The sequence below is a fragment of the Micromys minutus genome (genome assembly GCF_963924665.1).
Source record: "Micromys minutus genome assembly, chromosome: 3".
Taxonomy (NCBI): Eukaryota; Metazoa; Chordata; class Mammalia; order Rodentia; family Muridae; genus Micromys; species Micromys minutus.
Window position 1 is genome coordinate 24,353,553 of NC_137972.1, and position 60,948 is coordinate 24,414,500.

Consider the following 60,948-nt stretch of genomic DNA (forward strand, 5'->3'; position numbering starts at 1 on the left):
TTGATGCAGAGCTGATGTTGCCTATCTTTTGATTATTTGGGAAAATAGAAGAAAAAAAAATGTCCTAAATACCCTACCGTCTTTGAGAATATGAGTTCTATGATGAAGTGTGAGGAAATGGGGCTGGCATGGGAGCTCAGTGTATAGAAGTATGTGTTAGGAAGCCGGATGGGCCTGGGTTGGGTCCCTTGGAATGCACAGAATGGTGGTCAGAGAGAACCAACTCCAGCCAGTCACGAAGTTGTCCTCAGAGCCCCACGTGTGCTGTGGCATATTGGTACCTAGACACACATACAAACAAACACTGCTTTTTTCTTCTTCTTTTTTTTTTTTTAATTAAAAAATATATAGCACAGTGGTGAGGAGGTTTCCTCATTCACAAGCAATATTTACCTATACAGAGGCTTTAAGGGGGCAGAAGGATGAGGAAAGACAGGCAGGGAACCTCTTGTGTTTCTAACCACTTTGTCTTTTACCTTGCAGACGCAACTCCATGCTTCTAGTCAACTTGCTGTCCCTCCTTGGGGGCTGCCTTATGGGATTTGCCAAGATATCGGAGTCTTTTGAAATGCTGATCCTGGGCCGATTGATTATTGGCATCTTCTGTGGACTGTGCACAGGCTTTGTGCCTATGTACATTGGAGAGGTGTCTCCCACTGCCCTTCGGGGTGCATTTGGCACACTAAACCAGCTGGGCATCGTTATTGGGATTCTGGTGGCTCAGGTACCCCAGTTTTACCTACTTAATGGATATGCTAGCTCTGTGCTCCATAAATGAACGGGTACATACATGAAGCACTGTCTAGGTCTGGCATGTGTTCAGTTATGTATTTATATGTATATGTCTCAGATATTACTGTAGTTTGTATTGTACCTTATGATGCAGGCAGGGCCCAGAAAGAAATAGAAACCATTTATTTTCTCTTTCCTATTTATAGTAAAAGGATAAGTGATTTAAAAAAAAATAGTGCATTTATGTCGTAGAAATATAATTGGGGTTAAATGTTCTCTTTGTCTGGATTCAAGATATTTGGTTTGGACTTTATCCTGGGCTCCGAAGAGTTGTGGCCCGGGCTACTGGGCTTAACCATCATTCCGGCTATCCTACAAAGCGCAGCCCTTCCATTTTGCCCTGAGAGTCCAAGGTTCTTGCTCATTAACAAAAAGAAGGAAGAGGAAGCTACGGAGAGTGAGTGCCGCTTTTGTGTCACCTGCCTGGGGAGCTTGGCTTTGCGGGTGGTTAAGGGTGGGGGTACTGGGTGTGCTTCTTGTTACCTCCCTTTCCAGGATCTCTGTGTACTTGACGAGTTTTTGGACTGTGGACTTTTGCTCACCTGGGCTGTGTCTGGGAGACTGGGGATCAAGGACTACAGTCTAATGCTGTGGACAACCTTACTTCGGTTTCGGTGTACTTTTATGCACAGATGTGACAGAGGGTTGTTTAAGTTTAGATAGAATGTAAATAAACGCCAGGAAGCACGTACTGAATAGTAACAGAGCAGCCCTTTTCCAGAGCTTTCTCAGGACAGACAATTTAAACACAGTTTCCTGGCCCGTGTTATAGATCATATCTGAGAAAGCATGAAAGCAGGCAGAGGCCATGTTCCGATCCAGGGCACACTGACCACATTGGGTTCTGCAGCTGTGTTCTGACATCCAACAAGAATAAGTGTGTTTTATAAATTGCATGTAAATGTTTGTCAGGAGGCACAAAATCAGTTCCAAGAACAATCCAGGGAAACAAAATGCACTTGAGGTAAAAGGCCCTCTGCCTCTCACAGTTCCCCACGCTATTGTTGACTGATGTCTGAGTCAGAATCTGAGAATGAAGGAGGAAGATAAGCGAAGATGGCTGCCCCTAGGTTAGGTGCCTGCTGTCTGGCAAGAAACAGTTTGGTGGCAGGGATTGGAAGGCACACACGGTGTCTTTATTCTCTTTGCCTCTTTTCCCCAGTCCTCCAGCAATTGTGGGGCACCCAGGATGTGGGCCAGGAGATCCTAGAGATGAAGGAGGAGAGTGTCAGGATGTCACAGGAGAAGCAGGTTACTGTGCTGGAGCTCTTCAGGTCACCTAACTACTTCCAGCCCCTGCTCATCTCCATTGTGCTCCAGCTGTCACAGCAATTCTCCGGGATCAATGCCGTGAGTACCCGACATGGGCCCCACCCAGAGGCGCCCGGGGTGTTGTCCTGAAGTCACTCGCTCTGGTTGGCATGTTGTCTGTAGAATGGAGTTTACTCCAGAAGCTAGAACAGGACGGTCATTAATTAGTGCCCAGGAATGGTCAGCGGCAGGAGTAGCAATACAGCAATAGAAAAAGAAGCCAGGAGTAGCAGTTTTTATCTGTATTTTCAGATATATCCGGATCTGTAATTTCAGAGCTCAAGATAGCAGGATCACCCAAATTTGAGGCCAGCTGGGGCAAAAAAAAAAAAAAAAAAAAAAAATCTGGTGCTGTGGGGCCCCATGGCTGCAATCCCAGCATTCAGGAGGTAGGGGCAGGAAGATGAGGAGGAGTTCAAGAGTACTCAAATATATCAAATATATTGAGGACCAGCCTGCACTACGTGAGACCTTCTCCAAGGAATTGGGGGGAGGAAGCAAATCTGATTGTGAAAAGCTTCCTACAGGACTCCTTACCTGCACTTTCCCACGGAGTTTTGACAGAGCTCACTCGGATGTCCTTATTTGAAAATGATAGTATAGTCATATTACTAAAGGAAAAAGAACAGTACTGAACAGAGACTGGGAACTGCAGAGGGGGATGGACTTGTATGTTACTGCACTAAACAGCTCCTGGCTGCTTCACCCCAGTCCTGCAAAACAGGACCCAAAACACGGCAGACCACAGAGAATGAGGCGCAGGGTACAAGCTGCCCCCGTCCCACCCCACTGAATTCATTACGGACTAACTCCCACTTTATTCAAGGAGCAGTGTGGCCTGGGTATACTCTACTCCAAACCTGAAGGGGGCAATATTTTCCTGGGTCTTAATGAAAGTGGCCAGGACCTATTTCTTCAAAAGTAAAGCCAGCTGGGCATAGTGAACTACACTTTTAATCCTCTGCCTCCTGGGTATTGGGTATGTCACCGCACCCTGCATGATAATTTTAAAAAGCACTTAAAGGCACAGGTGCAAGTGGTGATTTATCTGGAACCTTAACTAGGGAGGATGAGACAGGAGGATTAGGAGCTAAAGGCCTTCTTGGGCTAGGTACTGAGACAGGAAATAGAAAGACTAAGACTTAAGTGTCTAATTAGCAAAGTAGACATAAGGAAGCAACGGAGCTGAGTGGCCTTGGCCACATACACTAGAGAGGCAGAGGCTACAAAGTAACACTTGTATCCCTGCTCCTACCCCGCCCCACGGAAAGAAAATCAGCTAAAGAGACGGACTGAGCCTTAGAAGAAAACAACGGAACAGTGGGAGGTAGCGGGTGCAGAGGTCTCCAGTGTTCCTGGGGTGCGCTCAGTGACACCTCTTCTGTTCCCTTCTAGGTGTTCTATTACTCAACAGGAATCTTCAAGGATGCAGGTGTCCAGGAGCCCATCTATGCCACGATTGGAGCCGGCGTGGTTAATACTATCTTCACTGTGGTCTCTGTAAGTGAGAGAAACAAGACTTCTTCCTTCAAGTGTTCAAACGTAGACTGCCTATCTTTCAACCTCTCACATGTAGTTAAAACTATTTTATTGCTTTCCCCTGGGAAAATAACTTTGGCTGGTGGGCATAAGTGATCTTTGCTCACACAGCAACTATGGAGCGAGTGAGAACGGGCAAGTGTGGAAAGACTAGGTGTGCCCGGAGGTATGGTCACGAAATCAGAAATGTTTTGCCTTCTAGCTGTTCCTGGTGGAGAAGGCCGGAAGGAGAACCCTGCACATGACAGGCCTGGGAGGCATGGCCGTTTGTTCCGTCATCATGACTATTTCCCTGTTACTGAAGGTAAGTGCTCTCTGAGTGGAGGGAGGGCCGGGATGGTAAGGCTGGCTTACTCTGTGGCAGCGGGGAGGGTACTGACCTTCAAAATCATCAAAAAGGTCAAATTTGAAGTTTCCAAAAGTTTAATCATTATTATTAAAGGTGTACCTTTAGAGAGAGGTAAAAGGGTATCATTGCAATGCATGTAATCTCACTTGGAAGACACATTGTCGAGTTCAGTTCTAAGGAAAGACTTACATCGCCTAGGATGGCCTTGAATTCCTAATCTTCCAGCGGCTTTGTACCTTGTGGGTCTGGGGTGCCTGAGCAATGTCCTCAGGCTTAATGACAAGCAGCTTTATCCGCAGAGCCATCTTGCAAGCCGTATCTAATTTAATTCCTAACTCATCTCGGAAGGCCAGACACTGGCAGTAAGTAGAACACACCTTATCTCAATGTTAGCAAAGGCAGGAGGTCCTCTACATGTTTGAAGCCAGTAAGGGCTACTTGGTGAGTTTGAGGCCAGCCTGGTGTGCAGAGCAAGTTCGAGGACAGGCAAAGCCACACAGAGAAAGCCCTGTCTCAAAACAAACAAAAAAACAAACCAGAAATCCCTGGAAGGCAGATCCTATAGCTTGGATTCAGAAGCACCGGGCTTCTGACTCCCAAACTGAGTGACTGTTTTAGACAATAGCTCTGGAGTTGACCGCTATGTCAAGCTGCATTTAAACGGACTTTGCTTGCTTGCTTTCTTTTGCAGGATGAGTACGAAGCTATGAGCTTCGTCTGTATTGTGGCTATCTTGGTCTATGTGGCCTTCTTTGAGATTGGACCTGGCCCCATTCCCTGGTTTATTGTGGCTGAACTCTTTAGCCAGGGTCCCCGACCAGCTGCCATGGCAGTGGCTGGCTGTTCTAACTGGACCTCCAACTTTCTGGTTGGAATGTTCTTCCCCTCGGCTTCAGTAAGTAAATTTAAAATTAAACATGGTCTCTCACAAACCAGCAGACTTAGATCCACCTTAGTAGTGGGCACCTCCAAGGGAAATGACTGTGTTGATCACCTTAAATCAGACTTGCTACTTCATTCTCCAGAAAACGGGAGAGAGGAAGGATGAGCCAGGCTCGGGGCTCATTCACGGCTGGAATCCGCAACTTAGGAGGCTGTGGCAAGAGGGTTGGTTATGACGTTGAGGCCAGCCTGGGCTACAGTTGAGACCCTGTATCAAAACAACAAAAAATTAAGAGGGAAAACTGGAAACTCTTAAGGAACAGGACAGTACCAAGTACCCAAACTTCCCAGACTAATACTGGAATCATTTCAGTCAGCACCAATAACAGAGTGCTCCTAAATGCTAGGCAGTCAGGATTTCCTGTTAGGAAAAGATCTGGAGCTGATTTGTTATATAAACCATTTCCTATTCCCATGACTCTTTCTACACGTTTATTTTAAACATTGTGGATCATATGTCTTAATATCAAATATCAAAAATCCCCGGAAGTAGTGACTCGCTTTTTTTTTTTTTTTTTTTTAATAATTATCATCTTATGTGAGAGGGTGTTTTGCTTGTGTATGTTTGTGTACCCCTCGCATGCCTGGGTTACAGACCATTATGAATGAGCTGCCTTATGGATGCAAGGAAAAACAGCCTGAGTCCTGGAAGGTCAGACCGTTATCTTCAGTAACCACTGAGACTTCTCTAGCCTCAGCGTTTGCCTTTAATCCCAGCACTCGGGAAGCAGAGGCCAATGGGTCTCTTGGAGACTATACAGGGCGGTATAGTCTCACAGTGAGTTCCAGGACAGCCAGAGCTAAAGAGTGAGGCCCTGTCTCTAAAACCAGAAACAGAGCCGAACAGAAATCCACAGGAAGTGTTTGGAAGCAGCTAGTTTGGGTGACTAGAAAAAAAGAATGACATTAATTGCAGAGATGCTTCGTAAGTAAACCAACCAATGGTGCTTTTCAGTGTGGAAGGCTTGTGTAGCTTAAGGCCAGTCAGAGATGTTAGGTTCCCCTCACATTATGAACACTTAAATTGGTACATTTGTATGAAACACCAACCACCAGTGAACAGCCTTCTTTCTCCTGTCTCCTAGGCCTACTTGGGAGCCTATGTTTTTGTCATCTTTGCTGCCTTCCTCATTTTCTTCCTAATCTTCACCTTCTTCAAAGTCCCGGAGACCAAAGGCAGGACTTTCGAGGACATTGCCCGGGCCTTCGAGGGTCACCCGCAGTCTGGGAAAGGCTCTGCTGGTGTGGAGTTGAACAGCATGCAGCCTGTCAAGGACACCCCTGGCAACGTCTGAGCCGAGCCTCCTCCTTCACCTCCCTCCACTGTGGAAAGCCATCTCCCCTGAAGTGAGGAGACCTCATCAGGATGAACCAGGACTGCTTCTGAGCGCTGCTATTCTCACCCGACACACTCCATGAAAACTGCACCCAATGCTGGGATTGGTCAGATTGCCAATGGCTTTTAAGTGTTTGATTTGGGGGATACTTCTCTTGTAATCAGGAGAGACCAAGTAAGCCTACCTTCATGTCAGGAGGGGAGGGGCCACAGCTCCTCTTAGGTTCTAAAATCCACTCACTAGGACAACTAGGGAATGGAGTGGGGTGCAGCACCACCCCACCACCCCCCTTAGCTTGCCAGGAAACAGATCTTCATACCCAGTATTGGGGGGCCCTGGGGCTTGAACAAAGGAGCCCTCCTCGCTTGATACAGCTCTGCACAGCAAAGTAACTTGAGTTTTATTTATTTTATCTTCAGGTTGAATTGCATAAATATTTATTTTTTTATGTGAAATTTTACCAAATAATGAAAGAGTAATGAAATTGAGGTTGGAGGGAGGTGTTTAAAGGAGGTTCTGGGGTAAGGAAGTTTGGTGCTGGAGAGAGAGAGACGGTAAAAGCAGGGAGGGTGGGTGTTACTGGTGGCCTGTGAGCCACCTCCACTCAGAAGAGTGAGTGTGCCTGTACTAAAAGGCTCATGGCTTTCTGTGGGCCTTTTCTTTTAGGATTTTAGTTTTTATGTAGTGTTCTAAAATCTAGGCTTATTGCTCAAGTGGGCTTCGTAGTTTTGGTACGGATGGACTTTTATGTTGCATGGAGCCCAGGAAAGGCAGGGGTCGCTGTAAGCCTCTCCTTGCCCTGGACCAAACACCCTCTCCATTCTGTGAACTCACCTTTTCTTTTCTGCCGGTCACTCCCGTCACCGAACTGGTGAGCGAGCCATGTGGGTGAGAGACACAAAGACCATGGTTCCTGAGAGGCATTTATTACTTTTTCTCAACTTTGTTTTTTGAGAGGTTTTATGTGTTGACTTGTTTTGTTCTGGTTTAAAGGGATTCATAGCTAACTTGGATTTTGTTACCTCAGCTCTGGGAGGGGATATTTGCTATTCATTACCTGATTTTGAGTACATTGAAGTCGTGGCATGCTAGCCTATGTCTGTTAGTCTCAGGCTGCCCTTTGTTTCCATGGTCCTCTGCTGTTGTGCTACATGCCCGAGGGACCTTGACTCTGCCACACATTAGGGGCAGTTTGAGTGAATGTGCAGTGTAGTCCACGCCCGAGGACATGAATGTCTGCACTGTCACTTTGCTCTGGGTGTGGAGCCCCTGGTCCCCTTTCTTTTTTGGCCAACTCTTGGAACTCGACCCCTGTGTACAGCAGTACTGCCTCTGCTGGGTGGAGTTTGCACCCAGGATTAGATACCGCTCATCGGGTTCCCTGTCCTTGTTGGAGAGGAGTGCTTCCTTGGGGGTCTGAGGATGGCAGGCTCTGCCTCACTCCAGTCAGGGCTGTGGGCAGAGAGGAAGGCTTTCTTTAAAGGGATTTAAGAAACCTGGCATTTCAGTATGTTGGGAGCAATGCCAAGATTCCCTCCTGCTGTAGGTCACAGACACCTTCCCAGCTGTCCCCTCCTCCATGTCCATAAATGAAGACAACTATGATGACCCTCACCCCTTTTCCAGGGGTCACTGGATCCCACTGTCCTCGGTGCTTACACATCTCAGACCCGTGAGGGGGACCCTTGCACAGAGTGGTATCAATGCTCACCACTCCCTGTGGCCATCTACGGAGAAGGGCTTTGCTGGGAAAGCTGACTCCTAACTTAACCCCTTCTGCTCCTCCATGAATGAGTTGGCAGTAATGCTGGGTGGTTTTACATTTGCCAATGGCCAGCTTGTGAATATCTTCATATGTACTTTCTATTAATGTTACTGTAGTTTGTTTTGAAATAAAACTTCTGAATGTATGTGTCATGTCTTGAGCTTTTTTTTCCCTCCCCACTCTTGTTGTTGGGCTTTTTTTTTTTTTTTTTTTTTTTTAACTTTAAATCCTGGCTGTGGGGCTAGGAATATAGCTCAGTTGGTAGAGTATCCTTTGGGCTCAGAGCCCCGGGTTCAATCCCCCACACCCCCAGAACTGCACAAACCAGACTGTTGAGCACACTTGTAATCCAAGTACTCCTGGGGCAGAACCTGGAGGTGACCCTCTATTAGATAGCAAGTTTAAGACCAACTGCAAACCACTGGTCAAGATTAGCATGGGTTAGCTGAGAAGGCTTTAACATGCTGCTCTTGGCTCTCCCTGGTTTTCTTTCTCAGTCTTTCTGAAGTTCATCCCAGGCCTTTACACAGATCGCTGTGACGGCCTCTCTTCTAGAGACACACAGGCAGCCTGCAGTGCAGTGTGAGCCCTTCCAGCTCAGAGCCTCTACCTTTGGGTTGGTTTACCTTGTTTCCAGCCCTTGTTCCTACAAAACCTCATCTAATGTACCGGTTCCCACCCCACACCTGTTGGTGCTGCTGATTGTGGGCTGCAAATATTGTCTGGGTCTCCCTGGCTTGGAGCCCCTCGGTGTAGGGATTAAGGTGCACCACCATGCCCAGATTTGGGCTTTATGGTTCTTGGAGGGGACATGCTGGTAAGTGCACTATGTAGACCAAGCTGGCCACCTGGAACCCGACAATCCTGCCTCTGCCTTTTCAGTGCTGGAATTAAGAGTGTGTTCCCACACCGGGCTTTTTAGCTTTACAAAGTTCTTATTCCAGAACTTTCCTTAAATTGTGGCTCTGTGGATGAGCATCTGAGTCCAGCCTGGGCTACTCCTGAGAAACTGTGTCTCAAAATTAAACAGCCTTACTCCAGGGGCTTCTTGCCTGTAGAGTGCCCTGGCATTGCCTGGATAAAGGAGAAAGCACAATCCCCTCCCTAGCAAGACTCTGCTTTCTTGTGGGGCCTACAGATTGGGCTGACAACAAGTACCACACAGGCATGGCATCCTATGCACACGATGTCTGTGTTAATCTAAACGTGAGGTAGAGTCTGTGTTAATCTAAACATGAGGTAGAGATGCTGTGCACACAAGGAAGTGGAAAAGAAAATAATAAATAGAATTCCATGTCCTGTCATCCGTATTTGAACCCACCACATAAATGACAAGTGTGATGTGTTAGGGTTCTCTGGAGTGACAACCTACAGAATGCATCTCTCTGTAAATAGAAAGTGGGTTTACTAAAATGACTTAAAGGGGGCTGGAGAGATGGCTCAGCGGTTAAGAGCACAGAGGTCCTGAGTTCAATTCTCAGCAACCACATGGTGGCTCACAACCATCTGTAATGGGATCTAATGCCCTCTTCTGGTACGTCTGAGGACAGCTACAGTGTACTCATAAATAAAGTAAATAAATCATAAATCTTAAAAAAAAAAATAAAAAAAAAAGAATGACTTAAAGGTTGCAGGCAGCTGGTTGTGAGGAGCAGAAAGTCCAAAACTCCAGTAGTTGTTTGTGGACTAAGCAAGGCTGGGTGAACTGGGTGTGTGTGCTGGTGAGGACAGGCAGGCAATAAGAAAAGCTTCCTTCTCTGTCCTATAGGTTTCCAGCAGGTGTGATCCAGATTGAATTTGTAACTTCCTGCCTCAAGATGAGGATTTAGGCTGGGCGGTGGTGGCACACGCCTTTCATCCCAACACTCAGGAGGCAGAGGGCAGATGGATCTTTTCAAGTTCAAGGGCTATCCTGGTCTACAGAGTGAGTTCCACAATAACCAGAGCTACCCAAGAGAAACCCTGTCTTGAAAAACAAAACAATAATGATAAAATTATTATGGGGTTGGTGTTTCAGCTCTTTCAGAGACCCAAGTTCCAATCCCTAGCACCCACAGGACAGCTCATATCTGCCTGGAACTCTAGTTCCAGGGGATCTGACACCTCACACTGACATGCATGCAGGCAAAACATCAACACACATAAAATAAGAATAAATCATTAAAAATGTTTTAAGGGCTGGAGAGATGGCTCAGTGGTTAAGAGCACTGACTGCTCTTCCAGAGGTCCTGAGTTCAATTCCCAGCAACCACATGGTGGCTCACAACCATCTCTAATGGGATCCGATGCCCTCTTCTGGTGTGTCTCAAGACAGCAACAGTGAACTCATATATGTAAAGTAAATAAATATTATTTTTAAATGTTTTAAAAGCTGGACATGGTGGTAGAGGCCTTTAATCCAAGCAGTTGGGTTGAAGAGGGCAGGCAGATCTCTGAGGTTGAGGGCATCCTGTTTTCTAGAGCAAGTTTCAGGACCGCCAAGGCTATACACAGCGAAAGCCTGTCTCAAAAATAACAAAACAACCAAGTTTAAAAAACAAAAACATCGATGCAGGCAGCATTCCTATCCAACCTCCCTGGCATAACTGTAGCCATTTTGCTTCCGGCCTGCCTGCTGCCTGTCTGCTGCCTGCCTGCCTGTCTGCCTGCCTGCCTGCCTGCTTGCCGCCTGTCTGCTGCCTTCTTGCCGCCTGTCTGCCTGCCATACCGTATTGCTGACACAAAATGCAGCTGGGCTAAAAGCAGAGAAAAACAGTTCGGCTTAGAGTTCGGTGGAGTTGACAATATATCCTGTTAGGCTCAGAAGTTTGTGATCACACTTTGAGAGGGCTGTTCTTAGAAATTTCCCAGTGGTAACCTTCACTCAGGGCCAAGCAAGATAGCGGTCAGGTTGAACTGTCATGTCCAAACTACTAAAGAAACTCGGAATTACGCCAACCACTCTGCAGCCTCCTCTGTATCTGCTCATGAGCTCACTCTGGGTTTTTCCCCCTATATAAACTGACCCTGGACAATATCCATGGTTGCAGCTCCCAGCTCCCACATCTGAGCTGTGCCCCTGACTGAGTCTTGGGGTGTGCATTCAATAAACTATCCCTGTGTAGCTGAGCTTGGTGTCTGTGTGGTTTGTGGGGTGATTCCTGGACCCTAACAAAACAAAAAGGACAGGACAGTAATTTCTCTACTTTTACAGCCAAAGCAAGAAAGAAAAAGCCAAGTCGGGGGGATTATATGACATTATTGATCTAAGGATTGTTAAAAAAAAAAAAATCAGGGCTGGAGAGATGTCTCACTGGTTAAGAGCACCGGCTGCTCCTTTACAGGTCCTGAGTTCAGTTCCCAGCAACCATATGATGGCTCATAACCATCTAATAAGATCTGATGACCTCTTTTGATGCATAGGTGTACATGCAAACAGAGTACTCATATACATAAATCTTTTTTTTTTTAAATCTGGATCAAAGGTTTGTGACTCTGTACTTAAAAATTTGGGTAATGTGACCTCCATTTCTGGACTGTGGTTTATTCCAGTTGTAATTAAGTTGACAGTCAGGAATAGCCATCACGACAAGCAACACGGCACAGTGTTTGTGAGTCAGGGTGTCAGGCAGTTCTCCAGCACTTTAAACGAAAATAGATTGTTCCCACACTGGAACTACTCTAAGACTGAGAGTCACAAGAGAAGGCAGGCCTCCCGACACACAGCCTGGGAGTTTAGCCTTCTGGTGCTTAGCAGAAAGGTGGAAGCCTTCTCCTAAGTGGCTAACACTAAAAAGGTTACCGGGAAAATATGCTGATAATACACACACCGCAGAAATCTAATATCCTTGTAAATCCAGAAGCATGACCCTTCAGAAGAACAGAGCCACAAGGGAGTAAAACATTAGCCATCTTTGCAGCTAATTGAATTTTTATCTTAATGTCTGAATCAGAACTGTTTTTCATTATCGAGTGATTGATTTCCTCACAGTGAAAAGGTTTGTCACTGGACTCAGCTGTGTGGGGATAATAAGTGATTTTGTCTCATTAGTGATTTTTCTTGTCTTTTTCTTTGTGTATGTGTATATATTTTATGTATCGCAAGTTGGCCTCAAATTAGATATGCAGCAATGTATACCCTAGAACGCTTGACTTTTCTGCTTCTATCTTCTAAATGGCCTTACAGGTTATAGGACCAGTATTTTATGTACATGTGTATATGTGTACATATATACACATATATGAATATATACATATATATTTTTGCAAATATACATATATATTTTACATGCATACATACACACATGCATGCAGGCAAAATGCTCATAAACAGGAGATAAAAGTGATTTTTTTTTTTTTTTAAGTTTTATTAGGGCTAGAGAGATGGCTCAGTGGTTAAGAGCACTGACTGCTCTTCCAGATCTGATCTTTTTTTTTTTTTTAAAGATTTATTTATTTATTTATTTATTTATTTATTTATTTATTCATTATAAGTACACTGTAGCTGTCTTCAGACACACCAGAAGAGTGTGTATCAGATCTCATTACAGATGGTTGTAAGCCACAATGTGGTTTCTGGGATTTGAACTCAGAACCTCTGAAAGAGCAGTCAGTTCTTTTAACCACTGAGCCAAAAAGTGGTTTGTTTGTTTTTTTTTTTTTTTTTTTTTTTATTAAAGAATTGATTTTTTTTCTGTTAAGCTTTTCTTTTTTTTTTCTCCCCTTTGAGTTCTTATTTGGCTCTTGAGAAGACCCTTTAGTTCACCAAGTATGTCTGCCTAGCCCACCCTTGCCACTGATTGCCACCTGAAACCACATGTAGCTGAGGAATATGTGGGTATCTCACCTATTAACCATGAAGTTACAGCTGGAAGACAGTTTAGAGACTGGTGAGCCCAGTGCGACAGGGGACCAGTAGGGGGAGCTGCCATCCTCCAGTAAGTTTAAGATCCCTTCTGTGACTCTGCCTAAGACAAGTCTAATCTGGTTCAGGATCCAGTTTTCAGGTATAAATTTGGGGGAGAGAGAGCATGTGTGGGGCCCTGGGTTCCAGACCGAATTCTGCAATAGGAACTTAAGCTAATTTCACTTTTGAAACTGTTCATGGAAGCCAAGGAATAGTGGCTAACACCTGTGGTCTTTGCTACCAGAAGGACTGAGTCAGGAGGCTCCCTTAAGCTCAGACATAAAGGGCCAATTAAGGCAATATGAGACCCCATAACTTTCCTCTCAGAAGTACATTGGCATTTAATGATGATATTTTATTATTGTCTGTTTTGTTTTAAGACAAGGTCTCACTATGGAGCCTTGGATGGCCTGAAACTCAGAGATTCTCCTGCCTCTGGTTCCTACGTGCTGGTTTTAAATGCGTGTGTTACCACATGCCCAGTGTACTGGCTGGTTTTGTGTCAACTTGACACAAGCTGGAGTTATCACAGAGAAAGGAGCCTCAGTTGGGCAAATACCTCCATGAGATCCAGCTGTAAGGCATTTTCTCAACTAGTGATCAAAGAGGGAGGGCCCAGCCCATTGTGGGTGGTGCCATCCCTGGGCTGGGAGACCTGGGTTCTATAAGAAAGCAGGCTGAGCAAGCCACGGGAAGCAAGCCAGTAAGTGACATCTCTCCATGGCCTCTGCATCAGCCCCTGCTTCCTGACCTGCTTGAGTTCCAGTCCTGACTTCCTCTGGTGATGAACAGCGATATGGAAGTGTAAGCTGAGTAAGCCCTTTCTTCCCAATTTGCTTCTTGGTCATGATGTTTGTGCAGGAATAGAAACCCTGACTAAGACACCCAGTAATAAAATTTTCTTGTTTGGGCTGGAGAGATGGCTCAGCGGTTAAGAGCACTGACTTGGCTTCCAGAGGTCCTGAGTTCAATTCCCAGCAACCACATGGTGGCTCACAGCCATCTGTAATGAGATCTGATGCCCTCTTCTGGTCTGTCTGAAGACAGTGACAGTGTACTCATATACATAAAAATAAATGTTGATTAAAAAAAAGAAAAAAAAATTTTCTTGTTTGCTTGTTTGGTTGGTTGGTTGGTTGATTTGGTTTGGTTTGGTTTGGTTTGGTTTTCAAGACAGGGTTTCTCTGTATAACTCTGGCTGTCCTGGAACTCACTATGTAAGCCAGACTGGCCTCATGTTTGCATCTGTCTCCCAAGTGCTGGGATTAAAGGCATGAGCCAACACCACACAACATCAAAGATATTTTATCGTGAGCCTAAGAATGTGGGTTAAGAGACAGATTTGTGATGTCCTCTGAGAGAATGAGTGTGGCTTTACAAAGACTCCAGGTCAACCATGTTTAATGGCACAAGCCTCTTATCTTAGCACTCAGGAGGTGGAGGCAAGAGGATCTCTGTGAGTTTAAGGCCAGCCTGGTCTACAGAGTGAATCCAAGAGGATCCTTGTAGAGGGTCCAAGTTCAGTTCCCAGCAGTCCAGTCCATTGGCTCACAAACACTTTAAAGTTCAAATCTAAGGGGATATGATGGTTCCTCCACACAGATGGCATACACACACACACACACACACACACACACACACACACACACACACGCATGCACTAATGATAATAATAAATATTATAATATATAAATGTAATAATTATTATTATATAAATCTTTTTTAAAGAGTATCTAAACATAATCATTCATTATGTTGTCTCTATGAAAATGTGCACCAGGCCCAGTTCTTTTTTTTTTTTTTTAAGATTTATTTATTATATATGAACACACTGTAGCTGTCTTCAGACACACCATTAGAGGGCATCAGATCCCATTACAGATGGTTGTGAGCTACCATGTGGTTGCTGAGATTTAAACTCAAGACCTCTGGAAGAGCAGTCAGTGCTCTTAACCACTGAGCCATCTCTCCAGCCTGCACGGCCAGTTTTGAAGGGAGTTTGTTTGCTTTGATTTAATTATTTATTTAGGCAAAGCTTAAAAGAAAAGCTAAAACTTAGGATCAATCTTATTTTTCTTATTCTATCCATGGTTGATTTAGCAGACATTTTAGGTGGCCTTGGGGGCACAGGCCTCTAATCCCAGCACTTGAGAGGAAGAGGTCCTATATATCTCTGTGAGTTCAAGGCCAGCCTGGTCTACACAGTGAGTTCCAGGACAGCCAAAAGCAACAAAAAGAACAAGAGGAAATCCAGGTAGCTGAGTAGGACATTAATTAAAGAGGGTTGCTGTGTGTGAGGAGTTACTGTTATAATGGTAATATTTATTAACTTTGGAAAGTCAGGGGGAGGTGTGTGCCACTGCATATATTCGGAGGGCAGAGGGCAGCTCTGTGGAGCTCTCTCTCTCTCTCTCTCTCTCTCTCTCTCATTTCACCTTGTGGAACAAGAGATTAGGCTTGTGGAAAGCACTTCTACCCACTGAGACATCTTGTAGGCCCAGTCTTTGGGTTTTGTTGTTGTTTTGGGGGCAGGGTCTTACCATGCAGCCTTGGTTAGCCTGAAACTCACTATACAGGCCTTGAACTCTCTGGCATTCCCTTCCTGCTTCTGTCTCCTTAGCGCTGGGACTACAGATGCTTCTAGGATGCCTGTCCAGAGATTAAGGAGTATTTGGTTTTGGTCTTTCATTATTGTTGTTTTCTTGTTCTTCTCAACTTAAAGCAACAATGAAGGCCATAAAATATTACAGAAAATTAAGAGACAATTGAAACTGGGGGGATGGCTCAGTGGTTAAGAGCACTGACTGTTCTTCCAGAGGTCCTGAGTTCAATTCCCAGCAACACTATAGTGGCTCACAACTATCTGTAATGGGATCTGATACCTGCTTCTGATGTGTCCAAAAACAGCTACAGTGAACTCATATACATAAAATAATTCTATAAGAGAGAATCTTTCCCTAATCCCCAGCTATTCTTTTTAGTGGTAGTGAAAGACCAGGATAAATCCTGACTCCCTAACAGGTAAAGTAGAAGACCCCAGCAGGTAGCGTAGAGCCAAAAATACAGGATAGCAGGTTCAGTGACTCTGTTTCAGAAACTGGCTGACCATAAAAACATAAAACTTAAATAATACATCATAAACAATCTTGAGAAACGGGATGTTCCCCTCGAGATTCTTCAATGGTATTTTTGGTACTCTCCAATGACATATCCCCCCCCCCCCCCCGCTGTGGTTTGTTTCCTTTAAAACCCCCTTCTCGCAGCCACTCGAGGTCAGACTCCTCTACTCCTGTGTGGGATATGAGTCTCGACCCCAGTACACTGGTCAATTAAAAAAACCTCATGTAATTGCAGCAAGGACGGTCTCTCATGAGTTCTTTGGGTGTCCTGTTATCCTGAGACTTGACTGAGGGTCTCCCCTCCGCGGGGGGCCTTTCAGTAGAGATGAGGATGGTTTATTAGGAAAATTGAAAATGGCCAGTGAGCTTCAAAGACACTAAAAAGCCTCTGTGTTGTCTTTACCCCCAATTTTATTTTGTGTGGGTATGTGTGTGTTATTGTGAGTATTGAGTAAATAGATATGCACAGGTGCCTAAGCAAGCCAGAGGCATGGCAACCCTGCACCCAGAACTTAAAACAGTCACCAAAAAGAAAGAAAGAAATTAGCAAACGTGTGAATCCAACTGAAGGATTTTCCTCTTTCCCCATAGACTCACTGAGCATAAAAGTTAACTTGATTAAGAGAGAAAGTGTAAAGAAAACTAATCCACAGGCCAGTCTGTCTTTCCCCACTTTTCTGTCCTTAGAAACTCTTGCTTTCTCTCCTCCCAAAACGAGGGTGTGACTCCAGTTTATGTCTGAGTGTAAAAGTTAAATCTATCTTGATTTTTCTGGTTTTTATTGTCCTTTCCTTTTGAACCCAAGGGAGCAAATGGTAGTCCCAAAGATGGGAGAAGGAAGACTACTAACACAAACCATCACGGCCAAATTAATTTAATCAAACTTGTTTTACTGTGTACATGGGCTGGCCAGTTCCAGGTGTACCTTATAAGTAGAGCTTGCTTTAAATGGGCCGTCTTGGCATTGGTTTTTCCTTCAGGTCTAGCACAAGCACCCTGGATTGAATTTGCCTGGGTCTTTGGAATTGGACACTACAAACCCCAGGCTCGGAAGCACAGACCTTGCTCCATCAGTGAATTGCAAGGGCCTGCTTCTTCCGGTAAAGGAAAAGATTAATTCTGTTTAGAACAAACCCAGTCTTCAGAAAACCTAGTGACAGTGGCTAGAAAACAGGTCCCGGTGGTGAACTACAAAGAGAATGCAGACAGTTGCCAGACAGAGTAGGGAGAGGTACCCTCAAAGGAGAAAAAGAGAATTTGTTAAATAAAGAAGTCAGCTGGGGTCCTGCAACAGCATTTGAATAGGTCCCTTGGTGGGAGCCTGAAGCAAAAAGCCTGGGAAAGCTGCAGCTGGGGGAACTATCCTCACTATTGGGTGTAATCTCCTCGACTCTGACAAAGGTAGAATTAAAGGCAAGTTTCTCACGCCAAGGTCTGAGTGTAGAGCACTTCCCAAGGTCTAAGAGTCCCTGGCTTTGATCTCCGAAAACACACACACACACACATTTTACAATCCTATCAGTGAAACCAGTAAGACTTGAAGCAAAGTGGTCTCTGTGTAAGGATGGTTGTTTGTGGAGGTGAAGACCCATCTCTGACACACTAGCCCTCTCCACTGATGCTAATGGCCCTGGTAACAAAGGGCAGGAAAACAGAAACTAACCCTCTCCTTAGCTAATGAGCATCTACAGAACCCACGTGGGCTGGAATGTGTACCCCTGTGAGTGGTCATGAGTTACTGCTGTGATTGACAGACAGGTAAGGCTATTTACTGTGGCAGTTACTAGGTGTCACTGGCTTCCTCTGCATTTTTCAATATTACGCTTTAGCTAAATCTAATAAAACTAACCAACAGCTACTATAACAAACATTTATAATTAATGCATTAGGAGTTATGTTAACTTAATTTCCTTCAAATCCTATGGCAAACCAGGACGTTTACATACAACTACACCGAATGGTTTTTTTTTTTTTTTTCTTTTCAGCAATTTAAATCTTCTCCAACCCACCATTAAACCCCAAACTCACTGAGTCCACACATCCTCAGTCTCCTGATAACACTCAACATCTCCCTACACCAAGTAGGCTGGGGGTTAAGCTCAGGGAAGAGCCTCCAGTCTGAAACCAGGAAGTCCCGGGTTAATCTCCTGTGTGACAGAAAAACAAAAAGACTGTGGTTCCTCCTCTTTCCAAGAAGCAGGAGGTGTGACCTCAGGGACTCTCTTCACAAGTTCTGTCACAGAAACAAAAACAACCCTCCTGGCTCATGGGTCAGTATCTCTTCTTCCTGAGAACTGGCTCTTGCTTCTCTGCAGCGATGTCACCTTCATCTCCAGGGGATCTAATGCTTCTGGCTTCCTGGGGCATATACCCATCCACACACCCATGACTGGAAAAATGTTTTTAAAAACATACATTTCTTATTCATGGCTATCCAGTTCTCAACTGTGGATGCAGAGTGATCAGTTAACCCCATGCTACTCCAGCTGTTGTAAACATAACCCTCCCAAAACTTTTCCCTTTGGTTAACCTGGACTGAATGAGACCCTCCCTCATGTACCCCACCTCCAAAAGTATACTGACCCCACTGAACAAGAGATAAGATCACTAAAGGTAAAATTAGTGTTTATTTTATTTAAACTAGTTCATCTGACACTGGTTCATCATGGTGCAGTCAAATATAAACATCTTTCTACAGATATTAACATAGAAGCCTCTTGGTGGAACTCCAAAGACATGGAGGAAATCAAAATGCCTTATATTGTTGAGATGCTGCCTTACTATTTAAACATAGTACAGGTTGATCTTGAACTTATTGCATATCTGAGCTAGCCTCAGACTTGTGATTCTTCTGTCTCATCCTTGAGAGTAGCCACCATGTCTGAACAAATTATTATACTCTGTATATTTTTAAACCTCACCCCTCAAAAGGACACACAGTGTACACCAAGACCCAAGTTTCTAAAAAAAAAAAAAAAAAGACGAGCCTAGGTTGGTGTGGGTAAGGGTGTGCAGACATTGAGAGGGTATAGGTCACTGACTCCAAAGCCCATCGTTAACATACACACAAAAAGACACGCTACACACAGCTAAGATAAATGCTGCAACATGGGTCGCAAATAGAGCTCTGTGGCTGAGCAGGTGCCCAGCATGTTCAAAGTCCTAGGTTTGCTCTCTGGCACCAAAAGAATAAAAATAAAAACAATATGCCAGGTGGTGGTGGTATACTGCCTTTAGTCCCAGCCTTCAGGAGGCAGAGGTATGTGGGCAGATTACTGAGTTCGAGGCCAGCCTCATCTAGAGAGCTAGTTTCAGGACAACCAGAGCTACACAGAGAAACCCTGTCTTGACAAACAAAACAAAGGGAGCTGGAGATGGCTCAGTGGTTAAGAGCACTGGCTATTCTTCTAGAGGTTCTGAGTTCAATTTCCAGCAAACACATGTTGGCTTACAACCATCTGTATGTAATGGGATCTGTTTCCCTCTGAAGACTGTACTCATATACATAAAACTTTAAAAAAAGAAGAAAAGTGATAAAAAACAAAAACAAATAATTAAAAATATGAAAATCTTTGGTGGTAGCATTCAGGAGGCAAAGGCAGGCAGATCTCTGAGTTTGAGGCCAGCCTGGTCTACATAGTTAGTTCTAGGACAACCAGAGCTACACAGAGAAACCCTGTCTTGACAAACAAAACAAAGGGAGCTGGAGATGGCTCAGTGGTTAAGAGCACTGGCTGTTTTTCCAAAGGGCCTGAGTTCAATTTCCAGCAAACACATGTTGACTTACAACCATCTGTAATGGGATCTGTTGCCCTCTGAAGACAGTGTACTCATATACATAAAACTTTAAAATTAAGAAAAGTGATAAACAAAAACAAATAATTAAAATATGAAAATCTTTGGTGGCAGCATTCAGGAGGCAAAGGCAGGCAGATCTCTGAGGCCAGCCTGGTCTACACAGTTAGTTCTAGGACAACCAAAGCTACACAGAGAAACCCTGTCTTAATAAACAAACAAACAAAAAACAAAACAATTAAAAAAAGATAAAAACAATACAAAAAAAATCTTTGGAAGAATGAAGAAACTTGGTCCTGCCCTGACTTTTCAGCCCAGTTGCTGTGTAAGCCTTATATTTCGCCTGGTGAATTCACAGAGTAGTTCATGAATAATTCCAAGCCTTGTGGGTTGCTAAAATGTGCATGGCTTTCCCTAGTGGCTTCCAAATTCGCCTCCCAATCACTGGCAGAGAAGTTTTGCTGCAACTGTACATAAGGCTGCAGAGAGTCCTCCCCGGTATTATGGAGTGGAGCAGCGTTCCAAGTCTGACTCTTCCAGGATTGAGTACACCAGGACTGAGTTGTCCAGGCCTGGTTGTTCCAAGTTGGGTTGGTCCAGGTCTGGTTGCTCCAAGTTGGGTTGGTCCAGGTCTGGCTGCCCCACATTGGAAGGCTTCTGGACGTGTTGTTCACCAGATAGCCCTGGGGATAGCTGCAATGTATGCTGGGATACTCCACTGGTGCTGAGCCCTTCTGAAAGAGGTGAGTGATTAAGACAATGAGTGAAAAGGGAAATCTAAGCTGAGGAAATATGAAAAGATTAGCATGGTGGAAGAGGTCTAGGCAGGCAGATCTCTGACTACCAGGGCTACACAGAGAGACTCTGTCTCAAAGAACAAAAGATCACAAAGTGTGTGGGGGAAGAGCAGTAGGAAGGGGACAGGACTGATGGACACAGATAGATGGACCAGGATGGGACTGAGAAGCTAAGTCAGAAACACTGACTGCTCTTATAGGAAATTAAGGATCCATACTCAACACCCATTGGTCAGCCATACACATGTGGTACAGACAGACACACGAAAGATGGAGGGGAAAAGGGAAAGCATAGAAAATGTCTTGTTACCTGAGTCAGACCGTTGCTGGTCTTCAACCATTGGTTTTTCTGCCACCTCTTGCACTTCATTCTTTGGTTTTGGAACCAGGTCTTAACCTGCAGAGTGACAGGACATTTGGATAAGCTTAGACATACAGAATGCAGACAGGAGCGCTGGCCGTTCCTCTAGAGGACCTGGGTTCAATTCCCAGCACTTACATGGTAGCTCAGTTACATTTGTAACTTGAGTTCCATTACTAGCTATGTTTCTAACTCTAGTCCCAGGAGGCCTGATGCCCTCTTCTGGCCTCCCTGGAGTACTACACACACAGGATAAATGGAAGTACATGCAGGCAAAAAGCCCATACACATGAAAATAGACATGCAGGGCTGAAAATAGACATGCAGGGCTGGCTGGAGAGATGGCTCAGCAGTCAGAGTACTGCCTGTTCTTCTTCCAGAGGTCCCGAGTTCAGTTCTCAGCAACCGCATGGTGGCTCACAACCATCTCTAATTGGATCTGATGCCCTCTTCTGGTGTGCATTAAGACAGTGTACTCATAAAATAAATAAACCTTTAAAAACAAAACATGCACTCTTGCTCTCTCTTGTTCTTGCTCTTACACCCTTACCTCTCCTCTTCCCCACCTCTCTCTCCACGTGCTCATGGCCGGCCTCTACTGCTCTATTCCCACCCCCTCTCTCTGCCTCTACTACCCTCTTAACTCCCCCATGACCTGAATAAACTATTCTGTACAAAAAGACATGCAGATGAGCCCAGATTTATGAATGTTTAAAAAAAAATTTTTTTTTGTTAGCAATGGAAGGGGGGCACGTGGAGATTAGAGGGCAAATTTTAAGCAGTTTTGGGGCTGTTTGGGAAGCGGGTGGGGGAGGAAGTAACAATAGGAATCCATCCCAGGGCCTTGGTTTATGCCACTTACAAGTGAGGAACACACGAACCCCATTTCTGTGTTTATTTTGCTGAGTTCCAAGCTGCCCTGGATGCCTGCTCTTCCTGTCCTTGTCTCGGGGTGCTAAGAGTTTAGCTATGCACCAAGCACAGGCCACTGCCTTTCAATCCAGGATTTTACTGTTAAAGATACACAGCCAGAGCCCAACATGGTGGTACATGCCTTTATCCCAGCACTTGGGAGGCCCAGGCAAAGGGATTTCTGAATTTAAGGTCAGCCAGGTCTGTAAAGTGAAACTTTTTCTTGAAAAAGCCAAAAGCCAGGTGCTGGGGAGGTGGCTCATCTGTTAAGAACACTGGTTTTTCTTCCAGAGGACCTGGGTTCAATTCTCAGCACCCACATGGCAGCTCACGACTGTCTGTAATTCTACTTCTAAGAGATCTGATACTCTCACAAAGACAAACGTGCAGGCAAAACACTAATGAAATAAATAAATATTATTGGAAAGAAAAGAAAAAAGCCAGACACACCCTTATTCCCAGCACTCAGGAGACAGAGGCACGTGGCCCTCTTGAGTTTGAGGCCAGCCTAGTCTACAGAGACCAGTCAGGGCTGCACAGTGTGACCCTGATTTGGGGATGGGGGTTGGGAAGTGAAGTAGAAGATTAAGTAACTGATGAAACACAGTGGGCAATATATAAGTCACATAATTATGATTTTAATAGAATAGGATAGGCCTTAAGTAGAGAGACATCCAGATGTTAGCTCTAGCAAATCAACCTCATTTTGTTATATTATAGCAACAATTAAATACCGTACCTGCTTATAGCTAAGGTTCAGGATAGTGGAGAGTTCTTGCATCTGCTGGAGGCTGAGGTACCTTTGCCTCTGAAACCTGTCCTTGAGTGCACACAACTGGGCCTGGGAGAACACAGTCCGCATCTTCTGCTTCTTGGCGAGGACCATGTTCTCTCCCTTTTTCTCAGGGCCCTCATCAGACTCAGGACCAGTCAGCTGTAGTCCAGAATTGGTAGAAGAATCAGGGCTGTCTTGAAGAGGCAGGTCCCCAGAGGATGGCTGAGGAGAGGCTATTAGGAAGAAACAGATAACTTGTTAATAAACAAGACATTCTCAGCCTGGCATGGTGGTACATGCCTTCAGTTCCAGCATTTGGGAGGCTCATGCTGGTGGATTACCAGATTTAAGATCAGCCTGTTCTACAGAGTGGGTTGTAGATAGACAGCTACAGAGAAACCCTGCCTCAAAAGAAAAAAATAAGTAAATCAATAAACAAACCAACCAAAACCAACCCACCAAACCATTTTCCCAGATACATTTAATAAATTTACTTTCAAAACAGTTATTTTCATAGCCATATCTGATCTAAGTAACAAGAAAAACTTGGGCCGGAGAGATGGCTCAGTGGTTAAGAGCACTGACTGCTCTTCCAGAGGTCCTGAGTTCAAATCCCAGCAACCACATGGTGGCTCACAATCATTTGTAATGGGGTCTGATCACCTTCTTCTGGTGTGTCTGAAGATAGCTACAGTGTACGTGTATATATATATATATATATAATAAATAAATCCTTAAAAATAAAGAATGCAGGACAGCTATAGATGCAGATATTGAAAGAACTGAGGCTTCCATCTCCCATTTACAAGAGCCATTTACCTCCCTCTCTCCCTCTCCTCCCGCCCCAGGTGGTCTTACAGAACCGATGGGATGGGTCTAGACCTTTTGGTCGTCCAGCAAGGGGGTCTCTGTGCAGCCCTCTGGGAAAATGCTGTTTTTATGTAGACCACTCAGGAGTAGTTAAAGATTCCATGGCCAAAATTAGAGCAGCCAGTCAGAGGGTCGGTTAAATTATCAGAACTAGACTAAAATTCCAATTAACCAAATTCGGTTCTCTTACTCTTGACCCCCTAACTCTTCAATTGGCTTGGTTTTTGTTCCCCCCCTAGAAGACAAAGTCTTCCAATTCTCCTGCCTCAGTGCTAGATTTTTGTGTGCCTCTTTTGTTGTTTTTATGCTTCTTCTGAGAAGCTAAGGGACAAGAGACAAGTTGGCCAACACTGAGCTTTGTCCTGTTTCCTAGATTTCAGCTGGAAGACGCCTCCTGCCCTGAAGTATACCTTCTACATGAAAAGTTATGCTATCCACTAGCACTAGGGATGTGCACTAAAAACACACATCTGCACTGGCAAAGGATATCCCCACCCGTTCATTCCCAACCCAGCACTATCCCCACCTCAAAAAAAAAAAAAAAATTGAAAGAAATTTTTGAAAAAAGTCAAGATGACAGACGTTAACCCAAAGCTCAGAAAAAGCAATGTCACTATACTGTAATCGACTGCAAACAGCCGTCCTCCGTCCAAATGCGCTGCTGTGGTAGAGCTTGCGCTGCGCACGCCACTCTCGAGCGCTGCGCACACCGAGCACCCAGAGGCACACTCTCTTGTGTTGCACACACCCGAGCATCACAGTGCACACAACCTCGCAGCCACTTGGTTCTGCAAGCCTAGGCTGACTCTGTACAGACAAAATGAGTTTCAGATGTTAGCTCCAGCAGCTAGCCATAAGGAACTATCTTTACTGTGCACTCGTTTGGGGTTTGACACCCACATTCCCAAAGGTTGAGACAAAATCCAACTGCTTCCGATGGAGAAAAAGACCATTTGGATAAGTTGCAAACTAACTGTATAACCTCATCAAAAATGAGGCGCTCAACCCAAGAAAGGATGTGAGGTGTCCCTGCTACTTTGGACACCCCTCACTACCCCCACACCCAAGTGCTGTGTGGACACAAAGAGCCAAAGTGTCTAGGTTCTCAAATACACTCAACAGCCTCGAATTGTTCTATCCTGTGTCCCTCGTCTCTACTATAGGTAGAGACTAGAAGATCAATGTGTCACCAGTAAAACTCAGAGGTGTATCCAGAAAAATGGTGACACCTGGCCATGTTAGTGACTACAATTCATAAAGAGGCGATAACCCTTCACCTCATTTTTCCTACTCTTACCCTAATTAATTTGGTTCTTCAGGGACCCAATTCCTTACCAGTCTCTGTGCGGAGCATCTCAGCAGCAGACATTTGTAAGCAAGAATAATTTTCCTCAGGACGACCAACCACAAGCATCGGCGAGGATTCTGCAGAATTCGATGCTCTCTCAGAATTAGGCAGACTGTGGGGACCAGAGGGATCCACACTCATGTCAGCCTGATGGTGAGGGAAGGGACTTTTAAAAAGTTTTAAACAACAACAAAAAAGTTTAGACTTTAAAACCCAGTGTCTAGAGGGACAGACCTTAGGAGTAAGAGTTAAAGGTCCAGATTTAACTCTTATCAACCCAGAAAGAAGTGAGCCTCAGTCTTCCCACAAGAGAGATAGACACGGAATCAGCCTATCTGAAGGCCAAGAGCTCAAGGCGACAGATTTATAAGGTAGGTAGGTCCCAGCACTCTGGCTCACTCCTCCCCCTCAAATCTCCTACCGAACCCACCCCCTCATCTCCTTCCCCCTCCACCCTAGAGGCACCCACGCCAGCCCTGTGAATTCCCAGTTAATACCACCTGCCAGGCCCACCGAGGACATTGTAATGCAAAAGAGGCTGTAAAGTGACCCAGACTGAGAGGGAGGAAAAGCGTGGGGGTGTCTGCTCTAAAGACCAAAGGGGGTGTCTCTTTATCGTCTGTACCTTGATTTGCCTTTTAGTCGTAGCTGTTCCTCCAAACCCTGGAAGATCGCAAGTCGTAAAACAGTCAGACCTTGCCAAAGTTTAGACATGACTTTCTTTTTAAGCATTCATCTTTTCTTGCTTGCTTTTCATTTTGGGAAACCGGGAAATCTTCCTACCCTAAATCCTGCTCTTTAACAAAAGTCTGAAGGAAGAGCCAATGACCTGCTTGAGACTTTTCGACTACCTTAGTAAGTAGGCCTGTTTAACATGTCAAAGTTGGCACGTGTTCTGTTTTGAGACAGGGTTTCTCTATGTGGCCTTGAGTGGCCTAAGCTCAGTATGTAGACCAGGCTTGACTGTCACCATGCTTGATTTAAGGAGTGTTTATACTAATGCACAGGTCCTCTGTTTTGTTTGGTTTGGTTTTGAGACAAGTTTTCACTGTAACCTCCTGCCTCAGCCACCTAAGCAATGGAATAAGTAATTTATTGTATTTCAAACTTGGTTTGGGCTATTTCTTTGAGACAGAGTTTCATGTACCCCAGGCTGGCCTCACAGTATATTGCTGAAGCTGAAGTCCCAAACTCCTGAGCTTCTTCCTTCCACCTCCCAAGTTCAAGGCTTGCCGATCTGTCCTGGTGCTCACAGATGAGTGAGGGAGATAATTCTAACCTAGTTTAAGTCTGCCCCTTTTTGATTTGTTGTTGTTGTTGTTGTGTTGTGTTGTTTTTTTTTTTTTTTTGTTTCGGCTATCCTAGACCGGGTCTCAGTAGGTAGCACTCATAGTACTGGAGTTTGTTCTGTAGACCAAGCTGGCTTCCAGCTCACTGAGATCCACCTGCCTCTGCCTCCCTATTGCTGTGATTAAAGGCAAGTATGTGTCACCACTGCCGCCACCACTGCCGCTGCTGCCAATGCCATGACTGCCACCACTGCTGCTGCCACTGCCCCTGCCACCGCCACCGATACTACTACCACCATAGCCACGGCCGCCAGAGCCACCATGACAGCCTACTGCATGACCTTTTTTTTGAGACTCTTCTCTTTAATCTGTTGAACAATGTGATATAATTAAAAGCAGCCACTTCTTATTTCTTTAAAGATTTATTTATTTCGTGTCTATGAGTACACTGCAGCTGTCTTCAGACACACCAGATCTCATTACAGACGGTTGTGAGCCACCACGTGGTTGCTGGGAATTGAACTCAGGACCTCTGTGCTCTTAACCACTGAGCCATCTCTCCAGCCCCCATTTCTTATTTCAGCTGGACACTATTAGACAAAAATCGAAGGTGGCTGATGGGTCTCTGTCCACATCCAGCTGGAAGGAGAGGCAGATTGACTTCCTGCCCTTTGTGCTCTTTAGACTGGCTCTTCTAACACCGTCCTCTTTCTTCGAAATTTTTACTGTTTTATTTAGATTTTATTTATTTTTGTGTGCATTGGTACTTCGCCTGCACAGATGTTGTGTGGGAGTGCCAGGTTTATTGAAACTGGAGTTACAGACAGTTGTGAGCTGCCATGTAGGTACTGGAAATTGAACCCTGGTTCTCTGAAAGAGCAGCCAGAGCTTTTAACTGCTGAGACATTTCTCCAGCACTTTCTTCTTAAGCACTCCTCTGATAACTTTCGGGCCTGAGGAAAGTTTTAAAAAGAAACAATACTTTTAGAATTGGGTTCCAGTGATTCCATTTTTTAGAGATATTTTTATATATAAATTATATACAATAATCAATTCTATAGAACAAATATATAATTTATAATATAATAAGTAATTATTTATTTGAGATGGAGTTTCTCTCTATGTAGGCCTGGCTATCCTGGAATTCAGCTATAGGCCGGGTTGGCTTTGAATTCACAGAGACCCACCTGCCTTTGTCTCCGGAATGCTGGGATTAAAGGGATGGCCACAACTTCTTGGTGAGATATGAATATTTTAAACAATAAACAGATGGACTGTAAGCCCCTAAGTAGAAATCACAGAGTAAAAGAATAACTGTTCTACCTTCTGCTTATTCGCTGGGTTTATACAAATATGGCCCTGATGTGATTCTCGCTGTTAGGCACAGAATGAACAGAACATTCAAGATATCAAGGTTTACACAGTGTTTAGTCAAAAAAGAAAATGTTCTTTCTACGTCTGCTCCAGAGTGTAGACCTTAAAGGCAGGCATCACCAAAGTCGGTTCAAGACTGCCAGTCTTCAGTGAGAAGTCTTTCACTTTGTTTGATTAAAGAGAGAATGATAGGTACTGGGCTGACCTATAGCTAGAGTAATATCTGTAGCCAACTTTTAATTTCGAGTCAGAATCTTACTCTGATAGTCCTGGCAGCCTGGAGCTCATTGTGTAGACAAGGCTAGCTAATGTGTTCCTTCCCCTGGAACTCACTGTGTAGACCAGACTAGATAATGTGCCCCTTCCCCTGGAACTCACTGTGTAGAACAAGCTACCTAATGTGTTCTTTCCCTTGGACCTCACTGTATAGACCAGGCTAGTTAATGTGTCCCTTCTCCTGGAATACACTGTATAGACCAGGCTAGCTAATGTGTTCCTTCCCCTCTCTCCCAAGTGCTGGGGTAGAGAAAAGTGTCTTCACACTTCACACTTTTTTTTTTTTTTAAACAGAGTCTCAGTTTGGATTCCTGGCTGGCCTGGCCTGTAACTAACTCACTATGCAGGCCAACCTGGCTTTGAACTCCCAGGAATCCCTCTACTTTTGCCTGCATTCCAAGACATGGCACCTTAAATGGTTTGGAATCCTTTTCTTCAATTTTATTTATTACTATATAAGTTTAATCCATGTGTGTGTGTGTGTGTGTGTGTGTGTGTGTGTGTGTAAGGTGCTACAGTGTGCCTGAGGGGAGGGACTTGGAACTTGGTTCTCTCTTTGCACTATAGGGTCAAGCCTCCTGCTTATGCAAGTGCTTTTTTACCTGCTGAGCATTCTGTCACTCACACCTCAGGAGCGCTGGGGGATCACAGGGAGTTGAAAGCCAGCCTGATCTTCAGACTGTCAAAAACAAAAATCAAAATGGAAACAACAGCAACAAACAAACAAACAAACAAAAAAGCAAGCCTAAAATACTGGGCTCACCACTAACTCGGTAAAACAATAGACATTTCTGGGACCGCTCTTCTTTGCCTCACCCTCCATAAACCCGGCATTCGAGGACTCTAAGGTCCTTTGCCACACGGTTTCCCAGTCTCACCAAGGAAAGAAATGCTTGATAATCCCATACTATTTCAGCACTCAATTTGTTTAAATAACCACTTATCCTCTTATACGAGGTTGGGATGAGGGGGGGTTACATATTCCAGAATTCTCCTTCACTGGGCCAAAAGGATCCTCTCTCCCCGCCGCAGTCTCTGCCCCTACAAAAATTTAATCCTGTTTATAATGCAAAAAAAAAAAAAAGATGTCCACGGGGAACCCTAGGAGTGTCCCAAGGGAGATAAATTTTTGTAAACATGCCTTTGTCTTCTGGTGCCTTCCCGTAAGAATAGAGCTGGGAGGGGTCCAGAAAACTGGATGGTTCAAGCTCAAAACCGGTTCTTACTTCAAATTATAAACAAAATGCAAGTCCTCTAAAAAGGGAAACTGTTGACCCCAACCTCTCGGTCCCTGGAGTCAAGGGCACAGTATCCTGGACTTTACCCCAAGTTCTGCAAAGGTTTGGGTACATGGCGCACGACTTCCTATTGAAGGGGTCTGCTTGAGAGACTGAGGTAATGATCCCTCCCTCCTCAACCCCCATTCCTGTGCGGTCTGCTGGAAGTCTCTGGGGTGAAAGATCCAAGCCTGGAGGAGGCTGGTAGGCAAAAGGCTCGCTTGCTACATTCCTTACACAGGGAAGCAATTTGAATAGGGAAGAGGAGTGTCTTGAAGCCTCGGACCTGGTTGGAACTAGCCGGGTGGGTGGAGAAAGGATATGTTAAGTGGGCCCCCTACGTGGTAATGCACATCAAAAGTAAAAGGTGAATGTGATGTTGTCTAGTTAGTACTGGCAAAGAGGTACTGTGTATAGCGTCTGGAAAGAGCAGGGACTGTCGAAAGGTGGGGGAGGAGGAGCGGAAGCCCCGAGCCCTCCAGGCTAGCAACTGCAGCAGAGAAAGAAATGCTGGGGAAAAAGCTGGGAAGGAAAATCCAGCAAGTTAACATTTGTTTGGTTTTGAGACAAGGTTTCTCTGTGCCCGGGCTGTCCTGGAACTCATTCTGAAGACGAGGCTGGCCTCGAACTCCTGAGAAAGCCACCTGCCTCTGCCTCTGGAGTGTGTACTTTTGCAGCACTCAAGTTTGTGAAATAACTACTTATTCTCCTCCTTCCTTCCTTCCTTCCTTCCTTCCTTCCTTCCTTCCTTCCTTCCTTCCTTCCTTTCTTTCTTTCTTTTTCTTTTCTTCTTCTTTTTTTTTTTTTTGTGGGGGGGATTGATCCACAGCACAGGATCCTCCCTTCACTGGGCCAAAGGGCTCTCCCTCAGCTGCTAGCTCTGCCCCCACAAAAACGTACTTCTGTTTATAATGAAAGGTTTTGTGCCACTATGCCCGACTACACTTCTGTTTTTAAAGGCTTGGAAAAGCTTATCATAAACCCAGGGATGTAGTTCAGTTGATACAGCACTTGCTTTGCATGGATGAGGACCTGGGTTCGAACCCCAGCATCAGCTAAAACAGTGGCAAGTCTGAAATCAAGTCCCCACTGAGAGCCCAGCCAGCAAAGCATTCGGAGCTTTACTCTTCCTCACAGGTCATATTCCTCCCTCTGTCCTAGGGTCTCTTAGGGAAGAAGAAAATGTATTCCCACAAGTTGTTCTCTGAGTGCACCCACACACAGCCACACAACACAATAAATAGACCTTCAACAAAACCCATGTCTAGTGTCTACTTCTTTATGTCTTTTCTTCTAAATGTTTCCCCCTTGTTTTCATTGTTGGGTAAACTTGATTTCAGGTTTTTTGTTTGTTTGTTATTTATTTACTTCATGTATGTGAGCACACTGTAGCTGTCTTCAGACACACCAGAAGAGGGCATCGGATCGCATTACAGATGGTTGTGAGCCACCATGTGGTTGCTGGGATTTGAACTCAGAACCTCTGGAAGAGCAGTCAGTGCTCTTACCCATTGAGCCATCTCTCCAGACCTCAGTTTTGTTTTCAAGACAAAATCTTTATATATAACTCAGGTTAGCCTGGAATTTAGGATTATCTAGTATCTTAAATACTCTAGTATATCTGTTTTTTTACTTCTTACCTTGCTAATACTGTATCTTTTTATCATTTGCCTTGTGTGGTCTAATGTAATAACCCTAGACTAGGCTCTTGTGCCAACATCCTCAGTATCTTGGGCAGCTTCTGCATTAGGAAGAGAAACAGTGAACTTCTACTCCTCCTCCTCCTCACTGGTGGTAAAGACCAGAAATCTGTATTTCATAATCATTCTTGAAGTAGGATGCGGTGGCTCAGGCCTGTAATCTTAGCCCTTGAAGGAGAATCACTGGCCGGGTATGCAGGGAGAGATTCTGTCTTAGCAAAACAAGTTTCCTTGATATCCCTGTTATCTTGGGTTCAGTCCTTATCCTGAACACACACAGACACACACATACACACTCACACACAGACACACATGCACACGCACAGACACCCTGAAGGCTATCTTTACTGGCTAGTGTTTGAAAACTGTTATTCTAGAACAAAACTGAGCATAAAAGTAAATACTTATCTTGTTACTAACAGAGGAGCCATAACCAAGGCTTTGTACGCAAATGGGGGTAGAAGCCATTCTTTCACTCTTAGCGGCTTTTGTTTTAAATCCATTTTATTAAGGTCTGGAGAGATGGTTCAGTGGTTAAAAACACTGACTGCTCTGCTAGAGGTCCTGAGTTCAATTCTCAGCAAACCACAAACTAGCTCACAGCATCTAAACGGGGTCTTCTGGAATGCAAGCCTGGGTGCAGATAAACTGCTCATTTATGTAAACATAGATTTCAGAGTTCTGAGTACAGAGGGTATCCTGTGGTCTGTTCTCAGTTCACTCAGTTCTTCCTCTTTCTCCCAACTTCCTCTCCCTCTCTCTCCCTTTCTGCCTCCCCCGCCCCTTTTTTATTTTCTTGGGGGGGGGGCTTCTTTGCCTAGCCCCCTACAGTCCTGAAACTCTATCTGTAGACCAGGCTGGCCTTGAACTCATGGAGATCAGCCTGCCTCTGCCCCTGGAGTGCTAGGATTAAAGGTGTATGCTACCCCACCCACCATCTTTTTAAAATTGAAATACAGCCTCAAGTACTCCAGCCTGGTCTTGAACTCTAAAGATTCCAAAGGATTACCTTGAACTTTTGGTCCTCCTGCCTCTACCTCCTGAGTGCTGGGACTATAGCTGTCTGTCACTGTGTTCTCTTGCGGTGCTGAGGATTGAACATAGAGCTTTAGGCATACTAAGCAAAAAGTCTACCAAAGAGACTATATTTCCTGTTCATATATATATATGTATATATATATATACATATATACATATAATTTACATATGCATAAAAAGTAAATATGAACATAAAAATTAAATTTATATTATTTATATTATATATCCATATGTGATGTAAAATTTAAACTTATATTATATGTATATCCATATACACACACACACATATATATATATACATACATACAGACAGACAGACAGACAGATAGATAGATGTTTTGCTTGCCCGTATGTCTGTACACGCTGTGGACAGTGCCTGGTGCCTTCAGAGGCTAGAGGAGGATATCAGACCCTTGAGACTAGAGTTACCTTCTGAGCCACCGCCATGTGGGAAAAAGTCAATGCTCTTAACCTCTGAGCCACTCCTCCAGGTTCATGGTTTCTGTTTTTCTTACTATGTGTCTCCGGCTGGGCTGGAATTTGTAGGGTATCCTGATTCTGCTGTTTAAACAACACCTCAAAAAACGCAGATGTGGAAGAGGCGTTACCTCAGACCCACTAGTCAGACTGTCTGGGGACAAAGTCAAGAGATTTGACTAATTCAACTCCTACTCTGGTGAGTGGGGAATGAGCCTAGAAATCTGTCTTTCAAGAATGTCTAGCTTTGTGTAGTGGTGTGGGCTTTAATGGCCAAGGCAAAAGGGTCAGGAGTTCAAGATCACACATGGAGTTAGAGGCCAGCCTGTACTATAACAGGACACCCTGTCTTAAAAACCAAACAAAATAAGAACTAGAGAAACTACAACAATAACAGAAAGAAAGAAAGAAAGAAGGAAAGAAAGAAAGAAAGAAAGAAAGAAAGAAAGAAAAAGGAAGGAAGGAAGGAAGGAAGAAAGAAAGAAGGAAAGGAAAGAAGAAAGAGAGAGAAAAAAGGGTAGAAGGGTGGGTGGCAGGGGAGAAGAAAGCAAGAGGAAAGGAAGGAAAATGTAAACATGTCCCTAAAGTGATAAGTCACCAAGTACCAGTGAGGGACAAGAAGCTCCAGCATTGATTCTGGCAGGGGACAGCAGACTCCTCTAGACAGGTCTGGGTGGGGGTGGGGTGAGTGGGGCTGAGGAGGGGGGGAAGGGTGTGAGGAAGTAGAAAGATGCAGGTGTGTGGGGGGTTCTGGATGGGGTAGAGAGCATCAGAAAATGGAGGGATTCTGTGTGACTTATTCAGAAGCACCAAGTGTTCATGTCCCTGACCCAGATGACTGAGGACAACAGGACAAAGGTGCCCACAGTGACCAAAATAGATGATGATTTGACCACAGGTGCATGTAGGCCTGGAGAAAACGATGTTCAAACTGGCCTTGAAGCAAGGGGTGCCTCCCCCTCATGCTGGCCTGAAGGAGTAGACAGAGGCCTATTAGGACCTAGCCACTACCACCTGGCTGTATTTTTAATTTAAAAATATATTTATTTTATATTATATTACATACATAGTTATATGCAATTATACCACATTGTATAATATAATTTAAAATATTAACTAAAACATTGTATATAAGTATATAAGATATATAATTATTCATAATATATATTATAAATATATGAGCTGGAGCGATGCCTCGGCTTTTAAGAGCACTGCTCTTTCAGGAGACCAGAGTCCAATTCCATCTGACTACCCACGTGGCAGTCTACAATTGTTTGTCATTCCAGTTCCAAGGGATATGATACCCTTCTCTGAGGACATCAGGCATCAGACATACTCCTGGGTAAACAGATACATGTAGGCAAAATACCCATACACATAAAAATAAGTAAGTAACTGTTCTTAAAAACGAAACCTTTTAAGGCTGTGTGTAGTGTATGTGTGTGAGAGAGCAGAGAAAGAGCTGTCTGCATGCGTGCTCCCTCTGTCTCTCTGTCTCTGTCTCTCTCTCTCTCTTTCTTTCCCTACCACAAGAATCCCAGAGATTGAGCTCATGTCCTTGGGCTTCTTGGAAAGCTCCTTTCCTCTGTGAGCCACCTCATTGGCTGAGGTCCTATGTTTGTTTGACTATAGCCATTCTGAGATGGAATGCAAAATTGGCTTTAGTTGCATTTCCCTGAGGGCTACAGATATTCAACATTTGAAACCACATTTATTGGACATTTGTATTTCTTTTGAGAAGTGTAGGTTCTGTCCGTTGACTTATTACTGACTGACAGGTTCGTGCATATGTTTCGGTGGTCACTATGTCCTGGACAGTAATGTTGTTTCTAGAGCTGGTAGTAAGGAGTTTCTCTCACTGTGTTTGCTGTTTGTTCTTTCATTCTAGGTAAGCACACTTGTCAATTTTAAAGCGTATGCCGTTATTTTATGTGTGTGGGTGGTTTGCCTCTATGTATATTGTCATACTGTTGTGTGCCTGGTGTCTTCCGGGGCCAGAAGGAGGCATCAGATCCCCTGGAATTGGAGTTATAGCTAGTAATGTGCATCCATGTGCCTACTGAAAATCAAACAGTTTTCTCTGGAAGAGCAACCAGGCGTTATTTACTTATTTATTTATTTATTTATTTATTTGTGGGTGCAGCAGAACTTTATTGATGATATTCAAGAGAGTAGGGAGGGCTTCCTAGGCCCCTCCTATTATTATGGGGGTCTGGGATAGAAATTGTGAGGGAGATGCTCAGTGTTGGGGGCCGAGTTGGGATGGGACTCCTCAGCAACTGAGGGCCTCTCTCTTGCTCTCAATGTCCTTGCTGGGGGGTGGGTGGTCCAGGGTTTCTTACTCCTTAGAGGCCATGTAGGCCATGAGGTCCACCACCCTGTTGCTGTAGCCGTATTCATTGTCATACCAGGAAATGAGCTTCACAAAGTTGTCACTGAGATCAATGCCACCTCTGGCATCAAAGGTGGAAGAGTAGGAGTTGCTGTTGAAGTCACAGGAGACAACCTGGTCCTCAGTGTAGCCCAGGATGCCCTTTAGTGGGCCCTCAGCTGCCTGCTTCACAACCTCTTGATGTCATCATACTTGGCAGGCTTCTCCAGGTGGCATGTCAGATCCACAACAGATACATTAGGGGTAGAAACACGGAAAGCCATGCCAGTGAGTTTCCCTATTCAGCTCTGGGATGACCTTGCCCACAGCTTTGGCAGCACCAGTGGATGCAGGGATGATGTTCTGGGCTGTCCCACGGCCATCACGCCACAGTTTTCCAGAAGGGCTATCCACAGTCTTCTGAGTGGCAGTGATGGCATGGACTGTGGTCATAAGCCCTTCTACGATGCCAAAGTTGTCATGGATGACCTTAGCCAGGGAGGCTAAGCAGTTGGTGGTGCAGGATGCATTGCTGACAACTTGAGGGAGTTGTCATATTTCTCATGGTTCACACCCATCACAAACATGGGGGCATCAGCCAAAGGGGCAGAGATGATGACCCTTTTGGCCCCACCCTTCAAGTGGGCCCCGGCCTTCTCCATGGTGGTGAAGACACCAGTACACTCCACAACATACTCAGCACCAGCATCAGCCCATTTGATGTTAGCGGGATCTTGCTCCTGGAAGATGGTGATGGGCTTCCCATTGATGACAAGCTTCCCATTCTCAGCCTTGACGGTGCCATTGAATTTGCCATGGGTAGAGTCATACTGGAACATGTAGACCATGTAGTTGAGGTCAATGAAGGGGTTGTTGATGGCGACAATCTCCACTTTGTTAGTTACCTGCCTCCGACTTCTGAGTGCTGAGATTAAAGATGTGCATCACCATGCTGGCTCTTTTCTCTCTCTGTTGTGTGTGTTTGTGTGTGTCTGTGTGTGTGTGTGTGTGTTCGAGACAGGATTTTATTTTTTAAAGATTTATTCATTTATTATATACAAGTAACTGGCTGTCATACAGATGGTTGTGAGCCACCATATGGTGGAAATTGAACTCAGGACCTCTGGAAGAATAGTCAGTGCTCTTAACCACTGAGCATCTCTCCAGCCCCATTTTCTTCAGAAGTTTTTACTCATTTGTTTTATTTAAGGTCAGCCTCTGACACATAAGACCTTGTTTCAAACACACAAAACAACAACAAACCAACAACTCAAAACAAAGCCCTCTGAGTTCAAGGTAATACCTTTCTTTTGGGAGTGTTATTCCCACCTTGCCTTCAGGGAATCTTTGACTTTAGGCAAAAGTTGGTATTTTACTTAGTGGGTGTAACTTCCAGGTCATCAAATTCCAAGAAGGACATACCAAACTCCCGCAAGCTTCAGATTGTTCTGGAATAGTCTAGAAGAGTAAGTAAGCTCCTTATTCTGTAGGCATTAGGGCAGTGCTTCTCACCCTTCCTAATGCTCTGACCCTTTAATACAGTTCCTCATATTGTGGGGACCCTTCCCAAACCATAAAATTATTCTGTTGCTATTTTTTTTTAAGATTTATTTATTTCATGTATGTGAGTACACTGTCGCTGTCTTCAGACACACCAGAAGATGGCATCGGATGCCCATTACAGATGGTTGTGAGCCACCACGGGTTCACTTGGGATTGAACTCAGGACCTCTGGAAGAGCTCTTAACCGCTGCACCATCTCTCCAGGCCTGTTGCTACTGTAATTTTTCTATTGCTATGAATTATAAGGTAAGTATCTGTTATGCAGGACTTCAACTCGAAGGCTGAGTGCCTTTAGAGGAAGAACAAAGTTTTATTTAGGAGCTGAGTGATGATGATGGTGGTGGGGTGGGGCCACGGGAAAAAACCCTCTAATACCTGTGTTAATTTATTTGTCTGGACCAAGTTAGGTGGGATAGATTAAAATAAAAGATACTGGCTCTGATGGCATTGTATTTCAATACACACAAGGGCTGGGGCAGAACTCAAATTGAGGGGTTCTCAACAAGCATGGGTGAGACGCTAGGTCTGGTCATTAGCGATGCTAAAATATTATATTCACAGTATTTTAGGGCACTCCAGTCTGGATGTAAGCCTTTGGGCTGGTGAGATGCTCAGCAGGTAAGGGTGTTGCACACAGCCTAAGGGCCTGAGTTTGACCCTCTGGACACACATGGTGGAAGGAGAGAACTAACTCCTGTAACCTCCACACACAAGACACCACCACCTCCAATAGATGAATAGATAGAATTTCTTAAAAAGAGAGAGAGAAATAAAGTGTTCAATGCAAAGACTCATAGATGAAAAGGGAATCCCAGCTCTATCTGTGACTTCAGATACACGGGAGCTGAGGCCAGAGGGTCAGCTAAGCCTGGGAATTCAAGCCAGTCTGGGCAAAATGGTATAGGTATCTGTTCTCTCCTCCTGCCTGTTGTATGGGTTCTGGGGTTAGAACTCACTCAGGCTGTCTGTCTTAGTGGCAGTTGACTTTTCCTAATGAGCCATCTTGTTGGCTCACGCTGTCACATTTTTATAAAACAACTTCTGAAAATTTGATTGGAACTACTGAGAGCTTATGGAAGAAAACTTATTCATTTACTTTATGTGCATAAGTCCTCTGCCTTCATGTAGGTCAGCGTACCACATGTGTGCACTGCCTGTAGAGGCCAGAAGAGGACATCATATTTCCTTGAGGCTGGAGTTAGAGACTTTGTGAGCTGCCCGGTGGGTAATTATTTTAAGGGATACTAGTTTATTGAGGGCAGTGCAACAGAGCAGCGGACTGGTCGTCAGTTACAGCCCTGTGCACAACTTTATTTAAAAATGTAGATTTAGTTTTATTTTATGCATATGGGTGTTTTTCCTGTATGAATGCCTGTGCACTATGTATAATCCCATGGAGGTCAGAAAGAAGCTGGATCTCCCATGGAGGTCAGAAAGGCTGGATCGCCTGGAACTGGAGTCCCAGGTGGTTTTAAACTAACAGGTGGATGCTAGGAATTGAACCCGGGCCTTCTGGGAAAGCAGCCAGTGCTTTTCACCACTGAGTGATCTCTCCAGCACCTCTGCCTGCGGCTTAAATATTGAAACTTGGAAATATTCATAGTCTGTCTATATGACACCAGACGCCATTCTATATCCCAGACCAACTGGAAACCCACTATTCGGTCCAAGGTGGCCTCAAACTCAAACAATCTTCTTGAGTGCCAGCCCACATCCCGATTGTTGGGACGACACTTGTGGCCTCTATGCACAATTTAAAAGTTAAATTTGCAAGGGCGGTGGTGGGACACGCCTTTAATCCCAGCACTCAGGAAGCAGAAGCAGGCAGATCTCTGAGCCTGAGGCTAGCCCAGTCCACAGAGGGAGTCCAGGACAACCAGGACCCTACAGAGAAACTCTTTGTCTCAAAAACAAGCAAGTGCCAGGCATAAGCCTCTACTTACAATGTAAAATATTAAATTCTGTGCTGGGTGGTGGTGACATATACCTTTAATCCCAGCACACGGGTGGCAGTGGCAGAGGCAGAGGTAGATCTTTGTGAGTTCCAACCTGGTCTATGTAGTAAGTTCCAGGATAGCCATTGACCCTGTCTTTAAAAAAAAAAAACCCACAACAATAACAAACTGTTTCAGGAAAGCATAGTGACATATGCCTTTGTTCCCAGCTCTAAAGAGGCAGACCGCTCTTCCGGTCCCAGGCGCTGAGGGAGCCGCGGGTTACCGTGCAGACATGGCCAAGTCCAAGAACCACACCACACACAACCAGTCCTGCAAATGGCACGGGAATGGCGTCAAGAAACCCCTGTCACAAAGATACGAATCTCTTAAGGGGGTTGATCCTGAGGAACATGCATTTTGCCAAGAAAAAGACCTGAAGAAGATGCAGGCCAACAATGCAAAGGCAGTGAGCACAGGCGCAGAGGTCCTCAGTGCCCTTGTGAAGCCTCAGGACATCAAGCCCAAGATGCCAAAGGGCCCCAGCCACAAACTCAGCCGTCTGGCTTTCATTGCTCACCCCAAGCTTGGGAAGAGGATTCGAAGCTACGTGGCCAAGGGTCGTAGGCTCTGCCAACCAAAGCCCAAGGTTCAAACCAAGGCAGAGGTCAAAGCTCCAGCTAAGGCCCAGGCTTCGGCTCCAGCTCAGGCTCCCAAAGGTGCCCAGGCCCCTGTGAAGGCCCCTGCCAATGTGAAGACAGACGGACAGACTGCTGTGACACACACAGCTACACACTAGTGCAGATGACCAGTGTCCTGTGCTGTGTTTACAAATAAACCTGACACACAAAAAAAGAGGCAGACTGATCTTTGTGTGTTTGATGTCAGCCTGGTCTATACAGTGAGCTCCAGCCCAGCTAGAATTACATGGTGAAACTTTTTTTTAAAAAAGGAACTAGAAGAGCAAAACTTCTACTTGTCCGGTACGATAGGACTGCACTCTAGCTTTCATGTAGCTTTCTTTGCATCACAGGATTGAGGAAGGTTTATGTTCCTGAAACCCTGGGAGCTGCCATAGCTAAAGAGAAGGAAATCTCGGGCTGGAGAGATGGCTCAGTGGTTAAGAGCACTGACTGCTCTTCCAGAGGTCCTGAGTTCAATTCCCAGCAACCACATGGTGGCTCATAACCATCTGTAATGGGATCTGATGCCCTCTTCTGGTGTGTCTAAAAACAGCTACAGTGTACTCATAGAAACAAAAATAAATCTTTATTAAAAAAAAAAAAAAAAAAAGAGAAGGAAATCTCAGTCTCCTGGAGGGGTCACCTCTCTACAGGTAGCTTCTGCCCCGTTTCTGGAAACCCTGGTATTTCTAGAGCAGGATTTGCTTTCACCAAATCCCAAGTTGGAGACAGGAGGAGCTCCTGCACAGGACATAAGGATGCTGTAACCGGAACATGGGATTATCAACAGCAGCGGCGCAGGATCAGAGTCCTTAGAATCCTCAGAGGTCTTGTCCCAAAGAGGGGCTGGCCTGTGTCATAGTGAGGAGGAAGAAGAAGAGGATGAAGATGTGGATCTGGTCCAGGTACCACAGATCTGGCCTGTCTCCTCTGCAGTGGATGCAACCCCTGACCTGGAATACAATGAGATCAAGACACAGGTGGAATTGGCCACAGGGCAGCTGGGACTTAGGAAGGGAGCCCAGAAGCATAGCTTTCCTCGAATGTTACGCCAGAGAGAATGGGGCCTCTGCCATTGGGGAAGCTTCTCCTTTGGAGAACAGTCTCCTAGATGTCTCACTTCTTAGCCAATGATACCAACTCTCAGAAGGTATATTACTTTCTGCGGCATCTACAGCAAAGATGGTCAGATCTTCATGTCTGCTTGCCGAGATCAGACAATCCGACTGTACAACTGTTGGTACCGCTGCTTTCCATAAGCTCAAAAGCATCAAGGCTCGGGACGTAGGCTGGAGTGTCCTGGATATGGCCTTCACAAGATGGAAACCACTTCCAGCTGGTTTGACTACATTTACATCTGCAACAGCTCTGGGGAAGGTGACACACATACTGTCCTGACTTTAAGGCCAGATGAACGTCACTTTGCTGTCTTCTCCATCACTGTCTCCTCAGATAGACTCCTCAGATAGAAGTACTAGGAGGAGCCAACAATGGCCGCCTTTATGTCTTCGTCCGAGAACAGAACCGATGTACTCTTCAGAGTGAGTCTCATGATGTGAATGCAGAGGCCTTCACTGACATAAGCTCCCACATCCTGTTCTCTGGGGAAGGTGATGCCGTCTGCAAAGCGTGTGATTGACACACCACGAGAGAGGATGATCCCAAGGCCATGGGTGCACTGGCTGGGCTCTCCTTTATTTACAGCAAGGGTGATGCCCGGTATCTCATCTCCAACTCCAAAGACCAGACCATTAGGCTATGGGATATTAGACGCTTTTCCAGCCGAGAAGACATGAAAGCGTCACGACTGGTTGCCGCACAGTGAAACCGGGACTACCGCGGACAGCAGGTACCCAAGAAAGTCTGGAAGAAGTTGAAGCTCCCAGGTGACAGCTCTTTGATGACCTACAGAGGCCATGAAGTGCTTCACACTCTGATCCAGTGCTGATTCTCCCCAGCCCACAGCACCGGGCAGCACCGAGCTTTGCCACCTGTACAGAAAATGAAGCTTACCACTCAAGTTGGTAATTTCTTTATTGATATTTCCTTACATAGAAATCAAGGAATGCCAGGAAAATGGATGCATCTAAAGAATATCATCCTGAGTGAGGTAACCCAGTCACAAAAGAACAGACATAATATGCCGTCACTGATAATTGGATACTAACCCCAGAAAGCTCTGAACACCCCAGAAACAATTCACAGGTCATATGAAGCTCAAGAACAAAGGCCAAAAAAAATGAAAGCCTCAGTCCTTCTTAGGGAAAAAAAATAAATGTATAGCACCCTCTCAGAGTGTGGTACGCCTGGACCTTATATCATTAATAATCCAAGAGCTAAGATGTGGAATGTTTGGTATTCAAAGATCATTATGCTTAATCTATACTCACCAAGAAAACGGTTTCCATGTTACGTTCTGTCCTACATGTACTTTATGCTTATGGTAACTAGTGGGATGTCTATGCATGCTATCAAACCTCTAAAAGAATTAAGTACTGACAACTCTAAAAGAATTAAGTACTGACAAAAAGTATTCATATAGTGTTATGCCAAAATGCCTTTAAAAATCTATATATGTATTCCTCTTTAAAAAAAAATAATAAGGTTGTAAGAGAGAAAATAAATCAAAGGTCCTGTTTGTAGAAAGGAATGGTAAACACTAGATGGGAGATCTGGGACACGGATTTCCAGAGCATGACGTCCTGGTCATTTGTCTGGGATGACAAGGAAGGAAAAACATAGTCAATGGTTATTACTGAAGAGAATTTATCTTTTCTTTCCCCAAATATCTTTCAGATTTTATGACCCCTTAAAGAGTCGGTGTACACAATCCAAAATATAAGTTTTAAATGCACCAAAACAAACAAACAAACATTTCTCAGGAGCAGAGTCACAGGACATAAAATGGTAGGATGACTGTACAGCCAAAGCCATGATGAACCGCTTATTTTCCAGTCTCTGGACTCTGTCACACTAGTCTTCCCAGTGACCTCTACCAGCCACATCTACTCCTCACAAAAGGACCTCATTTTCTCAAACTTCCTAAATGTACGACTAACTTAGAGAAAAGAAGAAAATATTTTTACAGCAATTTCCAAGCTCCTAGAAAATTTTTATCTGATCTACCCCGTGAACTGATTCTTGCTTTACGTTGTTTTTCTTGGCTTTATGTTCTGATTTTGTATAAAAGCTGTTTTTCCTTTCATAGCTCCAAGAGTCTGTGCCTTAGACAGGACAAAATAAAATAATATAACAATTGCTGTGCTATTGATTAAAAATAGATTATTTTTAATAAAAATAAAACTTTTATTAAACACAAAAGAAAGAAATCAACGATTTTGCATTATGAAATCTTCTCATCTACACAAAGGTAAAAAGTAGAAGTTTCTTTGTACCCTTAGATCCAGTTTGTTTGTTTTAAAGTATAACTTCTATTTTATTCTTTCAAGGTGCTTTTCCTTCTGCTTTTATGAAGCCACCTCTTTACACGGGCTTCGGAGGAGGTCTTGGTGCAGCACCAGCAAGTCTAAGTTATGGTGGGGGTGTTGGATTGTTCCGGGCTTCATGAGATCGATTCCTGATGACTTTGCTATGAATGGTACAGCTCGATAGTGATGCAGCTTGACATAGAGCTTGGGAAGCACAGAAGCGTCGAAGATCCGTCCCTGTCAGCAGCGGCTTCTGCAATGCTCCAAATGGTGAACTCCTTGCCTCTGACGCCGGTGCAGTTCATGAAGTGAGTTGGCTGTACGTGCGCTCACCCTCTGAGTACTTCACCTCACAGTTGCATTAAATTTGTTGTTTAAAAAAAAAATCGTTGTTGTTTGCTTGAGACCCACACTAGATGTTGCTCAGGTTGGCTTTAAACTGGGTTCAAGTGATCTTTGGCTTTAGTGTCTTGGGGGCTTAGACAACTGGTATGTGCTACCACCCCTAAAATAGCAGCCCCTTTGGGGTACGGCTTTTGGGGAGACCCCCTTTCACAGGGGTCACATATCAGATATCCTGTACATCAGATATTTAGCAAAATTACAGTTATGAAGTAAAAATGAAATGATTCTATGGTTGGGGGTCATCACACCATGAGGAGCTGTATTAAAGGGTCACTGCATTAGAAAGACTGTGAACTACTTCCCTAAAGAGAGAGTACATACAAATACTTGAAGGCTTTGAGGACACTCTGGGTAACCATAGCAACCATGTGGACTGTTGATTAGTGGAAGAGAATCCGAGTCAATGGTGGCAAATGATGACAACTGGAAAAAATAGAGAAATATCTAGAAGACAAAAATCAGCAAAGCTGGGTCCAGAGAGATGGCTCAGCAGTTAAGAGCAGTGACTGCTCTTCCAGAGGTCCTGAGTTCAATTCCCAGCAACCAAATGGCGGCTCACAACCATCTGTAATAGGATCTGAATGCTGTTTCCTGCTGTGTCTGAGGACAGCTACAGTGTACTCACCACATACATAAAATAAATTAATCAATTTTAAAAAATCAGTAAAGCCTGGGGAAATGGAAATTATCTGGGAAGGCCCCCACCCAGCTCAGGAATACAACACTAGCCTGATGCTATTAGACCTGGATTTTTAGAAGGCATTTTCTAGTCATGGACCCGGAAGGCCTGTATGTATGTCACCTGCGTAAAAATCACCATAGTGAGAGAAGGCACCTTGTTTGCCAGTATTTCATGGATGAAGTCTGCTCTTTGGCATCACTAGTTAGCATCCGAGCACCAAAAAGCAGGCCACGCACAGCTGAAACCTCTCAGATGCGATTTTCCCCACACCTGTGCCTGATGATGTCGTACTTGAAGGAGCCTGCGTGGGACTGGGAGCTGCCAGTGTTGGTGTTTGATTCCTGGGTAAGTCTCCCCTTGGTGTTCTGCTGAGTCCAGACTGGGATGAGCCTTTCTGAGCCTGTAGGCGCTGCTTGTGTGATTGGTGGTCACCTAGGGGTGAAAGTTGGGATGCCAGGCTCGCTGGATTCTTTTTCTCTCTCCAGTTTTGAGTTTTGAATGGGCAGGTGGGATGGAAGAATCCTAAAGCCTGATTGAGGGTAATTCTGAGGGTGTCGGGTTAGTGTATTTGCCCTTAGAACTGCCCTAGTTCGTTGATTTATTAGTTCTTAGGGCTAGAACTCAGGACCTCATAGATTATGCTAGGCTAGGCGAGTATTCCGTCATCCCCAGCCCTGACATGTTGCTGTGGAACATCTAGAAGTTTGTCTCTTCCCGATGAGGAACATCAGGAGGAGCTGACAGTCTTTACTCTCCATGACTTAAGAGCGAGAAGGTTCAGGAATGGTGTTAGCAGCTCCGGCCTTCCTCATGAGTCTCTGTTCCTGGCAACGGCTGTTAGTCTTGGAGTCTTAAAAATGTCACATTTGAAGTGGTTTATGGCAGTTTGGAGTTATTATCCCAGAAATACCATCGGGGAAAAATACCGTTCCATACCTGAAAAACCGTACACAGACTGGCGGGGGCTGTGGTCAGTTCCAAGCAAAAAAGCTCTGTTGCCTGGCTGGTGCCCATGCTGACAGAGGGACACTGAATAAGTAAGGTTCGGGAGCTTCTGAGAGCGGAGGTGTCTAGCTGCCTTTTCCTTCTTTGTTTCTTCCTTCCTTTTTAAACAGGGTTTCTCTGTATAGCCTTGGCTGTCCTCTCTTCGTAGACTAGGATAGACTCACTAACTCTTCCCAATTTATTATGAACTGAAGAGCCACCCTTTGTAATTTCTCAGAGGCATCTGTGGAACTCAGCATCTGTCATCAGAACCAAAGGGGCTTTAGTGCAAGGCGTCGAAGCCTCCTCATCTCTGCCAGATCTTCAGTGGCCCCTTAGTGATGCTCAGTGCGGTGGGGACTATGAATCCATACATTGCCCGGATGTGCTCTAACCTGAGTAATTGTGCTTACCAAGGGGGATTATGGCAAGAGCAGTTAGAAGTGCCGGGCCACGATGTAGTGAATATGACATTAGCTGTATCGAGAACCAGCTTCAGGAGATCTAACCTGTTAGAAAATGCTTCAGGGGAAGGAGTGCTTCCCATGGTCCTTCCCATGATCTTCCCAAGGTAGAAGGAAGACAGCCTGTTTAGTGGACGTGAAAGACCAGATCACCGGGCTATAGAAGGATAAACTGAAGATTACCTTTGTAACTTGATCAGGTAACAAACACAGACTTTGGGCAAGTTAGAAAAAACAAACAAAAACAAAAACAGGGAAAGCTAGTGAGGCAGCCTGGTGAGTAAAACACTTGTCTTGCAGACACAAGGAATGGAGTTCAGATCTCAGCACCTCCATAAAAAGCTGGGCAGGGCGGCATCCTTCTGTAATGCCGGCACTAAGGGGATGTGGGGATGGAAACCTGGAGGTCACCGGGTAAAACTAGCACGCCTCGGTTTCAGTTGAGAGACTGTCTCAAAATGGACGATGTAAGACAACTGGCGTTGACCTCTGGTTTTTGCCCACATGTGAGCACCCTGTACACATGAACACACACATGAACTGGAGTGTGTGTTAGACGGGCTTCTCATCCCTCCTAACACTCCAACCTGTGAATGCAGTTCCTCGTGTTGTGGTGACGCCCAAACATAAAATTGTTTGTTGGTCTTTCATAACTGTAACTTTGCTACTGTGAGGAATCATAACGTAGCAGTTATCAGATGTCCAGACCCACAGGTTGATAATGATTTCTCTAGAGGAACTGAACTTATGGAAGGAATCTCTATATGTGTATAGAAAGCAGATTTATTATAATGACAGAGAGTTCAAGAATCTAGAAGTTTCTTGTCTGGAGCTGGAAGTCTCAGCTGGTCTTCAGTATCTTCTGGAATTCCAAAAAAGTGAGCTCTCCTGCCAGTGAAGGAGTGGACTTACCAGCAAGGGCAAGCTGGCAAAGAGCAAAAACTTCCTTCTTCCATATCCTTGTTTTTTTTTTTTTTTTTTTTTTTTTTTTTTGTTTTAAAGATTTATTTATTTGTTAAATATAAGTATACTGTGGCTGTCTTCAGACACACCAGAAGAGGGCATCAGATCCCATTACAGATGGTTGTGAGCCACCATGTGGTTGCTTGGAATTGAACTCAGGACCTGTGGAAGAGCAGTCAGTGCTCTTAACCACTGAGCCATCTCTCCAGCCCCTTCCATATCTTTATATAGGCTGCCAGCAGACAGTGTGGCCCAGATTAAAAGGTATGTTGTTCCTCCTCAAAATCCAGGTTAAAGACAGTTCTAGATTAGAAGTAGATCTTCTTACTTCCTACTTCAAATTAAGGGAGAAAAATTGTTCACAGATGTGCTCTTCCATTTTGGGGTTTCAGTTCCAGATGTAGTCAAGTTGACAACCTAAAATAGTCATCACAAGTATGTATATACGTACCAGTCACAGACACAAAGATCATAGAAATCTAAGATTTTGTTCCTCCTCTAGAACTACAAAAAAGTAGATAAAGATTAACTGTTCATTATAAACTTTTCATGGGCCTGGAGAGATGGCTCAGTGGTTAAGAGCACTGACTGCACTTCCAAAGGTCCTGAGTTCAATTCCCAGAAACCACAAGGTGGCTCACAACCATCTGTAATAGGATCTGATGCCCTCTTCTGGAGTATCTGAAGACAGCTACAGTGTACTTACATATAATAAATAATTAAATCTTTAAAAAAATATTTTTTTCAGGGAAGTTAATAAATTATTTTAAGATGGTCCTGAGACAACTGCCTATGTCTGCAAGACAAAGGGACGTGGCAGGCTGACTACGGAATACGTAGATTAGTCCTGTGGTTTGGATAATGTACTTCAGAATAAATGTATTGGTCACCAGTTGAGGGGTGGGACTTTAAGGAAGTGATCAGATCTGGGAGGCTCTGACTCAATTGATGGTGTTATTAGGGGATGGTAAGTTCTAGGAAGAGAAAGTAGGTTACTCTGGGCACGAGGGTACCCCTTTATTCCTCTCTCATTCATTATCTTTGCTTCTTGGATCCCCAGGAGGTGATCACCTTTCCTGTTATGGTCTTCTGATGTGATGTCGTATCCGGTCACAGGCCTATTAGTAATGTCACCAATGACCAAAACCCTGAACCTCTGAATCCATGATTCAAAGTAATCTTTTGTTTTTAAGACTGGGCCTCACTATATAACCCTGGTTGTCCTGAAACTCACTATGTAGACCAGGTGGGCCTGGAATTCACAGAGATCCAGCTGCCTCTACCTCCTGAATGCTGAGATTTAAGATGTGGAACATGACACCTGACTTTTTTTTTTTAAATCCAATGGTTTGAACATGTTTTCTCCTTCCAGATACTTTCTACCTATCCAACTTCATGTTCTCTCTCTTTCTTGATCTCTTAAAAAATAAAAAATAAAAAAAGCAAATAAACCCCAAAATCAAAACAAACAAACAAAAACTCCAAAAGACACTCCCCAAACACAAAGCTAAACAGAACAAGAATGAAACACACACACACACACACACACACACACACACACACACACACACACACACACACCTAAAACATGGAGTTCAATTTGTATTGGCCAACTATTTCTGTGACACTCCAGGAGAAAACTGATTTTCCTTTTACTGCAGATACCAATTGCAAATAGCTCTGGTCTGGGGTAGGACCGGTATTGGGGTAGTCCTTCTCTCGGTGTCAGGACATCTGCCTTGAACCTATGCAGGTCCTATGTGTGCTGCCATAGTCTCTGTGAGTTCACACGGATGGCAGCCCTGTCCTGTCTGGGGGACCATTTCCTTGGAGTTGTCTACCACCTCTGGTTCTTACATATATTCAACTTCCTCTTCTTCGTAGGACCCTGAAGCCCGGGGGTAAATGAAGACATTCTATTTGGGATTGAATGTCTGAAGTCTCTCACTCTGCACTATCCGTTTGTGGGTCTCTGTTGATTTCCATCTAATGCAAAAGCTTGAACCATGCACTGATCAAGAGGCAGAGGCAAGGTTTGCTTGTTTTTGAATTGTGTGTAGATGTTTTGCCTAAATGTATGTATGTGTACCGTGTGTGGGCCTGATGCATGTGGAGAGAAGAGGGCCTCAGATTCTCCTGGACCTGGCATCAAGTTGCCATGTACATGCTAAGAACTGAACCAAAGTCCTCCCTAAGAGCAGACAGCACTCTCAAGCACTGAGCTGGCCTCCAGCCCCACCCCTGGAGCATTAAGATCATTGACTAGGAGAATAAAATTATCCTCATCATAGGCTAGAGACATGGCTCAGTTGGTGGTGTGCTAACCTACCACATCTAAAGCCTTGAGTTCTCCACCCATCATAGAAACCACTCCTGTCACTTCTCAGTGCTGGTAAGGTGGAGGCAGGAGGATCAGAGATGCAAGTCTGCAAGTTCAGCTTGAGCCATATGAGACCTGTCCAAAAAAAAAAAAAAAACAAAACAACCAACCAACCAACTCACAATGCAAACCAGACTGGCCTTGAACTCACAGAGGTCCTCCTATATTTGTTTACTATGTGCTGGGTTTAAAGGTGTCAGCCAACCAAGCCCAGTTTTTAACTCCTTGTATAGAGGAGGGCTTCCTAGATATCTGTTCCTCCTCCTTAGGGCTCAGCTTCAAGCTGCACTGCCACATTTGTTTTATAAAGTGCCAGGGATGGAAGCCCAGGCTTTCTGCATGCCAGGCAAGCACCCTATAAGTTAAGCTACATCCTGCACCTGAACTAAAATTCCCGATGTAACGGAATAGCATGAGACACAGTTTTAAAGTGGAGTACCAGCGCTCATTCTGTCTGTAGCTGGACAATGTTCCTAGACTTTTATAAACATCTAAAAAGCACCAGTCTTGCTGTTTCCCTGCTGTCCAGAGTCCTAGGGGCTGAGGATCTAATAATGCACACGGGATTCAGCCTCATGGTAACCCACAGTCCTGGCCCTGAAAAGTTTTGTTGCTGGAAATATCCTGTAAACACTGCTTTATAAGTCCTGTTGAAGTATTTCCCACCCACAAAGTATTTCCCAAGCTGCCAAGCCTGAGACAAGTGTCTCTCGCTCTTAGTACTGTGGGTTGTTGGAGCCAAAAAAAAAAAAAAAAAAAAAAAAAAAGACAGCCTGCAGATGAAGTCATAAAGTCGGTTGATGTTTACACATGAGTCCTGGATGGCACACCACGTGTAGTGACCCAAGCCTGTAAAATGCCACCATTTGGGGCATCAGAGGCAGGTAGATCTCTGTGAGTTTGAGGCCAGCTTGGTCTACAGAACAAGTTCCAGGACAGCCAAGGCTACACAGAGAACCTTGTCTCAAAAAACAAGAGATAACATCAAAATGCCCCCCAATCTCTCCATCAACTCCCCAGTGATGGGATTCAAGGTGAACATTACTACTACCAGGCTCCTGAGGGAAATCTTAAGGAAAGAATTATTTAGAATGGGAAGCATTAGAACAGTTTTGAGGATGATGGGAAAGGAGGAAGGAGGTGCTATTTATGCAGAGGCTGCTGTGGATTAGATAGAGCACAATGTGGGACTTGGCATTCTGGTCTTAGAGAGGTCACCCTCTGTTGTGGAGCATCGGGTGATTCTAAACTGAAGAAAAAATTCAGCATAAAAAAAAAAAGCCAAACAAACTGTTAGAGGCTGGAGAGATGGCTCAATAGTTAAGAGCACTGGCTGTTCTTCCAGAGAACCCTGGTTCAATTCCCAGCAACCACATGGCAGCTCACAACTGTGTGTCACTAAAGTTCCAGGGGATCCAACACTCTCATATAGACAAGCATGCAGGCAAGCCACCAATGCACAGAAACTAAAAATAAATGATAAACTCTCACAGTTAGCACACAGGCTGGAGAGATGGCTCAGCAGTTAAGAGCACCGACTGCTCTTCCAGAGGTCCTGAGTTTAATTCCCAGCACCCACATGGTGGCTCACATCTGTAATGGGATCTGCTGTGTCTAAAGACAGATACAGTGTACTTGAATACATAAAATAAATAAATTTTAAGTTAGCACACAAAGGGATGGGTATTATTATGACATATTTGTACAGATAAGTTTGCCTTTGTATTTTTTTGTCTTGAGATAGAGATTCATGTAGTCCATGCTGACCTCAAACTTGCTGTTAGCTGTAGGTAACCCTTAACTCTTTTTTTCCTATAGTCAGTTACTTTATTCTTTTCCTCATTTTTTATTGGATATTCTCTGCATTTACATTTCAGATGCTGTCACCTTCTCCCAATCCCATCCCCCCTCCCCCTCCCATTGCCTCCATGAAGGTGCTCCCTCTCCCAACCACCCTCTCCCACCTCAGCACATTGACATTCCCCTACACTGGGAAAATGAGCCTTCGCTGGACCAAAGGCCTCTCCCCCCATTGATGCCAAAGAATGATATCCTCTGCGCATATGCTTCTGGGGTCTTTCCCTGTGGACTCGTTGGTTAGTGTTTTAGTCCCTGGGAGCTGTGGTGGGTTTGGTTAGCTGATAATTTTGTTCTTCCCACGGAGTTGCAGACCCTGTCAGTTCCTTTAGTCTTTTCTCTAGCTCCTTCATTAGAGTCCTCGTGTTCAGTCTCTCTCTCTCTCTCTCTCTCTCTCTCTCACACACACACACACACACACACACACACACACACATACATATGCATGCATATACAATGGTGTATATATGGATACCTGAGACAATCTGAGGGAATTGTTCTTCCCCTACATGAGGTTCTGAGGATTAGCCGCCATCAACAGACTTTGTGGCAAGCATCCCTTCCTGCTAATCCATCTCTGCTATTGTTGTTTTTGTATTTTTGAGACAAGGTGTCACTATGAAGCTCTGGCTATACTGGAATTGAACCCAGCACTCAGAAGGCAGAGAGAGGCAGATGGATCTCTGTGAGTTCCAGGACAGCCAGAGCTATACCTGCCTCAGAAAGAGAGAAAAGAAAAGAATTTTTACTGTCCTAACCATTCACACTAATTCTTCTACCACTTCTGGGAAATTCTAAGAGTAGGAACACCAACATGTCTGTATAAAGTTCCGAAAAATTGCTGTGGCAGGATGTCTCCCACCAGAGTGCTTGTGACTGCCCAGACAGAGCTGCTGCTAAGTCACATTTGGCAATGAATGCCCAGTGACTTGAGCACAGCATCAAGATCCCTTCCAAGGAGAGCACCTCACCCCTCCCCTCCAGCTCCCATTTGTGCTTTATCTCCGCTCCCTTCTTTCTCCTCCTTTACTTTTCAGAGACAAGGTTCTACAGTGCAGCTCAGACAAGACCTCAAGAAATTGATCCTCCTGCCTCAGTCTCCAGAATGCAGAGATTACAGGTGTCTTCACCCATCACACCCAGTTCCTCAAGTCTTTCTAATTCAGAGTTTATGGCCACTTGAGCACATCCACTTTTTTAAACCAGATTGGATCTGGCCTCAAACTCCCCACTTTCCTGTCCCAACAACTGTCTTAATACATTTAGTCTAAAACCCATCTAAAGGGCTTTGACTTGGGGTTAGAGACATAGTTCCAAGGGTCCTGAGTTCAATTCCCTAGGACCACATGGTGTATAACAAGCATCTGTAACTATAGTCTCATGGGATCTGATACTACCCTGTTCTGGTGTGTATGTGTGCAGACAAAATGCCCATATAGATTAAATAGAGAGAGAGAGAGAGAGAGAGAGAGAGAGAGAGAGAGAGAGAGAGAGAGATGTGTGGGGGACACACTTGCCAGAAGACAATTTAGGAAGTCTTTTCTCTCCTTCCACCATGCAGGTTGCTTAGATTGGACTAACCTGTCAGGCTTGGTGGCAAGTCTCTTTACCCAGTGCACCAGCCATCTCACTCCAATAGGAGTCTTATTTTATCTTTCAGTACTAGTATTGTGTTATAGACTTTAGTTCTGTTGTAATTTGTTTTCGTCATCATTGGCAAGTTAAAGAGAGTTATTGTCAATTAAAGTCTTATGTGAACCCAGAATGTAGGGCTGGTCCATCATCCAGGAAGTCCTCGAAGCCCGATAAAGGGGCAGACAAGTTCAGGCATCCTGACCAATCTCCCTTTCATGGACCCTTGCCTGCAAAGCAGCCACAGGTAAAGCTGCCAGAACTGCCCCTGATGCTGAAAGAGCCTTCTTGGGGCTGAGAACCGTGGATTGGCTCCTGAGAGGGACAAATGGTACCAGAGGTTGTCTTAGAATTGAAAGTGACATGGAGACAGGGAGACAGAAACAATGAGGTCCCAGTTTAACTTGCCTGGCCAGGGTCTTCTCTGGACACAGAGTGCACCATTCTGTCATTGTGTTTGGCAGTGCTCTGCAGAGAACTCCTAGTTCTTGATGTTCTAGTAACATCTCATTATCAGTATGGTTTGGTGCCCCCCAGGGAGTGTGGCACTCTGCTGCTTAATCAGTGCCTCCCCTTTGGACAGTGGCTTTTGCCTTTGTTTCAGTAAATGGATTCTGCCTGTCTCCCCTAAGTTGGTCTGCTTTTGAATTCTATTATTGTCAAGAACAAGAACCATCGGACTGAACATGGGGACCCCAATGAAGAAGCTAAAAAAAGGACTGAAGGAACTGAAAGGGTCTGTAATCCCGAGGGAAGAACAAAATGATCAACTAACCAAACCCACCACAGCTCCCAGGGACTAAAACACCAACCAATGAGTTGTTATGAAGAGTCCCATGGCTTCAGGTGCATATGCAGCAGAGGATGTCATTCTCTGGCATCAGTGAATGGGAAGGACTTTGGTCCAGCAAAGGGTCATTTTCCCAGTGTAGGGGAATGCTGAGGTAGGAAAGGGAGGTTGCGAGAGGGAGTACCTTCATGGAGGCAATGGGTAGAGAATGGGGGAGGAGTTTGGTAGAAAAGCGATGACACCTGAATTGTAAATACAGAGAATATTCAATTTATGAAAAAAAAAAAAAAAGAATCCCTTGGACTACTGAGTTAATTCTGGGCAATGCGCAGGTACAGTCTTTGAAGAAATACTGTAGGTTTGGGGGAGTTTTCTCAGGAGAAATGAAGGTGTTAAATATTGTCAGAAGAATTCATAGATACAGTTGACAACCTCAGTTGGATTCCACTACTCTCTGTCTGTCTGTCTCTGTCTCTGTCTGTCTGTCTGTCTCTGACTCTGTCACTCCCTCTCTGTCTCTCTCTGTCTTTCTGTCTGTCTCTGTGTCTGTCTGTCTGTCTGTCTGTCTGTCTGTCTCTCTCTCTCTCTCTCTCTTTCATTTTTGAGAAGGAGCCTAGCTGTGCTGCCCAGGATGGCCATGAATTCCTGCATTGAACTTATCCTCCTGTCTCAGGCTCCCAAGCGTGTGCCTGTCACCATACGGACTCATACCTGTGGGTTTTTAGTCACTTCAGTCTCAATTATCTCAGGGTTCAAGCCAACACTTGTGGGGGACTCAAGAGCCTCAGTAAGTAAGCCCCAAGGGTTCCTGGCTTGTAATCCTGTGGTGGGAGAGGATACGTCTCAAAGGGTGAGTCAGCATGGGGTCTTTGTGGTTATCACTTTGAACATTTTAGTTACTTATAGGTAGTTTAGGCCTGAGCCCAGATTTATTTATTTAGGCTTCAGAGTAGCCCAGGCTAGCCTCTAATTCATTATGTATGCAGCCGAGGCTGACCTTAAACATTTGATCCTCCTGCATCTGTCTCCTGAGCACTAGCATGAGCCACCATGCCTAGTTTGTGTCTTGTGGTAGATGGACCCCAGGGCTTCATGACTGCTAGGTAAGCACTCTGCTAACTGAGCCACATCCTCAGCTCTGAGCATGGATCTTTGTTAGTTTGTTTCTGTTTTAAGTCAGATCCTGTTTTTTCATTATTATGTTTCACATGTATTTATTTTGTGCATGCGGGTGTACATTTGACATAGCACACATATGGAGGCCAAAGGACAATTTGGGGGGTTGGTTCTCTCCAGTTTGGGTTTCCTGGGATGGACTTCAGGTAATCAAGGGCCATTCTTTACCCACTGAGCTATGTATGGCTGGACCCAGATCCTAACTTGTTACTGTGTAATTACTGTCAGTGAATACCAGATATTATGTTAAAAAACTTGACAGGGCTGGAGAGATGACTCAGTGGTTAGAGCACCGACGGCTCTTCCAGAGGTCCTGAGTTCAAATCCCAGGAGCCACATGGTGGCTCACAACCATCTGAAATGAGATCTAATGCCCTCTTCTGGTGTGTCTGAAGTGTACTTACTTATATATAATAAATAAATCTTTTAAAAAAATGGCAATGTTTGCCTGGGCTACAAGACCCTGTGCCTAAAGATCAAGGACTGGTATTCAGCTTACTGTAGAACAAGTGCCCAACATATGCAAGCTCCTTGGTTCAGTTCTAACAATTAAGATTTCATTAACTTTAATGTCATACTTCAGAAATCAGAATTGGGTGTGGGCAAGCAAGATGGAGCAGCAGGTTAAGAGACTTGCCAGTGGGCCTGATTACTTGAGTTTCATCCTGAGGACCCACCTATGTGGTAGAAGGAGAGAACCGACTCCCCCAACCTGTCCACAGACACGCACACTTTTACACACATGATGATGAACTCCCTCTGTTAGGAAAAAGATAAAGAGAGTGGGGGATATGTTCTGTGGAGGTGTGGGGGAGGGGGAAGGGTGCCTCTGGTGGACCCGTGTTGGGCATCCCTTCCCACTGAGGGACCAGCCACACGATGGTATGGTATAGAGTTTATTCAGGGCATGGGGAAGGGAGTTAAGAGGGTAGTAGGGGCAGAGAGAGAGAAGAGGAGTAGAGGAGAAGAGTAGAGGCCAGTCATTAGCACATGGTAAGGTGGGAAATGGGGAGAGGAGGGACAAAGGGGTAAGGGCAAGAGGGCAAGAGGATGAGGAGGGGACAGGCAGCCCCTTTTATAGTGCCAGGTAACTGTGGGGCAGAGTTTGGAAGAATCCTAACACCCTTCAACAAATAAACAAATAAATGTAAAAAATAAAAATGTTTAAAAAGCAAAATTGAAAACTGGCATATGCCTTTTTTTTTTTTTTTTTTTTTTTTTTTTTTTTTTTGGAGACAGGGTTTCATTATGTAACCTTGGGTAGCCTGGAACTCACTTTGTAGACCAGGCTGGCCTCAAATTCACAGAGAACAATAGCATACTCAGTTTGATGAGTGGTATGTTAATTAACATTAGTTTTGTTTTTCTGTTTAATTGTTTTTGTTGTTAAGTTTGTTTGTTTGTTTGTTTGTTTTTTTAATGTGCCTGGCACCTTCTTATTGCTTTTCAGGGCAATCTTCTTTAATATTTACAGTAGATCAGAAAGGGCTGGTCAGTTCCTCACAACAGAGTAACAGTAAATAGAGACAGGAAGCCAAGGCACTGGGCTGGTCACCTGTATGTGCCGGCTTCTTACTCTTAGCGTTATACGTTACGATTACCGCTGTCTTTTCTCTCTAACAGTGAGTCACAAAGGAGAGAGACTGAGTTAGACACTCGGAAAAATATTTGAAAAGAATTCTTTTTACTGCATTCTGTTCACCCAGCTGATGAGGAAAATTCTGGAAACATATTTCGTCTTTCTTTCCCCATGGAAAGGGTCTTGCCTTGTAGCTTGGGCGGGCTTCGGACTTCCTTTCCCGTTTTAGAAGCATGTAAGGGTAGTTCTTCAATATTGGATAAACTTGGCTATTTCCATTACACAGGAAACATGCTCTTCAGAGTTGTCGAGCTGTGGGTTGTTCAAAACGGGGAGAAATTGCTGGAAGCGATCCTAGAGAAAGGACAGGGGAGGGGCATAGCATAGAACCTGTGCGCTGACACTGTTGCGTAAAGGAAGGAACCCTTCCTTGCCGAACAGTTGTGATGGTTTCTGAATTTGAGGCCAGCCTGGTCTATAGAGTAAGGTCCAGGATAGCACAGAGACACCCTGTCTCGGGGTTAAAAATAAATAAATAAAAAAGAAAGAAACGTTCTCTCGGCAAAGTCTGCTGAGATAACCTTTCTTCCCCGCTTAAAACTCTCAGCCCAAGAGAAGGATCACTCCCAGGCCTCCAGGCTCAAGAAGAGAGCCCACGGTCCCGCGCCACGTGTTCTCACATATTAACAGTCCCGTTATCAGGACTTCTGTAGGAATCTTATCTTTCTCCTTTTTGGAATCATCTCCCTTCCTGGATCGACACCCCGAGGCAGTTTTCTCGTAACTTGTGCTGGAGAGAGAACTGGAAGGGTCTCAGGAGCTCTAGGTTAGCCACAGCACTCAGCGATGTCCAATCAAGTTTCCTAGTCTTGTGACGATCGATAGTTAATTCAGCGACTGTGAGCTGGGGAGACCCCCGAGTAGGGAGAAGCAGAGGCTCTTGAGAAAGGAAATCAAAGCAGAGCAAGACTGCGGCTCCGTCATGCGCTCGGTCACACGGCACATTCCGGCTTGAGCCGTCCTGGACTCCAGGGAAAATTCCCGAGGAGGTGATGACGATAAGCATTTGAAGCACTTGGCTCTTAGCTGGAAGGAGGCAAGAGCGTTTTACCTTTTCCAAGTGCACGTGGTACTTCTGGACATCGGTTTTGGTCAGGTTGCAGCCCCTTCCCCAGACAACACTAACCACTGCACACACAGTACACGTTGGAGAATATGTGCAGCCTAGCTGGGGTGCAGGTTTGTAAGCACAGTATATGGGAGGCTGAGGAAGAATACAAACCAGCCTGGGCTACACAGGACCGTGTCAAACAAAATGAAACAACTGGGGTCTAGTATACCTGGTATTCAAGACACGCCTGCGTCTCCTAGAAGAGTCTGCAGTGCTAGTTAGGGATTAAACCAGGACCTCAAAAGAGAGCTGGTCAAGCTCTCTGTCACAGAGCCACGGTCCAGGCCCCTAGCACAGGGCCCTAGAGGGCTGAGGCAAGATGATGTTGAGTTTTGCTTTTCTTTCCACGGTTCCAATTATTTTCCCAGAAACCTCCTGACCAGTGTACTTCCCATCAGAAGCATTAAGACATCATTAATTAATCCTCACTAGACCCGAGATGAACCGTCACATGCCCCTATGAAATTAATGTTGCCTTACTATAAAATTCCATGTTCATTAAAACGACCTACAAAGCTTTGTCCACAGGCCTATTTTGGGGGCTGCAGAGATCTGTATGCCCATGTTTTGTTTGGTTTTCTTTAAAAAAAATTTTTTTATACCATACAAAATATTTAGTATAGCCACATAAATGAAAAATTTTACCCATTGAAAAATCTTGCTATATTTTAATGTGGTCACCTTAAAATTATATATATAAATTATATATATGTATATATATATGTTTGTGTTTATTTATTTTTGTTTTGTTTCAGTGGTTTGGTTTTTTTTGTTATGTTTTGTATTGAGACAAAATCTCACTATATAACCCTGGCTGGCCTGGAACTCTCTGTGTAGACCTCAGTGGCCTTGAACTCACAGAGATACAGAGATCCATCCACTGGCCTCTGCCTCCCAAGTGCTGGGATTAAAACAGTACAGCAGCACTCCCCATCTCTTTGCATGTGTGTGTGTGTGTGTGTGTGTGTGTGTGTGTGTGTGTGTGCGCGCGCGTGCGCCCTCGTCTGCTTTCCCTAAATTGCCCAGGTTAGATTTGAACTTGGGTTCTTGGGCTCATTCTGCTTCATCCTCCTAAATACTAAGATTTCAGGTTTCCCTGTTTAGCTTCCATGACCCTTGTCATGGTTTGAATGTCTGACTGTTCTCCAAATGTACCCGATGAAACCCTCCCCTTGGAGGTCATGGTGTCCTGTGTGTCCTTCGGAGGGGTTTGAGTCACGAGGGCGCCTCTCGCCCCGGCCTGTGTACTGACTGATGCAGTCCTGTTATCCCAGGCACCCGAGGCAAAGGCAGGAGGATCAAAGCAAGTGTGGCTCCAGCCTGACAGACTGACCTCCAAGTGTCAACATGGGGCTACCTGGAAATACGCTTCTGTACAGCAAAGAAAGCAATGGGCAGAAGTAACGGGCAGCCGGGAGACTGTCACACTATCTACCAGCGACACATCAGACAAGGGGCTGAAAGCCAAAATGTATGGAGGGTCGCAGAAGGTAAGTATCAAGGCAATGAAACTATTTTTAAGCCTTCAATATCAATAGTCAGATTAAACGTGTTTTGAGATACCACCTCACGGTCCTCAGCATGGCTGTCATCAAACAATTTAACAACAACAACAAAAAAAACCCAACCAACCAACCAACCAAACAAACAAACAAACAAAAAAACACTGGAAGTCAGCCTGGTCTACGGCCAGTCTGGAGAGAGACCATCTCTCATAAATAAATGAATGAATGAATGAATGAATGAACGAATGAATAAATAAATAAATAAATAAATAAATAAATAAATAAATAAATATCCATTGTAGCCATTGGGAAATCAATTTGGAGATTTCTCAAAAAAAAAAAAAAAAAAAAAAAAAAAAAAAAAGAACTACACATGACCCTGCTATTTCCTCCCTGGCATATATCCAGAGAACTCCATACCCTGCCACAGAGATATTTGTATGCCATGTTTATTGAGCTTTATTCCCTATAGAAATCAACCTAGTCCATCAACACATAAAATAAACTAAACTTTGGGAACACATAAACCATGCAGTTTCTATATTATTATTTGTAGACTCTCAAACATGTTCGTCTTACTCAGGGAACAGAGACAGATAGAAGGGTTATCCTGGGCTACATTTGTAGCTCAGGACAGGCCAGTTTGGGGTACAAAGTAAGGCCTTGAGTCAGAACAAAAATAAACCAAAAAAAAAAAAAAAAAAAAAAAAAAAAAAAAAACCTTTTAAAACGTTTTCTTTAAAATAAGTCTCTAAATACTCGTTTATTTTGTTATTTTATATGTATGCGTGCCTTGTGGCGTGTTATGTGTGCAAACCGTGCGCACGCAGGGTAATGGTGGAGCCTAGAAAAGAAATCGGGTCCCCTGGGACTGGAGTTTCAGATGACCCACATCGCTCCAGCCCAATGTGCTTAGCTCACCTCGCGGGAGGTTTCCAGTGCTGCCACTGTTCAGCTTTCTGTCCTCCCCTTCCTTCCCAGGCCACACAGATACCACTGTCCGTCCCGATTCCCACAATATTCCTTTATCCCGATTGACTACCGAAATGGCTTCTCTGGTACTAGGGTTAGAAGAGATTAACAGATGTTGTGATGTTGCTCGAGGCAAAAAAAAAAAAGGAAAACTAGTTTTTGTTTTTAAATTGCATTATGTATGGCTTTGGGGGTGGGGCAGGGGACGGGGTTTCACACTAACTCAGGCTCACGGGGATGGAAATCATTCTGTAGCTCAGGTTGGTAAGGATTCTCCTAAATAATAGGATTATGGGATTATGACCGTGAGCCACCTTTTTTTTTTTTCCCCTGAGAGGGAAGAGTCTTGGCAGACTAGTAACTGCAGCAACATATGAGATGGGGGCTGGGGAAGGCATCGTGTTTCCAGTAGAGCCCCCCACCTTCTTTTCTCTCTTCTTCCAAAATAGGGTCTTGATTTGTAACGCTGGCTGTCCTGGAACTCGCTTTGTAGATCAGGCTAGCCTCAAATTCACACATCGTTTCCATCAGTAAGAGAGAACTGACCGACCAAGGTGCACTTCAGCTTTTACCGCTTCGTCTCCCCCACCCCCTTCCTTCCTTCCTCTAGGAACTCGTTCACGTCCCTGTGGCTCCATCTGCTGCAGCAACAAAGAACAGCACGTCACCATTTTCGCCACGACAGTTCAAAGCTTCATGAGGGCTGGGAAATAGCGCCCCCTGTTGGTCTGCTTCCTGACAAGACTCCTCCACTCCCTGCTTTCCTTCACGACGAGTTTTAATGGACAACTTATTATACACAGCGTTACAGACACCTTCTTCGGTAGCGTTGAAGTGTGACGGTCTGGGAAAGATTTTTATGTTTAGGTGCCAAACCTAGCCACTTGAATTCTAGCACCACAACCCAGACGGTGGAAAGAGGGAGCGGAACTCCCACCCACTCAAGTTGTTCTGCCCTGCACATGCGCACCAGGGCACACATCCCACACAGTTGGAAAGACTTTAACAATACAAAAGTCCGAGTCAATGAGCTAGCTTGTCCCAGTGACAAATGTTCGAGAAAAGTTATTGGAAAGAGAGAGTTACTTGGCTCCTGGTTTTAAATGCAGGGCTGGCTGAATCACTGAACCTGAACTGAGGCCGAATAACATGGCAACGGGAGTATGTGGGTGGCACCCTATTCTCCGTACTGGGATCCCACTCACCTGAACCCCTGGGCCAAACAAAATCCTGTTTCCTCAGTTCTAACACATCCACCCTGACCCATTCCTACCTCAACCCAGACACATCTTCAACTGCAAGCACAAAGCAGAGACAGTGAACTGGAAACTGAGTGAAGCTATGTATAACACGGAAGTCACCCCAGACCTTAGCACATCTGGCTCCATGATGGAAGAACCATTCAGGCAGTAAAACTCAGTCTGTAGACAGCAACAGCAGCCGAAACTAAAACACCCAGTCCACCAAAGACTGTAGTTCTAGGAATGCCTCTAGATGCACTAACCCTGGTTTTTGGCTTCTATAGTTTTGCTTTTGGCTAACTGGAGTGTGTCAACCCAAAACATGTTTTTGAGCTTAAAAGCTCACCTTGAGAGAGACTTGGGGATACAACAGCGTCTTGAACACCAAGACTTTCTGTTACCTTAAACCTATGACCTAATAGCCTTGTTCGCCAGGGTCCCGTTTGCAAGGTAGACACCTAAGTGGTGGATGCACCTGAAGGTTAGAGACTGAGTGTGGAGTGGCCCACGGTGTACAGTTGTGTCTTCTTCAGATACCTTGGCCTTCTTGAATGATCCAAAGCAGAGAAAGCAGTTGAGTGTCTTCTGCTCATCATGGGGGGTGGCCTGAGGCCGAGGTCTCATTTTTAACATTGGCAGACACTAGGGACTTGAAATGTGTCCTGCTGCGGGGGGATGGCCACAGAGATCTCCCCTGGTCCTGGCTTTTGTTTGTGCAGTGTGCCGAAGGAAAAAGGCAGGAGGCTAGCCAGCTCTGTTAGCACCCAGCTCTGTTAGCACCCAGCTTCAGCTGGGACCTCTGTTGCTATAACAACCACAGACAGCATCCAGGTGCCCAGT

The 60,948-nt window shown here is 44.7% G+C and overlaps 2 protein-coding genes and 2 pseudogenes across 5 annotated transcripts in view; 2 read left to right on the forward strand and 2 right to left on the reverse strand.

The window, feature by feature from the left end:
• Positions 1–6,352, forward strand: part of LOC308419339 (solute carrier family 2, facilitated glucose transporter member 3) — a gene marked incomplete at its 3' end in the record, with an annotated part of 10,646 nt that extends 4,294 nt beyond the window's left edge. The window contains exons 2-8 of the mRNA XM_080915046.1: positions 484–724; positions 1,027–1,189; positions 1,955–2,142; positions 3,499–3,603; positions 3,845–3,946; positions 4,683–4,886; positions 6,019–6,352. Coding sequence (XP_080771172.1) covers positions 484–724; positions 1,027–1,189; positions 1,955–2,142; positions 3,499–3,603; positions 3,845–3,946; positions 4,683–4,886; positions 6,019–6,228 — 1,213 coding nt within the window. The remainder of the gene's footprint in view (positions 1–483; positions 725–1,026; positions 1,190–1,954; positions 2,143–3,498; positions 3,604–3,844; positions 3,947–4,682; positions 4,887–6,018) is intronic.
• Positions 6,353–20,166: 13,814 nt separating this feature from the next.
• Positions 20,167–25,038, reverse strand: NANOG (Nanog homeobox; the record flags this gene model as incomplete). Of its 2 annotated transcripts, none has more annotated exons than XM_080914235.1 (4): positions 20,167–20,565; positions 20,942–21,028; positions 22,644–22,912; positions 24,885–25,038. In XM_080914235.1, 4 exons carry the CDS (start codon positions 25,036–25,038, stop codon positions 20,167–20,169), a joined length of 909 nt encoding a protein of 302 aa, XP_080770361.1. The 2 variants fall into 2 exon arrangements, with proteins under 2 accessions (XP_080770361.1, XP_080770360.1); XM_080914234.1 differs by having other exon boundaries at positions 20,167–20,568.
• Positions 25,039–34,578: 9,540 nt separating this feature from the next.
• Positions 34,579–35,570, reverse strand: LOC308418582 (glyceraldehyde-3-phosphate dehydrogenase-like; annotated as a pseudogene). Its single transcript has one exon. The product of its transcript is annotated as a glyceraldehyde-3-phosphate dehydrogenase-like (transcript).
• Positions 35,571–38,491: 2,921 nt separating this feature from the next.
• Positions 38,492–59,567, forward strand: LOC308418854 (DDB1- and CUL4-associated factor 11-like; annotated as a pseudogene). The gene is made up of 5 exons: positions 38,492–38,823; positions 39,670–40,903; positions 43,597–43,739; positions 57,770–57,880; positions 59,478–59,567. The product of its transcript is annotated as a DDB1- and CUL4-associated factor 11-like (transcript).
• The last annotated feature ends 1,381 nt before the right edge of the window (positions 59,568–60,948 follow it).